Below are 72,089 nucleotides of genomic sequence, written 5' to 3' on the forward strand. Positions count from 1 at the left end.
CTGGAAACTTTCTCAAGGCAGTTAGCAGAGGGCAATCATAAGGCTCACTCTAGAGATTTCCGCCTTTCATTGCCTGGCCAATATCTTGAAAACCATAGTTTCACAGGTTTTCTCTATTTTTCAGTTTTTTCCCAAAAGAAGGTAATTCTGGTCCTTGTTACTCCATCTTCGCCAGAATCAGAAGTCTATCTGGACCATATTGCTTCAGGGGAAATGGCGGAAGTGGGAGGCATGACTGAATGTCTTGAGGTTGTCAGGCATGACTCTACTGAATGTCTTGAGGCTGTCTAGCCATATGGTACCTGTCTCTCTACCTGAACATATGGTAATCATACATCTGAGGTAAGTTTTCTGTTTTACCTTATGTCTCTTTTTATATAACTTTAAAGAGAAGACGGGTGAGAAGCTTCCTTTTTTTCCCCTCTTGTGGTAACTTGGAGGCATTTTTTTGCTTTTTTCCCCTCACAGGGGGATAAAAAGGATTTTTAAATTGTTGCTGACTTTAATTCAACCCAACCTAAAAGAGGATATAGCAAGCTGAATATTTCCCTCTAGCAGTTGGAGGTGATATCACATCTGTTCTGAACAATCGAAAGGACAATCTTACTACATTGTGTAGTGTCCTTTGAAATTAAGATTCACCCTGCTAGGCAAATACCACTGCTCATATCTGTTGCCACTGCCCTTTCAGCGCTCAGCCGGTAAATGGTCAGTCTAATTAATAGCCAGTTGGGATTAACTCTAGAGGGGAGCAAGAACGAACTCAGCAGGAAAGTTTTTGGCCTGCCCACGGAGGCTACTTCTTCAATTCCTCCTTTTAAGTCTTCAGAGACTCTACTCTGAAAGGGATGGATGATGATGTTAGCTATAAAACCTGTCAGGGGAAAAGAAGGTTCTCCGCTGCAGTGCTCGCTGGAGTACATCACTGTCTGAGTCATATCCCTCGTTCCCCATCATTAATACGACGTCTGTTTGTAAAGCAAAGGAAAAAGATGGAGGATTTGTGCCACAAGCTACAGCATCATCCTCTGCTGAGTGCTAAGGAGTCTTGGCAAAGGGAGTAAGAAATAAGAGGATCAAGGCAGAAGGAGTGGGCCTTGTAGCATCTGGTGCGTGCGATCCCTTCCTGGACCGGTCACTTGATCGATGATCCCCTTTCTGACCCTTAGGCACCTCGTATGGTGAGCATAGTACCCCACGACCTCCCTCCAGAACAAGGACTAAGTACATTGCTTCTCCTGGGGTCCCGCCCACTCCTAAGAACAGCTTGGCTGCCGGTCTCAGTTTGCCAGAACTGCTACGACAAGCACCACATAGCGGGTGAACTTCAGCAAGCTTTTAGTAGCTCGTGCTTTTGAGGCTAGAAGAAGTCCCAACTCAAGGCGTTGGCAAGACCACGCTTTCTCCTTGAAAACTCGCGTTCTGGTGCCGGCTTGCCACAGTCCCTGGGCTCCTTCACTTCCTTCTCTGCCTCCCATTTCTCTCCTTGCAGCTCGTCTTTTACTTTCTTCCAACGTCCTGCTTCTCCCTGTGTCCTTCTCCAGCTTCTGGCTCTGGTTTCTTCTCTTTCTAAGGCCTCCAATAATATGGATTAAGACCCACCCTCACTCAGTTGGTCTTGTCTAACGATAACATCGCCAAGAGGTCCTGCTTACAATGGGTTACACCCCAAGGATGGCGGATTAAGATTAAGAACAGGGAAACGGACTTGGCCCAGTGGTTAGGGCATCCGTCTACCACATGGGAGGTCCGTGGTTCAAACCCCAGGCCTCCTTGACCTGTGTGGAGCTGGCCCATGCACAGTGCTGATGCGCGCAAGGAGTGCCCTGCCACGCAGGGGTGTCCCCCGTGTAGGGAAGCCCCGCGCACAAGGAGTGCGCCCCGTAAGGAGAGCCGCCCAGCGCGAAAGAAAGTGCAGCCTGCCCAGGAATGGCGCCGCCCACACTTCCCGTGCCGCTGACGACAACAGAAGCGGACAAAGAAACAAGACGGAGCAAATAGACACAGAGAACAGACAACTGGGGGAGGGGGGAGGAATAAAATAAAATAAAATAAAATAAAATAAAATAAAATCTTTAAAAAAAAAAAGATTAAGAACATATCTAAATTGGGAGGCATAATCTGCCCCACTGCCTCTCTCCTCATCTCTACCCACTCTTGGGCAGCCACACTGGCCTCCACGCTGGCCTCCTGCAGGCCAAGCGTTTCTGCCATAGGGCATTGTCACTGGTCTTGCCCTTGCCCATTTACGTCACTAAGGCACATTTGCTCACACCTTCCCTGACTCCCAGTCTAAAGCTGTAGCCCCCACCCCAGTCACTTCTATACCTTTCCGGGCTTTATTTTTCTGCATAGCACTCATCACTACCCACGTGGCATATGTCTGTTTATGTATTTGTCCTGTTGCCCCTCTAGAATATAAACTCCGTGAAGGCAGGAACTTCGTGTTGATCTCGCCTGTATCCCAAGCACCTAGGATAGTGCCTGATACACTGTAGGAGCTCAAAAAAACATTTTTTGGATGAATATATAAGCAAGTATGTAGAACAAATAGCGGGATGGATAGATGTGTGTGGGTCCTAAGAAGGCTGACTTGGTTGGGTAGAAGTGATAAATGATATTTGGCCATACAACTTAATGCATTGGTAATTGGGGGCATTATAATGATTTGTAGATATGGGGATGACCTGAGATGCAGGAGTAACAGGCTAGGAAGGTAATGAAGAGGACTCAAGAGAAAAATGGAGTGGCTTGGGTTTGAGATAGTCCCTCACAGGAGAATGAGCAAGGAGAGCCACCTGGAAGGGCAGGGCCTCCACTGCAGAGCCTTCAGAACACCCCAGAGCAGACTGGTGTAGGTCCTGAGGAATGAGGAGCAAGCATGGCCTCTTCTGACCCATCTGGTTACTTAATAGTCGCATCTAACCACACACAAAAACTGACTGTCAGCAGCACCCAAGACCATGAGCTGGAGCTTTGCATGAGCATGTTTCCCTCCCAAGATGGCAGGCCTAACTCAGACTTTTGCTTTTGTTTTTTAAGAAGGAATGACAACCTTCTCTTTCTAGATCCATCAGTGGTTGCCTGGCTCCTCCACCCCTTTCATGGTTGGTGCTGTGTGGATTTCACCCTCAGACACCCAAGTGAACAGAGGGTCTGAAGCAGACTTTACCATGCGCCAAATAGGGGGCCCCAAAGGGCCTCTGGGGCTTAGCAAGTACCCAATGTAGTTCTGAGGGAAGAAAATGGAAAGGAGCCATTTCTGCAAGCAATGATGCTGGTGTCACCTGGTACAGGGATACAGCCCGTTTGGTGTCAAGGCAACTGAAGACCTGCATTGCTCTTTCCCAGTGGAGGCTGGTCCAGATCATATTAGGCTCATGTACCCTATCTGGTTGGGAAATTGTCCCAACCCTTTCCCCATCCTAAACACTTCTCTCTCCCTTCCTCTATCTGCAACACCCAAAAACAGTCCCTGTGGACCTGAGTCTCACAGTCTTCAGAGAGACGGAAATTGGTAGCAGCCTCCCCATGATGATTCTTCCGGCAAGATCCAACAGACCTCCTAAGGGAAGGGCTCTAATTTCCCTCCAAGTGATTTTTAACTGCCAGGCCCTCACTGTGGCTTGCTCTGAAAGAGAACAGCGAAGAGGATGCTCACTAGAGCTGCTAGAACTGCAGGGCCTGATGAAAGAGAAGACAGGAGAGAAGACACAGCAGAAGTGGGGAGCCCAGGGAGCTTTGTGAGCCCCATCCTTGCTCGGGAGGGGGCTTCTCTGGATAAAAGGAATGGTTGGCAACAACCACTGCAAAAGGAGCTATGCTCAAGCCTGCCTAGGGTGTGTAGGACATGCTGTGGTGATTTTCCTCGAGCTTTTTGGCCTGATACATCAGCTAGAAGAGAGTTCAACTGGGTTGGCATAAAAATGATGAGATGAAACCAAGCTTATGGTTAAAAAAACCAACAACACACAACATCTTATTTTTAAAACATGACCATTTGGGGGAAAAAAATTCTTTTTTTTCCTTCACTTCCAGCCTGGTTAAGTTGATAACTTTGAGAATTTTGAGACAGAATTTAGAAGTTCTCTACTATACAATAAAGTAGATTGACCCCTAAACATCAAAACATCATCTACTTCATATTACCTGCCATGTATTGAATAATTATGGTAAGGGAAGAATTTTCCATGCCTTTCCACTCCCTACTATCTTGTATTTTGAGGATGAGTAAATGGAGACAGGTGAAATAACTTCCCAAGGTCAAAGGTGAAACCAGGTCAGCCTCGCTCCAGAGCCCAAGTTCTTCTCTGCTGTCTGCAATGGGTCCATTATTCCTGTGCATAAGAATAACCTGAGGTCCCTGTTAAAAATACAGGTTCTGGGGCACCAGTCCCCATGATGCTGATGCAGTTAGTTTGTTTACGTTCCTGGGAATCTGCATTTCTGACAAGCAGCCGAGGTTATTCTAAAACAGACGCTGCAGAACCTGGTTTTGAGAGTCACTGGGCTATCAAATATGCAGCATCACTTCGTCCAACCTCCTCATTTGATGAGTGAGGGACCAACACCCAGAGGTTAAAGATTTCCTCGAGGCCCCTCCACTAGCCTCTGGGATCAGAATCCCACCAGCTGGCCCAGTATTTTTTTCCCACCACATTCCAGTGGAGGGAAAAAAAATCAAATCTTACAGAGGATTTTATTCTTCCCTTAGTCTTTCGGTTTCAGCAAGCAGCCAAACTCCCCTGGAGTTTCAAACAATATGTTCAAGGCCAGCCTGGAAAAATCACACCAACTAATTCGAAAAGTCTCAGTGCTTTGTGCCCACGTACTGCCAAAATTGGAAGCAGTGAGAATCATTTAAATATTAGTTTTCTTTAATTGGGAGAATATCAGTGTGTGAAAATTGCCATGCATAACCTGAAGCGTTGTTACCGCTTTCTGAGAAGCAAACTTGCCTTTCCAAGTGCCACTCAGCAAGCTTTGTCTCTCCTGTCCACTCCTCCCGAAACCCTGGGCACAGCATTAGATCTATCTAATATCTCAACGCGGCTCGGAGCCGATTCTTAAAGGGCAGATGTAAATGGAAGTCTTAGAATTTTACGAGATGATTATGGCTAAATTTACTGTAAAGCTGCCAGCTGCCATTCTCTGAATTAATGCCCTGGGATTGGTGTTTTCTCTCAGTATTTACCCAGTTTGTGTTGAATGAGCAAACATCAAGATTGTTGGCTTATCTCCAAGGTTCAGCAAACAATTGCTCCCCTCCTCGGGGGTTTATTTATTTATTTCTAGTTGGCCTCTGCAAGAGTCTGTCACACCAAGGCCCTTAAAGGGCTGCTAAATATGCTTGCCCTCTGCAATTTCATGCGGCTCCATGAATTCTTCGCTGGAGTCGGTTGCAAGCGTTAGCACGGGGATTGCAAAAATCGTGGCTGTGCGAATTTCATTGTTTTTCTTTTAGAAAATGACAATATCCCAGTACAGTCTTCTTTCGTAATCGTAGGTTTTCTTTACCACACAACTGTTCATAGACAGATTTGCGAGCTTTCTAAATGCCCTCAGTCCTGTTACTGAGGCAACCTGCCCCAGCGGATTCCAGAGATAGAAACTTCAGAGGCGCCTCACATCAGAGAACACAATGCGTGAGTGGAGGAGAAGACTGTTTTCCAGACGCGCAGTGTTTAGGCTGAAAGGGCTGGCAAAGGAACATGAAGAGCTGGAACGGCTCGGGGTTTTAACATTTCTCCTTTATATGCAAGATGACACTCGAACCGCCAACCGGTTTCTTACCCTCTGGTGCTCTCTTTTCTTTTTCCAGAAGGTACAATGCCCTCTGTGTTACATCTCCGGATGCCAAGCGGCAGAACAGCCAGGGAAGTTTTCTCCTGCACTGCCCAGCCCTCCCGTTGAACACGGTGCTCTGCAAAGCCTGGGCAGGTTTTACAGCTGCGTGAAGCTACTTAGCAAAACGTCTTATAGGCCTGGGAGTTCGGTGACTTAAGGAGACAAATTTCCCCTGCATGGAAGCTATTCCCTTGGAATCTTTGGCCCTTCTGGAAACAGCACAAATTGTTTCAGGCCATTCGGATTCCACATAGTTATTTAATCCCCTTATGGGAATTGTTTCACCATTTTAAATCAGGGATCAGAAACTTCCATAAAAGTCCAGATAATAAATGTTTTAGACTTTGTAGGTCACATGGTCTGTTTTCACCCCAAAGCAGCCATGGATAATAGTAAACAAATGGGTGTGCCTGTGTTCCAAAGAACAATTTATGGACCCAGAAATATGAATTTCACAGGTCACCAAGTATTTTTCTTCTGTTGATTTTTTTCAACCATTAAAAAAATGTAAAAAAACATTTTTAGCTCTTGTGTGTCAGACAAAAACTGGTAGTACGCTGGATATGGCTCATGGGCCATAGTTTCCCAATCCTTGCTTTAAACCCATTGATTGATAAAATAGAAATACCAACCTAGTCATAAGCTTCCCTCGTTTACTTAATCCTTTAAAGAGAGCTGGTGTTGCTGTGTTCTACCGAATCATTTAAGAGAAACTGAGTCACGTTTGGAGGTATTTTTCACACTGCTGGCTTTCTGGCTTCGTATTCCACATTTTGACCCATATATTCTCTGAGATAGGAATCAACTCAGACAAGGAAGCCGGGCCCAGAGAGGCTAAGTCAGAGAGCTACGGTGATTTCATTTGTCACCTCGGCTGGCTTAGGGTGCCCAGTTGTTTGGTCATGCAAGCACTGACCTGATTGCTACTGTGAGGGTATTTCATATATAGATTTGCATCTATAGTCAGTTTAGTTGCATCTACAATCAACAGAGGACATAACCCTTAGCAACTGGATCCTCGTCCAGCCAGTTTGGTGTCTTAAAAGCCAGAGCTGAGGATTTCAGAAATCAGAAAGGATTTCAGCCTCAAGTTCAGCCGGGCAGACCTCAATACTGCCTTTCTTGGTGTTATCAGCCTGTGGTCTACTCTACAGAGTTCAGACTTGCTAGCTCCCTTGGTTGCCTGAGCCAATTCCTCATAATAAATCTCTTCAAATCATATATATATAATTAATGCCAGTTCTATTTCTCTGGAGAACCCTGACTCATATAGCCGGTAAATAGCTACACATGTCTGAACCCCAAATCCCATAACTTTCCCATTTTAAGTAATCTCTGAATTCCTAATTCCCATGGGGCTTCTAGGTTTCTTATTATAAGTTATGAAACTGCCATGGTGTTTGGTAAGCCAGTTCTCAGAGCCTGAGTAATGCTGGGGGAGCAGACCAGTGAGATCCAGTTACTGGAAGAAGGTTAGAAGACTCTAATCCTGAATTCTAGAGAAGAAGGAAGAGAGCAGAAGCTTTTCTTATCACCTTCTATGACATGACCCAGAGCTGAGCCATGCTCTCCCAGACTTCTAGTGTGAAAATTGGGTGTCTTCACAGCAGCACTTCTCAAAGCTCTCTCCATCCTAAACCGGCCCTAGGATCAGTATCGGTTGCTCATCAACACGTGTGTGCACTTGTGTGCACAAGGGCATGGATGGAGAAATACATGGTGAAGAGCTAATCTGTCTACCTGGCCAGAGTGCACTCGACCTCTTCTGATAATTGGGTAAAGGCCATCATGAAATGTAAGTTATAGGGGGAGGAAGGAAATGGAGAAGGTGCCCTCTGTTTTTTCCGGAAGGAAGTGGGCAAGACATCTGCTGAGACCACAGGGTCTGCAGTGGCACAGGTAGAGGAGAGCTCTCTGTGGGGACCAGACACTTTTGAGAACATTAGTCTCAGTGACTGATGTATGCCCTGGTGTTTACCAGACCAATGCTGTGAACTAGAACCCATCAAGGGCTGGCTGCTCTGAAGAAAATAAAGACTCTACCAACCTCAGCCCTCACAAAATGAGCCTTGTAAAACAAGCCACAAGTTGGAATCCAGTGAGAGCATGCCATGCCCTAAAAATCCCAGTCCACTGCCAGCAAAACAACCCAAGGACCTACCTCATGGTCAGAACCATGGGATCTGAAGCCAGAACGCTTGGGCTCCAAGCCCAGCACTGATACATCCTTGCTGTGTTCATGACCTTGGACATGATGCTAAATCTCAGTTTATTAGCCCACAAAATGGGAATGATGATGATAATTGTACCTATCTTACGAGGTTGTTGTGAGTATTAATCAAACAAGTGCAAAGCACCAAAAACACTACAGAACCTAGCATGCACGAAAAAATGTTAGCTATTTCTGTAATAATGAGTCAGCTGGGACATGTTTACGAGTGAAGGTCAGCATATAATTTTCCTATTCATGGGAAGAATTCTAATAAACTCAGTGAATTTGCTGTTGGGGTCAGAATTGACTTCTCTGCATGACTTCCCTCTTCTGTGGTGAAAAGAATGGGGTCTCGACTGAAATTGCAAAAGTTTCGATGTGGCATTTGAAACCCACTTAGCTACATGTGAAAGACCCTTCCCTACTATAGCAATGCTCCAGGTAAAGCAGGCAGGTACGTGAGCTTTCTGCTTTACCCTGTCTTAGTTTGGCCTGAGCTGCTATGACAAATACCACACAATGGGGTGGCGTCAATTTATTGGCTCATGGCTGTAGAGCCAAGAAAGCTTGCTTCCTCCCCGGGTTGGTAACGTGCTGCTTGGCTGGCAATCCTTGAGTTCCTTGGCTTTCCCCTTACATGGTGAGGTACCTCCTTCCTGTCCCGGGTTCCAATGACTTGCAGCTTCCAGCTTCCATGCCCTCCCTTTCTCTTTCATTGTGGCTTTCTCTCGCTATGTCTGAATTTTTTCTTATAAACAACTCTAGTAATGCAGATTCAAGGACCAACCTCATTCAGTTGGGTCACACCTTAACTAATAAGGGGTCCTATTTACAATGGATTCACACCCCCAGGAGTGCCTATCAAGACCAAGAACCTGTCTAAATTGTGGTACATAATGCAGTCCACCACAGCCCCCAACCCAGGCAGGTGAACTTTCTATCAGAGCAGAGAGAGGAGAATAAAACTGACTTGAGAGCCTGGGTGACCCCAAGGAAGGATTTTCTTTCTTCCCTCACTCTGACTTACTAACTGACAAAATCCCTTTTTTGTTGGGGAAGAGGAATAAGCAGCTAGTTTGGCACTGGGGCTCCTGGTGGTAATTTTATGCATAAAGGTACTTCCAGAATAGGAATAACTATGTTTCTTTTCTTTTATACTTTATTGCCTAATCAACTTAATCTTAATTCTTCCCTATCACCTTCAGTCTCACCCCGTTCTCCTTCCTCCCATTTTTCCTTTCTGTCTTTTGAAGTAATTATTTAATATCAAGAGGCGTTCTATACCCTTGTTACTTAAAGCGTGGTCCTCAGATAATAGTCTTGGAATCACCTGGTACTTATCAGAAATGTGGCATTTTTGGACCCCACCCAAACCTACTGAATCAGAATCTGCATTGTAATAAGAACCCCAGATGGCTTGTGTGCACATGAAAATTTGAGAGGTTCGTTTCCTTACAATATCCCCATCACAAGGTCAGGACAAACCTCAGGTTTAAATGAATACTGGAGCCAAGTGGAGAGCTGACCCAGCAAGACCCAGCTTTCTATATCCCTTACTTCTCAAGACTTCAAAGCTGAAGAGAAAACTCAAGAACAGTAGCCAAACTTTAAAATGAGTGAGTGGCCTTGCTTTGTTGAGAACCAAGGCACCTTTCTTTCCAGCAGTCTTCAGAGTGGAAACAGGTTTTCCAAGACCAAGCCTGACACTTAAGGACAGAGCCTTCATATAGAGTCCAGTGTAGAGGGAGATTAGAGAATTATGCACATACACTCTTCTGTGGCTAGAGCAAGGAGGGATCTAGGCTATTTCACTGCAGAGGGACAGAGAGTGACAGAGAGAAAGAGACGGAGATGGAGAGAAGGGTGAATGGAGCAGAGCCATTCTTTGGCATTCCTGAATATAAGAGGAAAAGATGGTGGATGGGCTAAGAATCGACTCTCTGAAATAAAAAGAAAAGCCCTGATTTGTAGCATTTGTCAGTTTTCTTGGTGAGCATGTTCCCACCATGACTGATTTCAAACTACCAATGTCAGAGAATGTGGAGTTGGGAAGAGATGCCAAGTGACCACCAGTTCCTGGTATTTCCAGCACACAGAGACAGTAGATGCTCAGAGGCATAGATAACTGTAAAATGTCATAAAGTAATCTGGAAGGGGTAAGTTTTGAGTATTTATTACCTTTGTTTGAAATATAACTTCATTTCAAGTTGGTATGGTTTAATTTTTAACAACGGGTATATTTCACTACTGGGTCCAAATATTTCCGAAAATTTAACAATCAACTTGCATGAGCCAGTGTGAGCCAGGACTAGAACATCCCAGGACAAAGAGCATTTGCACATTTGGACTACAAACAGGATGCTCCAAAAGATACCTGCACAGCACATTTGGGGACCACCCCATATATTCACACTGATGTCCTAGCTCACCGGTTGCTGTAAAAGGAAAAGAAAAAAAAGTTGCCTGCAGTATTTCACTCCAGTAGTTCATTCTACAGACATTTCACCAAACTTCCTAAAGAACTTTTTGTAAGTGTTCTTTGTACTGGATTATTCGATTTGAGAGTTTTCCAGTTTCTAGTTGGAACAGTTTACATGACTTATTACACCCGTGAATTAATACTTTCAGAGATATTCCCCCCAAAGGCCATGTTAGCCTGGTGTCAACAGTTCATCCATAAATTGTTAAGGTGTGTTCCTTAATAATTCTAATGCTTTTGAGTTACATCCTCTTTCCTCTTCGGTAAAGGGAAAATTGGTAAGAAACAGCATCCAAGCAGGAAAAGGGAAGGAGAGTGAAATGTGTTTAAATGATATCAAGTAGATAATCAGTGTCATATCACAGAGCTGACCCTGAGTTTCCACAGAAGGATCCCAGATTTTTTTTCTCTTTCCAAGAATCCTTAGTTGTATTTTCCTGGAGTTGTGGAACCATGTGTGTCAGGCAATCGGGTTCCCCAGGCCGTCATAAGAAGCTCCAGCACCTTGGGAAAATCACACCAGCCTGTGAAATGAGGGGGTGGTAGACAATCTCCCAGATCCCCTCTGGCTTTTTTTAAAATTTCAAAATAAAAAGTAATAATTAAAAAGAGAATAAAAAGAAAACTCCCAGGACCTCTTGTTGCTCATCCCAGGACTGTGCCCAGCCTGCCGATTTAAAGTGACTTACACTCTACTTAGTTTTCTAAGAGAAATATACAAATTCATCTTTTTCTTTACAGCATACAAGCTCATCAAAGTGCCTTCTGTGGCCATGATTTGCACACGCCCCTGGTGACAGGTGAGCTGTTGTTTATGCTCCTAAATATGTGGTTTTCTAGAGTGTGTGGGCTTCCGTTCGGGTGACCCCGCTTTCCAAGGTCCCCCTGTCACACTGCCTTCTGGCACTGCCCCGGCCACCTCCACTGCCACCTGCGCTCAGGCGCTGCCGCCGCCCTCCGCCGGCTGGACTCCCCGTGTCGCCTCCACACAATCTCCTGCCACACAGTCCCACAGCGCCTGAGGGACAGAAGCCAACGACGACGGCGGGGGCGAGTCCTCACGGGGCCCTGGAAAGGAAAACCTGAGCCCCGGCGGGATGCCTGCGACGGCGGCGCTTTGCAGGGGCTCGCCCCTCCTTTCGCTCTGGAGGGGGCTGGACTTGGCATCACGGGTGTGATTTCGCCGCCTCCGGGCTTCTGGTTCCAGTTACCAAAGTTCCCTCGCCGCCCGGGGCCCAGGGCCACGTGACGCGGTGTATTGTGGCAACAGGCACCCCAGGCAGCTGCACCGCGGCCCGGGCGCCGCCTGCCGAGCCTTTGCGGGCGGGAGGTGGTGGCGCTGGCGCTGGCCCTGGGCGCAGGGGCGCAGGTGGTGCCCGAGGCGGGCAGGGGCGCACGGAGGCGCACCCCGCGCAGCGCGCGGCATGGGCTGCGGACCCTCCCAGCGGGTGGAAGAACCGAGACGCGTCCAAGCGCCCAAAAAGGGCTGGGAAGAGGGAGCCAAGGTAAAAGGAGAGAGCGAAAAGAACATTTCAAGCAGGCAGAGCCATTGGCGAGTCCCACGCTCCGGGGCGCCTGAGATCGGCCAGAGCAGGGTCCGCCCCGGGGGTGGCTTATTGGGCGGGATGGGGAGGGGTGGGGCCACCTTCACGACCCCCGCCCCCCCTCGCCTCCAGCTGCTTTTTAACATTTTTTAAATATATATATTTTTTATCTTTGAAAGATACATAGACCACACAAAATGTTACATTAACTGCAGGGACAGATGCTGGACATTGTGTGTCCTGCCATGGCCCACTGGTGGACTGGGGGAGAGTGTAAACTACAATGTAAACCACTATCAACGTGGTGCAGCAGTGCTCCAAAATGTATTCCCCAAATGCAGTGAATGTGCCACGATGATGAAAGAGGTCATTGATGTGAGAGGAGTGGGGTGAGGGGGCTGGGGGGTGTTTGGGAACCTCATAGTTTTTGACTGTAACATTTAAAAAATAATAAAGAGTGAGAGAAAAAAAATACAGGAGGTTCCCATCCACTCCAGGCTCCCGGCAGCTGCAGGACTGACCAAGGGCAGGCTGTGCTTCTGAGCCCCCTGAAGGCAGCGGCCCCCCAGCCCAGAGGCCGGCAGAGCGCGGTGAGCCCCGCATTGTGCCAGGAGTAGGCTGGGGCTGTGGTTCCCAGGGGAAGATGGGTGTTCCTGGAAACCAGTCTTGGCTTCCGGAAAGTGGGTCCTTGGGGAGTTACTTAGAGCTGTGAGAGATCTTCGAAGCCATGGGCTAAGTCCCCTCCCGTTACGGAGGAGAAACTGAGGCCCAGAGAAGGAGGTGACTTGCCCGAAGCTGCAGAGCTTGTTGGCAGGCAGAGCTGGAGTTAGAATCTCGGTTTCAGGAGTCGGGATCCAAGGCCTTTCCACTCCACCTCAAGGTCATGTCCCCTGGCATTTCTTCTGTACTCAGTTAGGGGAGTCTGTTGGAGGGAGGGTGGAGATTGGAGGTTTGGTGGTTTGGTAAGGACAGAAATGAGGTCCACTATTTCTTCCTATCCTTCCATCCATCAAGATTCCACAGTGAGACCGAGGAACCTACAGGGGTCCCCCAGAACGAGAGGCTACCCAAAGACAGGGTTACCGTGTAATTATTGTCAACCTCAAGATGCTTCTGAGAGTGAAAGGAAGCATCATTAGTAAATTGGCACAGACTGGCACAAGGCCAGGGTGTCCCCAGGACACCAGGACTTGCGACCACTTTCCCTCCGAGCACTTACTTCCTCTGAGCCAGTTAGGTGCCAGTGAGAGCACCTGCTGTGTGCCAGGCACATCCGCTGGGCTCTCGGAGCGCTTGGGATACAAAACACAGAGGCACGGAAACTGGAGGCTAGAAAAGGATCCATAGCTGGGGCTCTTGCTGCGCTTGTTTTCTGCTGTCCCTCTCTCCTGTCCATCTCATCCATCACTTTTCTAACCAGCCCACTGTCCCCTCCTGCCCCCACTGCCACCAATCTTCCCTCTCCTGTGCAAAACCCTTTACAATCGGGCCCTGTGCCTTCCCTCCATGCCACCCTCTCCTCCACTCCTGGCCCCATTTGTGGGCTCTCAGGCCTGCCAATCCCCATGGCTGGCAGTGCCCAGTTCTTCCAGGCTGACTTCATCCCACCTCCTTGCCTTGTCCTTCCATCCTCCTAGGATGCCCTCTCTGGTCCCACACATTCCCACTTCCCCTCTGGTACTGAGCTCAAACACGCTGCTGTGATGCTCCCTTATCATGAGGAAAATGCCTACTTAAAGATCCTTCTCCCTCATAGATTTAGGGGCTCCTTGAGAACAGTGTGGTCAGTCATCTTTGAAATGATTCATCATTGCTTTGGACCTATATAGGAATAAGGTTCATCTCCCCTTTTCCAAGAGTGCATTAATGCAACTTAGAAGTATTAGTCTATTAGGGAGTAGATGTATCTCAAGGGGTTGAGCACCTGCTTCTCATGTACAAGGTCCTGGGTTTGATCCCTGATACCTCCTTTAAAGAAAAAAAAAAAAAGGTATTAGTCTAATACTCTTTAACCTTTTTTTGTAAAAAAATCTTTTTTTAAATTTTACTGGCATGTTTATATATAAGATATTCAATAGAAGAAAAGTTTCACTATTTGTGTTTCTATTTCTGGCCATTATAATTATTTGCTCCGTTTCACGATTATTGCTGAAGACACTTGTGTTGGCTAGAGCAGGAAGGGGTCCTAAAAGCCATGCTCTTCGAGTATTAAACACGCTAGGTCCCTCCAGGCTGGCTCTCCCTGAGGCCTGAGACAGTTGCTGGGCTCTTCCTAAATTGCCTGGTTCAGATGGTCATCGTCTCTTTCTTGGCCTTTGGCACAAGTCTCCTAATGAATCTCCCCATCTCTTTTCTCCTCTACCCACTCCCGCCTATCTTCAAGCTGCACACCCCCATACGACCTTCAGAATGACCTTTCTAAAATCAAATGTCATGTCAGTCCTCTGCTGAAAAATAAGCCTGACCCTTTAGTGAGGCATATAAACCAGAGGTCTAAGGGTGTGAATGCCTAGGTTTATATTCTGGATTCACTACTTATTAACTGGATGACCTTGGTCAAGTTATTTAACCTCCCTGTGCCTCAGTTTCCTTATCTGTAAAATGAGAATAATAATAATATTTATTTCATAGCGTTTTTGTGAGAACCAAATGAACTCGGTTCATACGAAAGGGCTCATAATTCTAATTCCTACTATGGTTAGTTGCTACTATTGTTATTGTTTTCAGATAAAATCCTTAATTCTAAACATACTGTATTAGCCCAGACTGGGGTTGGCTCCCGCCAGCTTCTCCAGTTTTCTCTCTCCCCACACTCACATTCGAGTCATACCTTACCATTTGTTCTTCCCTAAAGCCATTCTCTTTCTATTTCCATGTTCCCACACCTTTGTGCCTACTGTTTTCCTTTCAGACCCCCCTCCCACCACCATCCCCTTCCTGGTCCACATGCCAAAGTTGTACCCATTGGCCAAATTCGTACCCATTTCAACACTGCACAAGGCCGCTCCCTCCTAAGCCAACTCCCCACACCATCTGCCACCTGGCTGGCAGAGCAGATCACACAACTCTCCTATCCTATCGGAAGACATGTGAGTGAATTCACTGGTTTTCATGTTTGCCTCCCAATCTGAGCTGTTACCTCCCTGAGGAGAGCAGCTCTCTGGTTTGGTTTCTAATCTCTGCATCTTCAGTGTTTCCTGCCATGCCTGGTACAGACCAGGCACCAATGGATATTTTTTGAGTCCCTCCCAGTCCCCCCCAATTCTTTGTTGTCTTTTTGTCTCATAGTAGCATAATTAGACTAATGCTTGTCGGCAGGAAGGAAATTCAATATTAAAATATCCTGAAAATAGACTCAGAGCCGATTCAGGCATGTACCTCTCTGCATTCTTTCCCAGCCCCTTCCCCCAAGCACTTGACTTTGGAAACCTGATCTGGGCAAAGTCTTATTATTATTATTTAAACACTCCATAGCAATCGGAATAATGCTTTCGCTATTTGCATAAATGCATAGGGAACCCAAGTAAGTGCACTTTTCAGAGTACAGTAACTCAGCAGTGTCTCTAAAGTAAGATGAACATGTTTGCTTGCATGAAATATTTATTTTTTGTAGCTGCACAGCATTAAAATAGTCTAAATGTAACTTCTTGAGACCTGTCAACAGACTCTCTTTACTTCCTGAGTCTGAAGAGGGAGAAGACATTGTAATAAAATAATGTATAATATTAGAAAAACATGGGAAACTTCCCTTAGTTGAAGAAATGCTCTTTTTCTATAAGAATAACTCAAAATTCCTTGCGTGTTATAAAAGGGGGATAAGGGGGATGGCTAGATTGGAATAGATCTCCAAGGATCTTTCAATAGTTTTTCCTAATATTTTATAAGAAAATTCTTGTTTATTGTCATTAAAAGCAACTAAATGACCTCTTAAAGTTGAATGTTTTCAAAATATATTTCTGGCTGGTTTGGGGAAGGTTACTATTTACAGTATTATTACATTATTAGAAGTAAATAAGAAAAAATCAGTTTTCAGTTTGAAGAACAAATTCATCATGTATGTCTGCAAACATATTTATAAAACGCTTCTGCCAATAATTTGATATAAGAAGTTTTTAGCCCTAGGGAGCCTCGACAAATTACTTCCTCCAAGCTGTTTGGCAAATTGTTTTTCAAAAGCTTTAGCACACTTACATAATACCTCCGGATCAAAAAAAACTGTCTATAGTTCAAAGCAATACCTTTTTTGGAATGTTGATGATTGCCATGCAGAGTTATTAGCTTGGGATTCACACCTTTTCCGTTCTGTCAAAAACTGATAAAATGTTATCCCCAAGATGCTGAAATATAAAATAAAATTGATACGAAATGTAGACACAGACTGATTCTGTACCTCTCCTACAATTTCATCTCAAGGAAAAAATAAAGCTTTCCCCTACCCCCTGCCCCAGTATCCCTTCTTATGTAATGCAGATAGACTTCTTACTGGTGTGAAAATATAAACCCATGCATGTACAGATAGAAAAAGAAAACTGGTTTGCCCTATCCCCTAGGGGCACAGATCTAATTAATTTGTAAATATTTCTCATCTTTGAACTATGTTTGTTCGGGAGTCTAGATTCTGAAATTGGATTAAAATGTTCAGAATGTGTTACAGATAGATGAGGTATCTGAAAGACATTCTTAGTTTGGAAAGGAGTAACACCTTATGTTTCAGCTCTGGAAACTGATGGCTGGTGCATGTTATTTAATGCTAGAAGGTTGTGTTTCATCTGGAAACAGTGTGGTCGCTCAGGTCACTCAAAGGCAGATGGCATTTTTTTTTAAAAAGCAGCTTTAGATTACATAAATGTTACATAAAACATATAAGGGATTCCCACATGCCCCCCAACCCCTCCCACACTTTCCCACATTAACAGCATCCTTCATTTGTGTGATACATTTGTGACAATTGATTAACACATATCAGAGCATTGCTACTACCATGGATTATAATTTACATTATAGTTTACACTCTGTCCCACACAGTTTGTGGATTATGACAAAATATATGCTGGTGTCCGTCACTGCGGTGTCATGCAGGATAACCCCAATGTCCTGAAAATGCCCCCCGAATCACACCTGTTCTTCCCTCTTCCTCCCTGCCAGAACCTCTGGTGGCCACTGCCTTCATATCAATGATAAGCATTCTTCCATTGCTATAATAACAATGAGTCTATAGTAGAAAAATAATAAGTCTAGTCCATCGTTCATTCCCCAGTCTTGAGGATTTGGGGATGGTGATGCCTGCTCTGCTTCTAACTGAGAGGGAACTTAGATTCCATGGGACAGATGGATGGCACTATCTTGCTTGCAGTTGCAGACACTCTCTGTTGCTTGGGATGGGCATTGTCCATCATCATCTCCTTGTTAGTTGACCTGCGTGAGTCCAATGAACTGGAGAGAAGGTATTGCAACTCTGCTGAGATTCAGGGCTTAACTGACATATGCACAGACCAAAGATTTAAGTCTCCAGGACATATATTTAAAAAGTATAGTGCTAATTATAGCTTCAAATAAAAGAGGCAGAAGAACCATGCATAGGGAAGCTATAAATGAGTCTAACTCTGTTACACTGGGGAGCATAAATTCCAAAGCAAGGCCCATTGACAGGGTCCCAAATTCCTGAGCTTGTCTGCCCAGCTATAGTGTCCAGATATCTCTGGAGCCCTCGGGAGCCCCCTGTTTGAGGCACCGTTCACTGTGGCAGTCAATGAGATCCTGAGACATGCATAAATGTAACATCTGGGATGACCTCCCAACTCACATAAAAAATTTTTATTTAATATTTCCCCCTTTTGGGTCAGGGGCAGACTGCATTTACTTAAGTCCAAATACACAAATCCTTGCTAAGGTCCGCATTCCAAATCTGATTAGCCATTGTAGCTGTGATAAAACAATTAGGAGGTCATTCTGGGTTGTGGTACATAAATCTTTTACAAGTTGTAGTTTATAGACCCTCTTTGTGAAAAACAGCCTTTTAGAGAGAAAAGATTAACATTTGCTCTCACTTCCAATGTGGGCATTTCTGTTGTTGTTAAATGGGTTAAATTTTTCAGTACTTCTGCTTGGGAATGTCGGAATTAGTCCCCATGCAGAATCTGTGATAAGGTGGAAGGGGAAGGGGTGCTGGTGGTGCAATGATGTGAGTGGGGTTGGGGGGGTGTTGTGCTATCCATAGAGCTGGGGGGGAGGGCTGCAGTTAGGAACAGGTGAGCTCTGGGGAGCTAGAGGACTGTGGTTGAGAATACAATTGTGGGAATGTTATTTTAGCAACTATGGCAGGGGAGGGTGTTGGTGGTGGGAGGTATGGGGAAGGGTGCACCTGGGGCATGCTCTATGGGATAAGAATGTGTTCTTGTGGTCATAAAGTGTTATCAATGAATGGAGACCCACACAATAATCAACAAAATATTAAATTCCCATCCTGGGGAGTCCTGCTGCTTTCTCTAATAGAGTGGCAATAATCTCTAGAGTACCCAGACAGTATCAAATAAAACAGACCAATATGCCAAGCCTTCCATATTAATACTTATACTTATGAACCTTATTCTTGTAAAATTTAAAGTTAGCCTAATAATATCTATTGCCTAAGAGTTACCTCCTGAAAACCTCCTTGTTATTCAAATGTGGCCCCTCTCTAAGCCAAACTAAGCAAATAAACTCACTACCTTCCCCTGCCCTGGTGTGGGACATGACTCCTGGGGATGAGCCTCCCTGTACACAGGGAGTAATGTCAAGCACCAACCAGTGATGCATTTGGAAAAAGGGCTCAACCAAAAGGGGAAACATTATGTACAAAAGAGTTTTTACAGCTAAGAGATTTCACAGTGAGTCGGGAGGTCATTCCAGAGGTTACACTTACGCACATCTCTGGCAGGTCTCACTAACTGCCGCAGTAAACAAAGCCTGAAGCAGAGGTGCTCCTGAGGGCTCTAGAGAAATCTGGATACTCTAGGAAAGGCACACAACCCCATGAAATCACCCCTCACTGGTGAGCCTTACCTTGGAATATAAGATAACATATTTCCCCAATGTGATAGAATTAGATTCATTTATAATTTCCCTACACATGACTCTTCTGCCCCTTTTATTTGAACCTATAATTAGCACTATACCCATTAAATATATATCCCAGATATTTAAGTCTTTGGTCTGCTTATATGCCTGTTGAGCCCTGAATCTCAGCATAGTTGACGCTAACATCTACTCTCCAGTTCATCAGACTCACCCAGGACAACCAACAAAATGATGATGATGGACAACCCCCTTCCCAAAAAGCAAAGAGTATCTATCATGCCAGCAAGACAGTTGCTTCCATCTTTCCCATAAGATCTAAGCCCTCTATCAATCTGAAGCAGAACAGGCATCACCATCCCCAAATCCTCAAGACTGAAGTATGAACAAACATAAGGGAATGCAAGCATGGACCAAAGTAGACTTATTACTGTAGAAATGGAAGAAATTGTCACATTGATATAAAGACAGTGGCCACTAAAGGTTCTGAAGGGATGGAAAGGGATGAGTAGGTGGAATCCAGGGCATTTTTAGGACACTGGAATTGGCCAACATGATATTGCACTGACGGATACAGGCCATTATACATTTTGTCAAAGCCTATAAAATTGTACAGTGCTAATAGCAGACCGTAATGTAAACTATAGACTAGTATTAGTAGTAATGCTTCAATATTTGTTGATCAGCTGTAACTACTGCACCACACTAATGTAAGATGTTCTTAATAGGGGAAAATGTGAGAAGGGGAAAAGGTGGGATACATGGAAATCCCCTATATTTTGTATGTGACTTTTCTGAAATCTAAATCTTCCTTAAAAACAAAATTATTTGTTTTGAAACAACAAAGAAAACTTTAGTCCCTGTGTATAACTCAGTGCTTGACTAGGTTCAGAAAATGGAGCTGCAAAACAAAATGAGCTTCTGAAAACACCTGTCTTCCTATCACTGCAGAGCTTGGCTCTTAACCGTTTATTTGGAAAGAGGGGGAAGAATTCAACGTATGTGCATCTTTATTTGCAGCATGAACTTTTGAGCCCTTGAAAGCAAAGTCTCAGAGAGGCTCATCTTTCCCTTTTTATCTGTAAAGGCAGCAGATCTCTTTTTCTGGGTCTCCGTGCTACCCAGGACTGCACAGGCAATTACTGTGCCCGGGAGGCCGGCAGATGGAGGGAGAAAGAGGAAAGCGCTTAGTTGCTCTCAGGCTTTCTCTTTGTGCCGATTCCTACATTAGACCCTTTGAGTTTTTGTTCGCTGGGTAGTTGGTTTGTCTTTACATATTTTCCCATGTATTCCAGAGCCACAGAAATAATTAGCCTTCGACACAATGAGCTGATGTTGGCTTCGCTGGAGTGATCATTTTTTGTAAAGACAGTGCAGTAAGGCTCTGTGTGAGTCTTGCTTCCAACGAGCAGGAATCCCTCACTGAGCCTGAGGGGACGTTGGCTACCATAACTTGACATGTGTGATTTCTCCTTGACCTCTAGAAACTTCATACTGTGGAACGCTTCCAGAAAACGGTCAAATGTGTGCCGCTTACCTTTTAAAAATTTCTATGCTTTTTATTGCAAACGTACTAAAGAATTAGTTTGTTTTGATTTATTTTTTATGCAGGAAATATTGTTTGCACAGTTCCTAGGGTCGTAATTTGAAAGCCAGAAGGGACCTCCCTGCTTCCAAATGAAACTCCAAGAGGCCCTTTAGCTACTTTCTAATATTTCTTAGAACGCCTTTTTGCCCCTCTTCCCTGCCACTGCCCTAGTTCATGCTCTAATCAGATGTCCCCTGGACAACTGTGGTCGTGGAACTGGTCCATCTGTTCTGTCCTTTCCTTATTTCAACTCCTGCGTGGCCTTTCTAAACAACACACCTGATCATTTTATATTGCTCCCATCTACAAAAATTCTGCAAAGGCTTCCTGTTGCACTCAAAATAAAATCAAACTCCTTTATTTGTCACAAAAGTCTTCCCTCTCCCATCCCAGCTCCTGCCACCTTGTGCCTCAGTCTGATCCTGCTGTCCTGGAATAACTCAGTGTTGCCTTACCCTGTCGCTGTGTAACTCTGTCTTTTTCTCTTTGCCCTCTTGAAGCTCATGCATTGAGACCCAATTCAAGCATCTTCTCCTCTTAGCCACTTTTTCCAACCCCTAACAAGATAAAAAATTGTATCACAGTATAGCAGGGCTGTGCTACAGGTCGTGGAAGTTGGAGGGAAGCGTCCTGAGGCACTTGGAAAACACAAGGGAGAAGGGCATTCCTTGGGTCAAAAAGATAAAAATCAGTAGACTCAAGAAGAATTACTGGAAGACAATACTAAGTAGAAGTTTTACATGGTCTTATCTCAGTAGGACATGTGATTTAGATGGAGAATGGGCTGGTGACACCTACTATATACCTTGGTTTCCGTTGAAATGAGAAATGGGAAAATTGCAACCCAAGCTATGGAAAGTACTTTATAATGAGGTTTTGCTCTCTTTCACACACAAGCATGGGAAGGTAATCAGGTGGGAGGGAATTTGTTGGAGTTGCTTATAGTGCAAATATAAGGAAATATTTGCAACAGCTAGGTTAATATTCTCAAGTGAGAAACAGCTAATTGCATGGGTTTATTTATTTTTTCCTATCTTCCCACCACAAATTCAGGAAAGCTGTCTTTATTAGCCAGTAAGATTAGACATGTTCATAAAAAGGCATGGAGAGGAGATAGAGGAGATATGAGAAAAGCTGTCCTAGACATATTAATATTTTAAAATATCCTCAAAATAAATGACAGTTCTTTAGATTACATTACTTCAGCTTTTCGGAAGTCTCATTGCACTTTTCCTATTTTCTTCTTTTGCTGAGGAACCGTGAAAAATTTGACATAGATGAGGATTTTGGAAACTCATTTACGATGTCATAGATAGACCCATTTTATGTCTTGTTTTTACCTGTTATGAATAAATAGACACCTCATAAAGAGAAGATGGGATTGTAAGTTAGTGCAGTTATTTTGGAAGGCCACCTGGAAATACATATAAGATAACATGTGGGTATCATTTGAGCCAGTGATTTCACGTCTAGAAATTTATCCTCAAGGAGTGACTGAATGAGTTCACACTGAGGTAGATGCGTAGATATTATTGCAGCACTGTTTGTTACAGTGAAAAGTTAGAAGCCACCTGGATGTCCTCCAGTCAGCATTGGTTAAATAAATTGCGGACTACAATGTAACCATCAAATAAAAACTACTTTATACCATGAAATGAGGATATATTGCTAATGGAAAAAACAGGTAGCCAAAATATAATAAAATATAATTTAATTTATAATTCATATATTTTTAGGAAGTGCCAGGGATTGAACCTGGGACCTCATACATGGGAAGCAGGCACTCAACCACTGAGCTACATCCGCTCCCCAATGAGAATTAGTTTTTTCATTTGTTTGTTTTTTAGGGGGTACTGGGGAGCGAACATGGGACCTCATACATGGGAATCAGGTACTCAACCACTTGAGCTATATCAACTTCCTATAATTCAATTTTAAAATAACTTTTAGATGTAATTCACATACCACATGATTCATCCAATTAAAGAGTACGATTCACAACCATCACCATAATCTAGTTTTAGAGCATTTTTGTTTTTCCCCCTAAAAGAAACCACATACCCTCAACTACTTCCCCAACCCTAATTAAACCTTAATTTTACCTTCTGTCTCTATAAACTTGACTACTCTGGACATTTCATTTCAAAGGAATGACCTTTTAGGAAAGGCTGTCATTCACTTAGCATAATATTTTCAAAATCATTTCTGTTGTGGCATGTATCAGTACTTTATTTTGTATTGCCTAATAATAGTCCTTTGTTTGGATATACAACATTTTATTTTATTTTATTTTTTTTAAGATTTATTTATTTATTTAATTCCCCCCCCCCCCCCCCCCCCCCGGTTGTCTGTTCTCGGTGTCTATTTGCTGCGTCTTGTTTCTTTGTCCGCTTCTGTTGTCGTCAGCGGCACGGGAAGTGTGGGCGGCGCCATTCCTGGGCAGGCTGCTCTTTCTTTTCACGCTGGGCGGCTCTCCTTACGGGGCGCACTCCTTGCGCGTGGGGCTCCCCTACGCGGGGGACACCCTTGCGTGGCACGACACTCCTTGCGCGCATCAGCACTGCGCATGGCCAGCTCCACACGGGTCAAGGAGGCCCGGGATTTGAACCGCGGACCTCCCATATGGTAGACGGACGCCCTAACCACTGGGCCAAAGTCCGTTTCCCTACAACATTTTATTTATCCATTTGTCTATTGATGGACATTTGGGTTGTTTCCACTTTGGGGATATTATGAATCACGTGTGTGCAAATTTTTGTGTGGCCATATTTTCATTTCATTTGGCTGTATACCTAGGCGTGGAACTACTGGGCAGATGAGAATGCTATGTTTGACTTTCTTAGGAACTGACAGATCATTTTCCAAAGTGGCTGTGCCATGTTACATTCCCACAGCAATTTATGAACATTCTAATTTCTCCACAGCCTCGCCAACACTTTTCTGTCTTTCTGATTATAGCCATCCTTGTGAGTATGAAGTGGTATCTTCTTGTGGCTTTGATTTTTATTTCCCTGATGGCTAATGATGCCGAGTACCTTATCTTGTTCTTATTGGCCAATGGCAATTCATTTTTAAAGATTATATTTAAATGAGCAGACACATCTGGGAAGTTATATACTAACATGCTAATAATGCCTCTGTCTAGGAGATGGTACTACTTATTTTCTATTGCATTTCCTTCAGTTTTTTAAAATAATAGTTCTTATTACTTTTATATTCAGCAAAACAATAGAGTTTCATTTTCTTAAAACAGTGTTTATTTATTTCTACTTTTCCTATTTGATGATTACAAACTTGCTCATCTTGGAATCCTCCAGAATAGGCAGCGTAGTAACTTAAACCTGGTAGATTCACATTGCTTTTACTCTATTAGTTTCCTATTGCTGTTGTAATAAATTACCATGAATTTAGGAACTTAACACAAATTTATCCTCCCACAGTTCTGGAGAGAAGTCCAGGGTCAGTTTCCCTGGGCTACGGTCAGAGGGTTGGTGGGGTTGGGTCCCTTCAGAGCTGCTGAGGGGAGCATCCTTGTCCCCAGCTTTTCCAGCTTTCCGAGCTGTGTTCCTTACATTCCTTGCCCCTGCTCCTCCACCTGCAAAGCCAGCAGTGTAGCATCTTCCGCTCTTCTGCTGCTTCTGTCTTCCCGCCACCTTCTCCTCTAGTATACTCAAATCTCCCTGTTATAAAGACACTCTTGACTACATTTGAGGCCCACCTGGATAATCGAGGAAAATCTCCCCATCTCAAGACCCTTAATCATCTGCCAAGTCCTGCTTGCCATGGGGCATGTTCCCAGGTTCCAGGGATTGGGGCTGGGTTACCTTGGGGACTATGACCCTGCAACAGGCTTTCATTTTCCAAGGGGGAAAAAAAAACACATTTTCTAAGAAATCTTGTGTCCCACAAAGCCTTTCCTTTCTCACAGGCTGACGCTGGTACGACTCATTCCAGGGAGGATGGCAGACCCCAGACTGAAGCTGTACTGCCCAAGGACACTGTGCACAGCGCAGAAGGGCTGGAAAATCCAGCCCAGGTGGGAAGCTTACCGGGAACCATTCCAGAAAGTTCCCCATCTCCTAGCAAAAGAAATGGAAGATTAAATTCAGGTAAAACCCCAGATTCCTATTGCTCTCCACCAGATACTGTCTCACTTAATGTAAACTTATTTATTTAAAGATTTTTTATTTTTTTTCCTCCCCCGGTCCCCCACCCCCCATTGTTTGCACTTCCTCTCTGCTCTCTGTGTCTGTTCGTTGTGTGCTCGTCTTCTTTTTTAGGAGACACCAGGAACAGAACCTGGGACCTCTCCTGTGGGAGGGAGGCACCCAATGACTTGAGCCACCTCTGCTCCCTCAGTGTGTTTTCTAATATATATGTGAAGACCCTTCTGTCAATTCTTTGTGGGTCCTCAATGGTAAGACATTAGAAATTAACCGTAGACCTTCATTGTGTGAGTGTATAATGCTAACCACAGACCCGTTTGTTGATTAGGTCATTAAAAACGTCTTGCTTTTTTTTTTTTTTTTTTGGTAAATAAATAAGAGCCCTTACTGGGACATGAGAACTGCATCTTAGGAATAGGAGAACACAGGTTTTGGTTAAATTTCTTCAAACTCCACCTACATTAGTCTCTCACCAGCGGAAAATTTTACATTTGAAAAAACAAAGAAAACATATCTCTCTCCCCTGCCTCTCCTCACCCAAAATAACAGCAAATATACAAGAAAAGAAATCTTTCAAATTAAACATAAAAGAAGTCATTACAACCTGGTGTCCTCTTTAGAAACTCTTCGTGGGGTTTTCCTGTGGTATGCTTCCCCTTTCCTTGAGTTATGCCCTGGTGCAGATTTAAGAGGCCTTCTTTATGTTTTCTCAGCCTTTGAAAAAAATCTTGAATTTAACAGACCCCAAGGAAAAGTTCACTGTTTTGCTTTGGGGAGAAAGAGTCTCATTTCCTTCCTTGTTGTTCTAGTTTCTTTCCTGAATACAAATCGAGGTTAGAAAATAGATGTGTGAATCACAGAGATTGCTTTTCCCCTGGAGCTTCCTGGCACCCTCAGGTTTATCACAGATTCGCTCTCCGTCCTGGGCTGGCGGTTCTGATTTGGGGTAGCCGGGGCCTCTGGGGACAAGGTGGGAGTTAGGGCAATGTCATGAGGCTAGCCCCTTCCTCTCTGCTGCGGGCTGGCCAGCAGGCACACTTGTTCCTCTCTCTCTGGTAATTCTGTTGGTGTAACTCTGTTCCTGACTACAACCAGGTGCTGAATAACTATTTGGTTAACAGAGGGTCCTTCTTGCCTGGTGTTTGCTGTTTAAGGCGGTAGGAGGAAGGGGCCAGGCAGCAGGAGAAGCGCTGAGAGAGGAGAGCGTGGCGAGGGGTGGGGGGACCCAGATGATGGACCATCAAACTAGGTCTGTCCAACACGCAGCGCGAATTAGTTTTCGGGAAGGATCTTGCCATAGAAATGAGTAAACTCTAGTGCCCTGGACTTTATATTTATTTTCACCCGGTTTCTCTTCCACCTCCCAATTCTTAGTCTCCTCTTTTGAGCATCCCCGCCCTTCACAGCCACAGAAGGTGCTTGTTACGAATCTTAAGTCTGCTTAGCATTCACAACATTTCCCAAGTGTTTGCTTTCTCCTTTTTACAACATTTTGAATAATTCCAGATTTACAAAAAATTCAAATAAAGCAAGGAAGGCCTATATTCTTTCACCCAGGTTCCCCAGATGTTAAACCTATTATCATGTTTGCATTATTAGTCTCTCTCCCTTCTTCCTCCTCCTTTCACTCTCTCTTTTCCATAGACAAGTACATAATTTTTTTTTTGAAAGCTACAGACATAATGCTACCTTACCCTAAACAAGGATATTCTTTGCATGATCACAGTACAAAATCAGGAAATTAACGTTAATGCAATTCTATTATCTAATCTGTGGGCCATATTCAGATTTTGTCAATGGTCTCAACAATGTCCTTTATAAATAAATTTTCGATTCAGGGTCTCATCCAAAGTCACATTTAATTTGTCAGTTGGCTTTAGTTTCCTTTTTTCTGGAGCAATTCCTCAATTTCCCTTGTCTTTATGATGACCTTGATATATCTGGAAATTCTAGGCCATTTATTTTGTAGAATGTTTCTCAGTCTGGATTCATCTGATAATTCTTCATGGTTGGTTCAGATTATGCATTTTTGGCAAGAATACCCAAGATGATATTGTGACTTTAGCACTTCCAAATAGGAGGTACATGATATCTTTGACTTTAATTTTAGATATATACAGCCAAGCAAAAGCTTTTTGTTTAATGTAATAAAATGTATCAATCTTTTCTTTAATTGAATCTGAATTAGTTAGAAAACCTTTTCCTACACAAAGGCTAAGGTGAAATTCACCCTTGTTTTCTTGCATGAGTTCATTTTTTCACTTATGAAGAATTTTTAAAGGCAGGAGAAAATGCTAATATATATGATAACTACATGGGAAACAATACCGTATGTGCAATAAATTTACAAAAATAAAATTTTATATATTAACGTGAAAGTATGGGCATTTTTATTTTCTTTTTCCATTCTTTTCTATATTTTTCTAAGTTTTCTACAGTGAGCACGTATTACTTTTATAATCAGAAAGAAGCACATTGTTATTTTTAAATATTCCCCAATATCCAGTGTCCCAAGAAATCACAAAAATAAGTTGAAATGACTGACATATTCCAGGGATCTCTGTATAGGTAAGCTACTGAACATGTCAAACCAAACAGAGTACTTTAAAATGAGGTTTTGCTCTATTTCACACACAAGCATGGTAGGTAATATGGTAGGAGGGAATTTGTTGGAGTTGCTTCCAGTGATCAATTAAGGAAATCTTTGCAACAGGTAGGTTAATAGTCTCAAGTGAGAAACATCTAATTGTATGGGTTTTTTTTTTTTTTTCCTATCTTCCCCCCACAAATTCATGGAAGTTGTCTTTCTTAGCCAGTGAGATTAGACACTTTCATTAAAAGACTCCATCCACTAAGTGGAATATACTTGGCTACTATTGGAACTTCCTGATGTTTTCAGTATAGACAAGGATTCTGTGTTGTGTCATCACTGACAAGAAAAGCAAAACTGTATTTGCCTCCACAAATCAGTCACCTTAATTTCAGAATGCAGCATGGTAAAAATGGCTGTTGGTTTGCTTCTTTACATAATTGAGTGATTTGTAATTGGGGGAGGGGGATTCTCTTAATGGGGCAGATGGTTTCAGTGCTAACTTTTAAAATCACTTCTGAAAATCTAGTTGATATCATTCTACTCCAACAGTGATTTGGTCCAAAGACTTCTTTCAAAAGGCCTAGTTTTACTTACGCAGATTTAGCAGATGGTGAAGTCGTAAACTCAGGATTGCAAAACTAGACATCTCTTGGCAACATCACGCTGTTTATCCTCTGTATACAAAGCATAGAAACCAAACTGCAACTCAGAAGAGTTACGGAAAGAATATCTCATTCTTAGCTGTGGTTTAGCTCCATAATTAGTGCACAGAATCCATGTCTTCATGCCCAAGTGTATAAGTGTTGTTACAACAACCAAAAGAGTAGTACACAGCAGCACATGAAAGGCTTTTGTTATGTTAATATGCAACCTGCTAAGGAAACAGTGTATTATGTTTGTGTGTATTCTCTGTAAGAACATCAAGAACATGAACTTCAAAAGATTATAGAGAGTTAGAATCAAAACAGATCTTTAGTAGGAGTGGTGAGAATTAAGATTTAATTAAATGGCATGATTAATAAGGCATCCATTTAGCATTTGATTGATAAAACCTTCATGCTTAAATTTTGCCCTTTTTTCTTCTTTTCCTTTAGAAGACCTCATGACCAATGGATTAATCAGTAAACCCCCATATCTAGAGATCCGAGAGCGGCAAAAGTCATCAGATATCATGGAGGAGCTGATTGTTCAAGGAATAATACAAAGCCACAGTAAAGTATTTAGACATGGAGAATCCTATGACGTCATGGCAAGTAATTTTGTAATAAACATTAGCTTTTAGTTGAATGTAGTAATAGGAATGATTGATGAGTCTTTTTTCCAGCACATGTATTTTAGCGTTACGTTTATCTAAACCAGTCTTTTTTTCACATAAATTCCTCCATGCCCCACACATATCTTTCTCAACTAAATCATTAATAATTATGATCCTAATTATTAATGCTTAATGAATCCAATAAAACATATGTTGTTTTACTAACTTTGAGGCAAAAGCTCCTTTCATTTCATAACTTGCTTTCAGTAATTGCCTTATTTCAGCCACTTTTATTAAGAACAATTTTATGAAGTACTAGGCATTGTACCAGAGCACTGGAGATATAAAGGAAGTCTAGTTTATTCAATAAGAAAGCAATCCTAAATGCCAAAGCTAAAACAGATATGTTTATACATGTATACATACATACACACACATTAAAATAAAAACTGAGGAAATAAATAAATTATGCTATTATTTTTCTTTGTTGATTCATCTTGACTAATCTGCCACTGTTTTTCCTTAGCTTGAGTAATATTTTTACTTTGATTCCAGCTGGCTGTGGCAAAACTTTGGAGTTTTAATGTTTTTTAGGAAGTTCTATATTAACCTGTTTGGAGGTTGTTTTATTTGTTGTAATTTGTTTGGGGGTTGGGGATTTTTCTAAGCCTTGAGGGCCATCAGTGGGGCACCCCAATGACATCCTAGCAGACCTGAAGAATAGGCTGAAGAGGTGAAAGAAGAAAGAACAAGGAAAAGAAATTGGGAGAAAACAAATGAAAAAGAAAAGAAACAGAAGTGGTGGGAATAGAGATCAAAATTTACATCAAAGGCTCCTCGATGGTTGCCTATCCCTCTTTTAGGGAAAACAGTCATTATTTAAATCCAATTTGCCATCTAGACAAAGTCACATAATGTTTGAATAAAGGTACTGTTCTGGGGGTGTTGGGAGGCAGATGTTGAGAACTTATCAATAAAAGCCAAAGGGGCTTTTTTTTTTTTTTTTTTTTTTTTTGAGAAACTAGAGGTCAAGGATGGAGAGGGAAAGAGAAAAGCTAAAAGAAATGGATGCTATAGTGGAAAAGGTAAGGTCAACCTCACAGCCACTGAGGGTTGCACAGCACTCTCATGAGGCCAGGCTTTCTGAAGTACCTTATCTTATTGGAAGGTATTGGGGAAAGACGGCCCTCCAGCACAGAGCGGGTGAAGGGAGATTATCTAGCCATAGGGAGGTCTCTGGGGGTCAGAAAAAAGATGTGTCAAAAGGAAAAGACAGGAGGTGGTGGAAACACCCGGCAGCTAAGGAATGCCCCATTAGAGACGTGTTGGTGGTGATGCCCTGGGAATAACTTAAAACATCTTTCATTGAAGCAAATTGCAGGCTTGAATGAGTCCGTTCAGACTCAGACCTGCGCAGGCACAGGAAGCTTCATTAATGAGCGGCATTGTCAAAGAAACGTGCCTATTAAAAACTGGAAACTATGGCCTGGACTTTCAATAACAGCATTAAGCGAACCAAGAGGAAGACGATTTTCAGATCCTATGGAATCGTTGCTGGAAAGGCTGCTGGCGTGCTCTCTGATGGGTTGAAATGTGAAAGGCTTGCGGAGTTAGGGAAGGATAACACAATTCTACCGCTGCCACAGCCACCCTTTGGTATTGGGCCAAGATGTCACAGCCGACCAGGGCAGCAGCACAAAGCTGTTCTCCTCCCCCAGACGGTGGTTCCTCACCTGGAGCACATTGGAAGCACCTGGGGAGCTTGCAAAACCTTCGGGGGCCAGGCCCCGCCTTGCACCACTGCCTGCGAGAGGGGCCTGACGTAGCGCCTCTGAAAGCTCCCCAGGTGATTCGCGTGTGCAGTGCAGGCCAAGAACCCCAACAAACATAAGGCGCCTAAATTCGGTAGAACGCTCTGGAGGGTTAAATTTAAAGCTTCTGAAACTTGGGGCCCCCATGCATTGTGGAAGAGCGCTCTAACATATTCGTGTAACATTTCAGATATAGGGACTAAGCTTAGACCCAGGAAGGGTGTGTGAATAAAGAAGGGTATAATTGCTCAGCGACCTGGCAAAAGCCTCCTGCAGTTCAGGTGTAGCTGAGACACCAGGGGTTTTGCGTATTTTGGGAAACGTCATGAGGCCAATGTAAAACGATGAGAATAAATATTGAAAGACTGAGCGGAAAGCCAGCACTGAAAATGGAAATAGTAGACAGTGAATGCTTTTACCTATCTGATGCTTAGCATTTCTTAAGAGGGGGGAAAAAACCCAGATGTAATTGGCTAAAAAATAAATCAAAGAGTCAAGGGAAATAAAAAGCAGATGGTAAAAAAATAATAAAAGAATATAATGCCAGCAGTTACAGAAATGTGATGAATCTGATCAGACATGTAAACACTATTTCTTTATTCCCATAAGAGTAAACTAAATTTTTTTCTGTGGCAATAAATTGAATAATACATGAGAGAATACTTTAAAAATAAGGCTTATGTAGATCTTACAGTATTCTTAAATACAAGGGAATTTTACACATAGACCTTCTTAGCTTTATCTTCTTTAATTATCAATTAGAGTGAATATAATAAAAGATGCTGAAAAATTAGTCCTGCTTTCCCCTCTGCATCAGGGGTATCCCCTGTAAACCGGTCTCTAAAAGTCCATGGGAGTATCTATGTCCATGCAGGGGCCTCTTTTGTCTTTTTTTTCTTGATTTTTATAATTTTCTTGCTGGCAAGTACTAAAGCAATTTCATAATGCCCTCTAGATAACCAGTGTTCAAGCATATCCATACTAGTAGATTTTATGCATACTCAAAAAGGATTAAAATGACGTAGAAGTAAAATATTAAGAAGCAACCTGTAAGATTACGTAACTCAGTGTATTTTTAAATGTCCTAATGAGATTTAAATGGCTGTGTTGTACCTGTGTATTGGGTGTACCTGTGTATTGGTTGTACGTGCAACATACCAGTATGTGTGTGGGAGATTAGCATGGATCTCTTGAGAGGGAGGTGCCTAGCTCCCATTTATCCAGTTCAGGTGTGCTATATCCCAAACTCATTTCTCTCAGGCTCTTTGCACACCGAGGTTCTCCCTCCACAAAGCTCTGTGTAGCTGCTATTGGGCCCGCCTGTCACTCAGAGTTTATCCCCGTCTCCTTGCAACTTCTCGGGTATTCACATTGCATAAGAGCCTCTAACGTTATTTGCTGAAACTCTTGGGGAGGCCTTAGAGGAGGAGGAAGTTGACTGCGGTAAGGTTAAACAATGCCAGGTAAGGCTCAGAGTCACCTTCCCAGGAGGTCTCCAAGTGGCAGAGCAGGACTGAGCCACTCTCTGCGGATAAGCTTTGGCCCACGGCCATTCTCAGCACAAGGCTCCAGTGAGGGAGCCTAAACCAAGGCAGGTTCAACCCAAGGTCAACAGTTAATTAGGACAGCTCTCAGGAGTCTGTCAAATCTAGGGTGGTTGGAAACGTGACCCACATCTTATCACGCCTCATTGGCCATGGCAGCCCCCTGATAGTATCTTAAAGAAAACAATTGTACTGGGGAAGCGCAATACAACTGCACTTTTTGATTTTTAAAAAAGATTTCTACAGGTAGCACCTCTCTAAGGATAAGGGGATCATTGTTATTGCTCATTTCTAAGTGCTAAGAGTTGAGAACGCCTAACTTCATGGAACTCAGTGGTAAAGAATACAGGTATCTTCCTGCAGGGATTTCAGGTCTTTTAGTTAAAATGCCAAACACAAGAGAGGAAGAAGGCTGCGTGGGTAGAATGAACTTCCAGGAAGGTGGAGGAAGAACATGATTTCGTAGGCATCATTCTGAGATAAAGTCACAGGAAGAGTCTACCCAGACCGGAAAATCCCAAGTTTCTCTATTATTGACCTCACGATTTTAGTCCAGGTGCAGGCCCCTCTTGTAAAGTCCAGCTGGGCTTTCTTTTTTGGACCCTGGATTACTGTTTAATTTCCTTGGAGCCCCTGTGAGTGGACATCCCTAAAAGGCCATTTCCATCCTGCTTTCACGGTACCTGTCGTTGCGCCACCCCAGAGTGGCGCTTGTTTTAGCAGATGGCTTTTGCCAGCAGGAAGCCTGAGAGCCAATTGTCATAAAAAGAAGACAATAGTGGGAAAATAAAACCTGCCCTGGCAGACATCCAGGGTTTTCACAAATGGAAAAAAATTCTCCGGCTGTAACTGAGCCAAAACGTCCATAAATGCTTTTCCTTGAAAAGTCTGAGCATCGTAGATTTTAAAGTCAGAGGGGACCTCAGAAGGCTCCGTCCTCATTGTTTCCAGCTGAGAAAGCTGAGTCCAAAGAGGAGCCTACTCTCTAGGGGTAGAGTCCAGGGAAGAGGCCAGCCACTGCCTCCTGGTCCAGTACGCGCTGGATGCTCATGCCTCCTCTTGGTGACAAATGCTGTGTCCTCTTTATGATTTGTGTGCTGTCACGGAAAAAGTCATGGCTTTCATTGAGTGACAACTTGCTACCATTTGAGGCTAAATATACATATGCATGGATGCATGTGGCTACTCTATACTGTATATAATATGGTGAGAAAGAGGCAGTAGAGTTGTAGTACTTTTGTTTCCAACAAGATGGTGAAATCCCTATTATTAAACCTGTTTGACAAATGAGGACGCTAAGGCTGCAGAGCTGAAGGACTCCGGCAAAATCACACCTGGCCCAGCAAGGATCCAAGCCCCCGTCTGCCCAAGACCAGATGTGGTACCTTTTTTTACTATGCTAGCCTGCCCCTCTTTGTCTGTGTGATTTATTAGTACCCGCAGCATTTAGCCCGAAGACACAGTCTTTTAGAAATGAGAATAATATCAATAGCTCCTTTGTCTTTGAAAAAAGTCTTTAGAGAAATTATCTAGAACAATAATCAGTGCTTTGTATCACAAAGATCTAAAGTTCATTCAGAGTTTCCCCAGTCATAATAAATCTGCATATACTGACCTAAAAAGAGGTCCATATTCAAACGAGAAAAGCAAACTGCACAGCAGTGTGTATGGAATATCCTTGTTTGTGTTAACATGCAGAGGTACTTGCGTGCATATATATATGTCTATAAATACCTATGCTAAAGGGTGCCTGGGAAAACAGTGCAGACTTAAAGCCTCGGCTGAAGCGTGAGATTAGCACTTCACATTCTGAGAGTGGCTAAACAGGATTAGGAAACTATAAAAACTAGTTTTGAAAAAGAAAAACATGGAGATTAAAACGTTCTTCATAAACCCTCTACAATTCTACTTTTTTCATAAGTAGAAATTATAACAAGACATTTTTACTGCACTGAGCTGTTTAAAGGGTAGTCGATCATATAAAAAGGGAATTTTTCTGACCTTATACGGAAGGTTCAACGCGGATCAGCGGAATATCCCTGTCTACATAAAATAACATGACTTTAAAATGCTGTTTGACCTAATGTAAGGGGGAAATGGAAAGGAGAAATGAGTTTATATGGCTACGAGTCTCTAAAAAAAGAGTCTGGAGGCTGTCAGAAGGATTGCCCTTATGCACAACTGAGCAGAGTCAGAGAGACAGATAAAGCAGATACAACCCCCAGATATTGGTTCCTTTGAGGGCTAAAGAGACCCATGGGAGTTATGGTCATGGCCGATGGGGTTAACTACCAGGGCAGATGGCCCCTCTTTGGAACTGGTGTTTATGTGTGATGAATCTGGACTCAGATGGGATCTCTCTTCATAAGACTTTCATGCTAATGTGCTGGAGGTGCAGTTAGTGTCGGGGTTTAAGATATATTTAGGGGATTTGAATCTCTGGACTGACAATGTGATAGCCAGGTCCTGAGCCTCAACAGACTCCAGCACCTACAATCTGACTTATTGGGCTCACCACACTCAGCTAAGATGGAGTTGAAGAAGGACAACCACCACACCATGGAGCCTAGAGTGATTACAACTGAAAGTGGGAGGATTGCATCCAGCATCCATGTGGAATCTGAGCCTCCTCTTGACATAGAGGTGCAATGGACACAACCAATCCAATGTCCACATAGAAAAGGTGGCATTGGATTGAGAAAAGTGGACATGATGGCTGATGGGTATGGAGAAAGGCAGGAAGAGATGAGAAGTGGAGGCGTCTTTGGGACATGGAGCTGCCCTGGATGGTGCTTCAGGGGCAATCACTGGACATTGTAGATCCTCCCAGGGCCCACTGGATGGAATTGGGGAGAGTATGGGCCATGATGTGGACCATTGACCATGAGGTGCAGAGGTGCCCAAAGATGTACTTGCCAAATGCAATGGATGTGTCATGATGATGGGAAGGAGTGTTGCTGGGGGTGGGGGAGAGGTGGGGTGGGGGTGGTAGGGTTCAATGGGACCTCATATATATATATATTTTTAATGTAATATTATTACAAAGTCAATAAAATAAATAAATAAAAATAAAAAAAATAAAAAAAATAAAGGGAATTTTTCAGCTGTCATGCAAACCCTTGTAAATTATCCACCCCATCACCCAGCAGAGAGTTCTTCTCCATCAGACCGAAAGTCAAAAGTAGGAAAAACAATTCTCTGTCCCAAATGAAAGTAAGTTGCAGCTTCTAAATTATTATAAAAGCAGCAGGTTTAACTTTTTACCTGGAACTACAAATCCATTGCTCATTCGCCGTCTTTTTTCCCCATCTTGTATTTATTCTCAAGATTTTCTCTTCTTCCTCTGAGTGCTCTTCCATCTAGCTGCAAAGCATCTTTGCATCCTTGGTGCATTCTCTGTAATAAACAGCCAGCTTTTTTCTAAGCACTACAAGATTTTGTCTTTAGGATTTAAGTCTGTTGCTGCCAGCTTTCACACTGGTGTAGCTGCTTTCATCAGCTATTAGAAAGTTCAGCTATTTAGGATTAACGTTTTACACTGGTTCTTCTACCCCTTTCCTCTCTGCCAATGAATACTTCTTTCTCCACTTTAAAAAAAAAGTGTCTTTCTCTAGGTGAACACGACTGAGAAGCCATTAAGAAAGCCCCCAGCCAGACTGAAAAAACTGAAAATCAAAAAGGAAGTAAAGGATTTCACCAGGAAGGACCTAGACGAGAAGATGCAGGCTGCCGAGGGGCGCCGGAAGGTCCGTGAGCCTCCTTTTTTTTTTTAAATTTATTGAAATATATCAGTCATACATAAACATACATGAACAATAAGTGTATAATAGTTGTGAACTTACAAACCAAACGTACATAACATCAAACCTATAGAACATCTCACCCTACCACCAGTAACTTGCACTGTTTTCAAACTTTTTTAACTAATGATTAAAGGGCATTGTCAAAATATTACTACTAAGCAAAGTAGTTTTCCCCTACCCGATCTGATTGTTATTATCTTTATATCATTTATACATGAACATACATAAACAATTAACTGTATAGTAAAATTTGTGAACCTACAAAGCAAACATGCACAACGTCCTACAGGGCCCCCATACGTTCAGGTGCGCTAGGTTTGAGAAGCCCTTGCTGCCTGCTAAACTATGCCCTTCCAGACCTTTCCTGTCAGCAGCCTTAACTGCATAGATTTGTATTCATGATTTTAATAACCGGTATGTTTCTTATGTTGTCTGCTTAGATTTTTAAAAATTCTCTGTGTTGTAAAGGAATAAAGTAATATCTTGAAGTTGGCTGGATTACAGCTTCACCATATAGCCAAGGTAAACAAGACCCAGTTCTCAGAGTTAAGCCGCTTACAGGGTTCTCGTCATGAGAAAAAAAGGCAAGCTTGAACGGGATGGGGCGGGAGTGGAGAGGAGGCACTGCAGAGCTCCTGACAATCCCAGAAGCCTCTGCACGTGTGCCCCTGGCGCAGCTCGGGCTGGTGGTCTTCACTTCTAATCGGTGGGAGAGCAGGGACCAGACGACAGGAGCACAGGGACTAGACTACAGGCTTCAGGAGGGCAGGGCCTGCCTCTCTCTCCTTCAATAGCAGGTTCCCAGCGAATGTTTGTTAAATGACGAAGGATGGAAGAGGAAAAGCCATACATGTGGGTTACACGCAAAGGTAAGGAGACTCCGTAGAAAGTTACGCAGCCCGCTTTCCATTTTTTAATCCTTTTCAGATGAAAGAAGAAGAAATAAGAAAAAGGCTCCGGAGCGATCGGCTTCTGTCCCCAGCCAACCGCTCGGATCCTGGGGCTGAGGTTCCCTTTGGACCTGAAGCTGCGCCTTCTGCCGAGGGTGGACCTCTGGACCTGCAGGGAGGAAAGCCACTGAAAAGGAAGAAGAGCCACAGCGATGCAGCCTCAGATGACCTAAACCACAATTACGAAGATATCGGGGTCGTGGAGTCAGACGTGGCCTACAACCAAGCAGACGACACCTTCTAATAAGCCGTTTCAGGTGAATTGAGTAATAATGCACCTCCTCTCCCCGGGCCTGATGTTCTTGACATGCCCCAGGTTTTACTTTGACTGACTGATGTCACCCCATTGCGCCCCTTCCTTGCGCTTAGCGATGCTTGCCTGAGTGGCCTGGGCTGGAGGTCAGTGGAGTAAATTAAATGAATATTAGGTTAAAAAAAAAAAAAAAAGATTTGACCCGTGTAAATATTATAAGATTGGCACTCTCCTTCGGTGTGGCTTCAAATATTGGGAAAACGTCTTTACTTTTAGGAGGCCCTTCCAGCCGGTTTTTAAAATTTTTTTTTAAATTTTTAAAATATTACATTAAAAAAATATGAGGTGTCCATATACCCCCCACCCCCCTCACCCCACTCCTCCCCCCATCCCCCTCACCCCACTCCTCCCCCCATAGCAACAACCTCCTCCATCATCATGAGATATTCATTGCACTTGGTGAATACATCTCTGAGCACCGCTGCACCTCATGCTCAGTGGTCCACACCATAGCCCACACTCTCCCCCAGTCCACCCAGTGGGCCATGGGAGGACATACAATGTCCGGTAACTGTCCCTGCAGCATCACCCAGGACAACTCCAAGTCCCCAAAATGCCCCCACATCCCATCTCTTCCTCCCACTCCCTACCCCCAGCAGCCACCATGGCCACTTTCTCCACACCAAGGCCACATTTTCTTCGATTACTAATCACAATAGTTCATGAATAGAATATCAGTAAGTCCACTCTAATCCTTACTCTATTCCTCCATCCTGTGGACCCTAGAATGGTTGTGTCCACTCCACATCTATATCAAGAGGGGTCCAGCCGGTTTTAATGTGTTTGTGCCGAGTGAAGCCCTTTCCCTCTTGCTTCTGCTCCTTGGCTATGCTTACTCCTTGCCGGTCCTTCCGCACGTCCCACTGCGGGGGTCTTGCTTCCCCACTGGCCTCCCTTATTGGAATTAGACCGTCCCGCCCTCTCCCTCACCACCCCGTCCAATCAGTTATCGGGGCCTGAGAGTTGACCCTCTAATGCCTGCATCCACTCCCGTGCTTCCCCTGTCTACCTAGTTTAGTCCACTCCCCCATGGCTCATCTGAAGTAGGGAGACAGCCTCTGGAGCTTCCCCAACAGCCTTTTGTAGCTGCCCTTTTGTGCAGACCCCCTTGCACGATGATAAGGGTCCCCCCATTCTGAACGTCTTTCAGTTCCTCTAACCCAGCACTCTCTCCCTGGCCTCTGGGCCTTTGCACGTGCTGTCCCCATCTCCTTTTTTTGCAAATTTACTTGGCCAGCCCCTTCTTGTCTGAACTCAGACCTCCCTTCCTCTGGCGAGACGTCCCTCAGCCCCAGACCTGGGTCAGCGCTCCCTCTTAGACGTGCCCTTTTGGCACGTTAGACACCTCGTCGTTGCCCCTACCACCCCATACAGCGATTGTCTGTTAGGACCCACCTTGGCCACTAGAAACGTTCAGGTCCAGCAGGTCGGTTTTGATCTTGGGTGTGTGTTTTGTTCTTTGGAAAGTGGATGGCGCACGAGTGTTGTGCTGGTATTTGTTTCCCGGGTCATCAACACCTCTTACACCCCCTAGGGCGGGAGGACGGAGCAAGAAGATGGAAACCAGGGCTGGAGGCAGCACCAAGATGACCCGAGGACAACTCAGCACCCCACATTTATACATTCCCTTTGGGGGTTCAGAAGTGGGCGCCTTGAGTTCCTCTAGTCTAGCCTGAAGGGTGAGGGATGCCTGGGAACAGTGAAGTGTGGCCTGGGGGCAGAAGCTCATTCCAGAACCAAACTTGGAGAGTCAGAGCCCACTTTCCACCGCGTGACCTTGGGAAGCCCTCTGTGTCTCAATTTCATTATATGTTTACCTCGGCCAGCCATCTTGACAGAGTTGTAGCAAATGAAATATGTTCAAAAGTGCTAAAATATGTCATAACATTCATAGCATATTATTTATATAAAATCCCATGCAAGGGGAGTGGATGTAGCTCAGGGGTTGAGTGCCTGCTTCCCATGTCCAAGGTCCTGGGTTCAATCTCCAGTACCTCCTTAGGAAAAAAAAAATCCCATGTGGGTAACATGGGTATTCGCCCACCCCAAGGTTTTTCTGGGGTAGCGTGTGCCAATCGTATGAGATATTACAGGAGAGAAAACGATGGCACAAGGTATCATTCAGAGTTCTGCGAATGAAATGTAAGGGACAAAAAATACTTGGCACACAAATGTATGGTAATTGTTGTAAATTAAATTCCCAAATGTGATAAGTACTGAAATGCTTTTTCTTGAACTCTTATGCAGTTGCCTTTGTTATTTACAGTTGCTTGGGCAGCCTGTTTGCTGAGTTAAGGTAGCTGCAATATAGATGTAACACAATCACTGATACCCTGGCTTGAAAAGCCAGCTACAGGGAGAGAGAGACGAACGCACAGAAGAGTAACACATCCCAAACGATAATCTGTGTGCTATATAATCTGTATGCTATCGGAGTGATACCGCCCACTTTAACAGAATGGGGATTAAAATTGACAGCTCCTGTGTTCAAGGAGCTACTCTGAAGCTCTAAATATATTACTACTCACAAAAACCATCCGGGGTTTAGAGCCAAGGAAACGAGGTCAGAGACTCTCTGCAACTTCCCCAAGCCACACAGCCTCTGGCTGCTTCAACCAGGGATGGAGGTAGTATTTGCATCTTACTCGGCCTCCAGAATGTTTTCAACTCCAACTCTGCAACATTTTTAAAAAATCCCAAGTAAATTGATATTTTCCATGACTATCATTCTTTTTTTAAAAAAGCATTTACGTAGAAGAGTAACTGAAAATAAAGACTGAAATTTCTAAATTAGAGCCGCTGGGGTAATATTAAGTTTATGTGTTGAAATTATGTAATTGGTTTTCTACTTCTTACAATATCAAGTTTTGAACCACCACCAAGGTATTTCTACTAAAATCAAACAGCAACCTCCAAAAACTATCAATTATGAGCCAAGAATCATGAGCCAGAGAAGACAAGATTACATAAACCACTCTATAATTGCCTTAATTGGGGGCAACCGAAAAATGCCTGAATTGTTTTGCTGGTGAAAGAGGACCTTGTTTACCTAATAGGAGGCACTTGGATACATAGTAATCCTCTAGTTTTAGGAGAAAAAATCTTGTGGATAACTTGTATTTCAAATGACATATATGTAAATATATTTTATATATGTATTTTAAAATAAATGTCGGTGTTAAGATTCTTAAGTTAGTGAAAGTAATTTTGTACCCACATGGACAAAAGTAGAATTTATCAGAGAGTATTGCTAGAGTGATTACCAGTAATGTATGACTCTGCCTATTTCTTCTTGGTTTGTTGTTTCATTATCAGTAAACATCTAGTATTTTGAAGGGGTAAATGTGGAGAATACCACATTCTAGCGGTGTGTATTCTAACTCATGGCCAAGTTAGAGATCTTATGTTTTATATACATAGTGGAACCAAACAGGTCAATAAAGAGCATTGTTTTAAAAGAAACACTAGAGGATGGCCATTGTGTCCTCTGTGTCATTTTTATTTGCTTTTTCAAAAAAAAAAAATAGCTGACTATGTTTTTATTTTTTAATTGCATAGCCAACATCTATTTCATATGGGAAATACAGGAAAAAAAAAAAAAAAACCAACATAAGAAGAAAAAAACCACCCAGGAATCCAACATTTTTCCCTCCCCCAAGATAATTGCTATGACCATTTTGCTGTATGTCCTTCCACACATTTTCTGACAAAAATGCAATTGAACTTCATGAGCTGGTTTGTAACTGGCTTCCTTCACCCAGGAATGCCTCTTCTCTGTTAATGGTGTAACATTGTTAAGTCTCCCTATTGTGCTTCTGGGGTTTCCCTAGTGAAAGGCAGCCTTAACATATGTTTCCACTTCTGTTGTTAAAAGTGATCTGAGTACCTCCGAAAGCAGCAGCTGCCACTATTGCCTTGCCGAGCTCACAGCTTTGCCTTGTTTTTATTCTCAGTCACTGCCCTTAGATGACAGACTGTAGTGCAAATGGGCACTCAAGGTCAGATGCAACCTGTTTTGCAAATCCACCTCAAGCCTCCTGTTCAGAAAGATGCATTCGCTTCATCACAGCTTTTATTCAGCACACTGATCTCTCAAAAGCTCATGTGAAAAAGAGAAAAGAGTAACAATTATAGCCAAGTTAGCTATTTAATTGGCCCACCCACATTTGCAAAGTGGTATTGGCAGAGAAGTGTTTGCAGTTGAGAAGCTGAACCTTTCTTGTCATGTAGAAACAAGAAAATGCTTTTTATAAAAATAAAGCGGTTGACTATTTTAAGCACAAAATGCAATCCTTCTAAACATCAGGGTCATAAAGCCAGGGTTTCCTTTTTCGAACTCTAGTAATTAATTCCTATATTTCCTCTCTAATACAATTCAGTCCCTAGACCAAATAAAATATATCATTTCAAAATGTATGATTATAATGCATGCTTTTTCCTGCTTCATTTAAAATAAACAGCCCTACCCACTTGGTAAGTGGGGGCAAGACTGTACAGTGGATTATCGTGGAACTGACCTCATTTAGCAATTTATTGGATTAGCCACTGCCAGTGGTTCTGCATCACTAGGGAACTAGAAATGCAATTCTCAGGCCCTACCCCAGACCTACGGAGTCAGAACCTGGGAGTGGAGCCAAGCTAGCCTTCCAGGTGATTTTGATGCACACCTAAGTTTGTCCTGTGCTTTCTAGTTGCTCCCTAAATATACTGAGCAACGCCTGCAATGAGCTGCAACTCAAGGCTAGAAGGTACCCAAGTACCCTTGCCCCGAGGGTTGAATTGAATATTTACCAAGATATTTACCAAAAGTCAGTAATGTTTCCTTGTAAACCTATTGTCCTGGCTATGTTTGATGTGAATAAATAATAGAGAAACCAATTTTTAAAGGAGTGTGAATGGAAGGGTATTTTTTTGCATCCACAACAATCCAGATACAACAACTAAGTTGGAAAGACCCCATAAAGGCGAATAGCTTTAAAAAATAAAAAAGTGTGATCTGAATAGGAATAAAAAGATTGTAAAACTCTTAGAAGAATGCTACTTACATCATTTTGTGAATTTCAGGGAACTAAAATTATAATTATGGATAATGCTTATATGGAAGTGGTTTATGTAAGAATTCCAGTCATGCATTGGCTTTACTTTTTAAATAAAAGTATTTACAAATAGTTTAAGTTAAAATAAAAAATTTAGTGTATAAATGCATCATTTCTTAAGAAACCCTGTCTAAATTGGCTGTTTTTACTAAATAATCTAGTCTGTTTATATCTATTGTATTTAAAAGAAATTTTATAACACAATCCTTAATATATTTTGATCACAAAATGTTTAAAATATGTTTAATTTAAAAGCAGTTTAAAGGGATTTGCAATTCCAAAAATTGGAAGATGCTGCTATTATTTTTTAAACAATCCCTGTTGCAAATGGTTATTTTCAATTTAGCAATATTAGCAATCACTGTAAATAAATAATTCTATAAACAACATAAAAGGTTGATTTATTAAATTAGTCATAAATTTTATCTCACAAGTTGAATAAAGAGGAAATTTTTATTTTCGTTCTTTTATCTACCGTTGCAGAGAATTCGATAATGGTGGAGAATTACCATTTCTACAAAAATATTGTGACAATACATCATTGATTAGTCCAGAGAACTTGGCATTATTTGTTTGAATTCTCAGAGGAGGGACTATTCAGTGCTTTGTCCTTCCAAATGTATTGAAATCTGTGCAGCCTGCATGCCAGAATCCACAACACGAACACACCATCACCAGCCCCACTGAGGTAGGGAACTCGCTTGGACTTCAGTCCTCACCCACAGTGAACAGTTGCTGCCCTGCAAGTAGGAGCTACAAGGACTACCATCTCCAGAGCTTCACGATGAGCAGCAGTGGAAGAACGCGGTGCCCTTGGCAGGTGGCCTTGGAATATTGGCTTGATTAAGACATTACCTTATTATCAGTGATACAAACATTGTAAGTTCTGGGAAGTGGATGTGGCTCAACTGATAGAACATCCGCTTACTATATAGGAGGTCCAGAGTTCAAACCCAAGGCCTCCTGACCCGTGTGGTGGGCTGGCCTACGCGCAGTGCTACCGCACACAAGGAGTGCCGTGCCACACAGGGGTGTCCCCCGTGTAGGGGAACCCCAAGCACAAGGAGTGCGCCCCACAGGGAGAGCCACCCCGTGATAAAAGTGCGGCCCACCCACGAGTGGCGCCACACACACGGAGAGCTGATGCAGCAAGATGACGCAATAAAAAAAAGAGACACAGATTCCCGGTGCCACTGAGAATGCAAGCGGACACAGAAGAACACACAGCGAATGGACACAAGAGAGCAGACAACAGGCGGGTGAGGGAGAAGGGGAGAGAAATAAATAAAAAATAAATCTTTAAAAAAATAATAAATAGGGTCCAATCCTCGGCAAGTTCCCGTAGCTCAGTCTAATGAATGTCTTCTGTTCCGTAGGATCAAAGAGCATTTCTGGGCTTGTGTGGGCAGCACCCTCCCAGGTATGAGTCAGGAGAGGAGAGTAAGCTTGGGGTTGTGGCTGGGGAAACCCCAGGATCCCTGGAAACTCAGCCAGCTTGAGCCTTCCCAGAGGTGGCTGCTAGTTAACTCTGTCTCATTCCTATTTTCCCACCTCACCTGTGGTGGTTTGCAGCTATTTGTACCCCAGAAATCATGTTCTTAAATCTGACCCATTCTTGGGGGTACAGACACATTGTAAGTAGAATCTTTTGGTCAGGCTGCTCAGTTGAGGTGTGAGCCACCTCGCTCGAGATGGGTCTTATTGTCTTACTGGAGTCCTTTATAAATGGAATAAATTCAGAGAGAGGAAATGAGCCACAGAAGCAAGAAGCTGAAATCAATGGACTCCAGAAGAGAAGGGAGGGACCAGCAGATGCCACCATGTGCCTTGCCACGTGGCAGAGGAGCCGAGGATCGCTGGCAGCAGGTCTTTGGGAAGAAAGCAACACCTTAATGATGCCTTGATTTTGGATATTTTCTTGGCCTTGACACTGTAGGCTAATAAATTCCCACTGTTCAAGCAGAACCATTTAGTGTCACATGCTTTAAGAAGCCTAGAAAATGAGAGCACCACCTCAATAAGATCAGTGAATATCTGCCAATATGTTTTTTCTTCCTCTTCCCCTGTTCTCCCAACTTCTCCCCAAAGGTGAAAGGTTTGGCATGATTTTAGTCATCTACTCTGGCTCCCAGATTTTGGGGAAAATTTAGTACTTTTGGTTTTATACTGTTAACTTATCCATACGGTGTGCTTTTCACCTCAAGATTCTGTATTTGCACATATAGTACAGATTTCCTGACAGTCTATGCTTATTCATTTAGCTAGATAGATATGGATATTTTATAGCTGTAAATATCTCAAGTTTTATTGCTCATCACTGTTTCCTCAACCCCTGTTTTATGATTTGCTTAGAATCCTGGGGTATTGTCCTCATTTGAGGGCACTTAGGGGATATAATCTCTAAATTCTTGCATATTCTCAAATTCATTTCTTTTACTGTGTGAAAGAGGATATCTTGGCTGGGAATGGGATCATGGGTCGCAGTTTTTTTCTCTCAGAGTTCTGTAGAGTTTATTCCATTGTCTTCTGCTTCTAGGGTTACATATGAGAAGTCCAATGGCAGTCTGATGCTTTTCTTCGGGAAGTGACTTGTTCTTTTTGCCTAAAGGTTTTATGATTTTCTCCTTTCTGAATTCAGGGATTTTATGGGTATTTCTTAAACTTGATCAATCTAGTGTTGAAATCAGATAATCTGCAGGCCACCAATAGCTACTCAACTTAGAGAAATTTTCTTTCATTATTTTTTTAAAGCCCTGCCTCTCTTTCTTCTGCAGCTCTATTATAAAATTAAGTTTCCTAGATACATTCTATGAGTCTTTTGTCTTCTCTCTTGCTATATATATATATATATATGTATTTTTAAGATTTATTTATTTATTTTCTCTCCCCTTCCCCCCCCACCCTGGTTGTCCGTTCTCTGTGTCTATTTGCTGCATCTTCTTTGTCCGCTTCTGTTGTTGTCAGTGGCACGGGAATGTGTGTTTTCTTTTTGTTGGGTCATCTTGCTGTGTCAGCTCTCCGTGTGGGCAGCACCATTCCTGGGCAGGCTGCACTTTCTTTCGCACTGGGCGACTCTCCTTATAGGGCGCACTCCTTGCGTGTGGGGCTCCCCTACGCGGGGAAACCCCTGTGTGGCAGGGCACTCCTTGCGCGCATCAGCACTGCTCATGGGCCAGCTCCACACGGGTCAAGGAGGCCTGAGGTTTGAACCGCGGACCTCCCATGTGGTAGACGGATGCCCTAACCACTGGACCAAGTCCGCTTCCCTTGAAATTCTTCCAGGCTAATAATTTGGGTCTTAAGACTGAACTCTTATTTTTCCATTTCCCTATAGAACTGTTTAATTAGTAAATTATGTTTTTTTAGCTCCAGAAATTCTTTTTTGCGTTGGCAATAACTCCCCTTATTGATCTTTCTATTTTCACTAACTTGTTGTCTGTCTCCTCCAGGAGCTTCATTTCCTCCCCTGTGTGTTCTATAATCACTTTATCCTTGCTGAATTCCCTTAGGTGTTTTTGTCTTTGTTTTTGGTTGTCTGATGGGGGTACCCTAGGTAAGATTATTTTCATGCACTCAGAGCGGCAGTCACAAGTAGCAGAAGGGAACTCAGTCGCTACCTCAGGGGCATAACCTTTAGAGGAACTCAGGCTGACAGCCCTTGATGTCCGTGGAGGAAGGCTGTCAGGTACTGGCCTCCATGTACTTCACCAGCCTCAGGGGCCTGGAGGACTTCCCTGACCTCCTTAGCTCCTTCTTGATTTCGTGGAAGCCAGATAACGAGGCACATTTTCTTAGGGCTGATGGTGATTTCTCCCAAGGAGGTCTTTTATCTCTGAAAGCTGTCCTCTTCCCAACAGTCCCCACTTTGATTCCAAGCTCACTGAAACTGGTCTCCACCAATCATCCTGCCCCTGGGAGAGAGAGAAAGCCCGATGCTGGTGCTTTGCTGGAATCCAACCTAATCTACCACCTTGCTTTCCTTCCGCTTTCCTGTAGACACCTGCCGACGTTCGGCTCAGGAACCCCCCAGAGACTGGAGCTGGGAGTGAGGGGGAAGAGGCGTCACCTTCAGATGACGACAGCCCCCAAATATGTCTGCACCCTCTGTGATGGCACAGAAGCATGTTTCCCTTCATGGCCTAACGGGAAACTCTCACCCACCAAAGGTTTCAGAATTTCCCCAAAATGCTTCTTCAATATATATCAAAATGGTCATATTGTTTTTTCCCTTCTGGCTTAGGGATGGAATGAATTTTATCAGCATCTTTGCCAACACGGATGCTTACACCTAAAAACAATGAAAGACTTAACTCACACCGGTTTAAAAGACGCAGAAATGCCTTGCTGTAAATACCTAGAAGGCAAACAACCAGGCAGGTTCGTGGTTAGTTGATCCAGGGCTCCGCTGTCACCAGGACGCGGGTTTTTCTGTCCTTCCGTTCCGTTCTAAGGGGGTGTTCCTTGGGGTCTAGGGTGCCTTTCAGTTGCAACTGGGGCCATGGACTTCCTCATTTCCATTTAACAAAGGTGATCCTTTCAGGAAACTCTCCCTTAAGAGCAAGAGGAAATTTCCCAGAGGCCCCTGAGAGTGTCTCCTGGCCTGAACTGTGTAAATATTCACCCATTGGCAGGGGGAGGGGAGCTATCCTTAGGCTATTCAAATTTTCCCTGGAGTTGGGGAGGGGATCGGTTTCCCTGGGGCAAGTTGGGGAATGGTGCACATCTGCAGAAAATTGCTTTCCTTTGAGAAGCAAGAAGGGTAAATGGACGCTGGACAGACAAGGAAAAATAATGCTGATTCAATTTGACAGTATCTTATTTTGAATTTTGCATCCTTGGTCGATGATTTTCATGATGTCAGTTTCTCATAAGAAAGGTAGAGCAGGAATTTTCTACAGAGACCTAAAGATATGCAGTCCATTTTCCCCCTGAGCTGCTAGATTTGTGTTTGTCTGAGACTCTCCTATATCACTCTGCCAATTATTTATCAGGGAGGGCTTCGAATAATTTGCTTTCAACTTCATTAGATGTGAGAAAGCTGCATGACTGAGCTGTAAACCGTCCTTTCAATTAATTCTAAGTTATTCATGCTCTGGTCTTTGATCAGTTTATTTTTAATGGCAAATCATATTTTATTACGTTTTGGCTCTTGATTGTTCCTTCTGACTCGAATCTCAATAGTAAACATCCACTCTTTGCTCATCTGTACACTAGAGAGTGGTGGGGACGGCATAGCCTAAGTAATGATTACGACAGGATACCTGATTACAGAAAAGTTTAAACCATTTGGGGTGAGGGAAACACATGTACGCAGAAACAATATCAGAATTGACAGTGTATGCTCGGGAAGGCCGATTACAGGATAACCAGGCAATCCTCTTTCCTCATCCCTGCCTCCTTTTCTTTTCTCCCTGTGTGGTTATCTTCAGGCTTCCCCTCCGATTCCGCTTCCCTCTGTATGTACTTCCTTTTTCTTCTATCTCTTCCCTAGATATTTCAGAAACCAAACAGTGTGGAATTGTCTAATTAGCCACAGTGCACTAAGAACACTTGTATTTTCCCCACAACCATGAAGTTTATTAAAATCACCAAGGGCACGTCCCTTGCAAGCTCCCTCCTTTGGACCGTTATGTGCTTCTGGTCTGTGGCCAGCAGATGGCACTGAAGGACAGCGAAAGAAGTAGGTCCGGCTCACTGTACGAAAACTAGAAATCTGTTGGGGTTTATGGCATGCTGAGTCTTGCTACTTGATTAAATAATAACCACTACTAGCTCCTGGATCAATATTGCACTCTCCAGCACTCCTCTTGCCCTAATTCTTGGTGATTTCAACATTCATGAGAAAGACAAGCTGTTAGTATCTCTTACTGGCTTATTGTAACCGCCTTCGGATTCATCTCCCTGCCCTTGCCCCCTTCAGCCTATTCTGAAACAGCAGCCAGAGTGTTCTGTTAAAACATAAAATCAGGGAAGCGGACTTGGCTCAATGGTTAGAGTGTCTGCCTACCACATGAGAGGTCCAGGGTTCAAACCCTGAGCCTCCTGACCCGTGTGGAGCTGGCCCACACCCTGTGCTGATGCACGCAAGGAGTGCCCTGCCATGCAGGGGTGTCCGCCGCGTAGAGGAGCCCCACATGCAAGGAGTGCGCCCAGTAAGGAGAGCCGCCCAGCACGAAAGAAAGCACAGCCCACCCAGGAATGGCGCCACACTCATGGAGAGCTGATGCAGCAAGATAACTCAACAAAAAGAGACACAGATTCCCAGTACCACTGAAAGAATACAAGTGGACACAGAAGAACACACAGCGAATGGACACAGAGAGCAGACAATGGGGGCAGGGGGACAAGGGGAGAGAAATAAATAAAAATAAATCTTAAAACAAACATAAATCAGATCCCATCATGCCTCTAATCAGCATCACTGGTACCTCCCACCTCACACTAAATAAAAGCAAAATCATTCCAGGGTCCTCCAGGTCCTAGGGCCCAGCCCCGCGGTCTGCCTCGGGCCGCCCCTTCCCCTCCCCCCCCCACCTCGCTCCCTCTGCTCCAGCCCCACGAGGCCCCTGCAGGTCCCTCAGACAAACCCACATCTCTGGTTCCCCTCAGAGCCTTGTCCCTCTCGCTCCCTCTGCCTGGGATGCTTCCCCCAGGTAGGTACCTGGGCTGTGCTTCCACCTTCAGGCCAGCGCGTTCCTCCCTGACCTCCTGGTGTAAAATCCGAACCCCACCACTCCCATCTTTCTCTAGGCTACTTCCAGCTTTACTTTTCTCCATAGCAATATACATATACGAATACACATATACATACACACATACATACGCACACACATATACACACACATACACATATACAGCACACATACAACACGCATGCACATACACATATACACATATGCACATACATATGCACACATACACATGCACATATACACATACACACGTACACACACATATACACATGCACATACGCACACATGCACACACACATACAGATGCATACACACATACACATATACACACATACACACATACACATACTCATACACATATACATTTGGCTACTTGTCTGCTTCTCCCCAAGTAGGATAAAAGATCCAAGCGAGCAGAGACTTACGGTCACTGCTGTACCCCAGGGCCAAGAACAGCTCCTGGCACGTGATGGGCCCTCAATCTAAATTTCTTGAATGAACGAGTTGATGAATGATTGCTCCACGCTGAACTGGCGGTTGAAACCCACACGATTTCTTGGCACACAAGCGTTGCCCGTCACTCCTTATGGATAGTATTTTGCCCTCCTGGAGTACAAGTACCGGCAGATCTCCAAGTTCTTGGCCGATGTTTTGAATGGAAGAGGAAGGTTAAAACTCAGACAAAACCAACTCATGTGCGTTTGTAAATCATTTACCAACGTAAGTTCTGCCAACATTTCCCTTTCCTCGAGCCAGCTTTTATCTGAATGTATAACTCTTGATGGCATAAATTCTACAGGGCTGCACACAATGATGTGTTTTATAAAATACCAGCCAATGACCAAAAAACCTTACCCCCAGAATCATCTATAAATTTGTTCCCCCCCCCAACCTAGTTCAATGTATTATAAACCTGACAATGGATGACGATCATTTATTTTTTTGAACCACACTAAATTTCTCCTGGAGCCATTTAAGTGTCTTTAAGACCTAAGATTATTAAGAATTAATCTGAATGAAAAGGAAGGGCTTGGGTCTCCCTCTCGATCTCCTAGCGTGTCCTCTGTTTCAAATGTGAAGGATGTGACGAAGGCAGTTCTCTGGCTTTCTGTCAGCTAAAACAACTGCGGTTTATTTGCTCAGAAAAGCAGACCACCCAAACTCTCCTTTGTACCAACTGAAGCTAAGTTCTTTTTGGGGGGCATAAGGGGGTGGGTAGGGCAGGGAATGGGAAGAATGGCATTCACCCCTGCATAGAGAGTACACTGGTCTAAGGGAAACCTTTAGAAAAATCTGTCTTTTCCATATACGGTCCAGCCTTGAAAACAGTTTTTTGGTCCAATGGATTGACATTTCTAACCTCCACCAAGAGAAGGGTTTTTTAACCTTTTTTGTTCCACGGACACCTTTGCCAGTCAGGTGAAATGAATACTACTGAAATTTATTCATTGCATACATTCATAGTGAAGGGAATTTCAGTTAGAGATCAGAGAAAATAAAAATAAGAAGTTGATTTTTTTTTTTCAATTCAAGCACAGACCCTTGGGGGTCTGTGGACCCCTGGTTAAAAACACCTGACCTAAAGAGTGATTCTGCCTGTTTCATTCGAAGTACTTATTCTTTCAAGACAAAAGTCAACCAGTTGTTTTACTTTCATAGCTTGCCTTAGACTATCCAGTCTTCCAAGCGGAAAAAAAAAAGTTATTTTGCATGTATTCTAGGGCTTGGGGATATGGGGAATGCAGGGATACAAAAAATATAAGTCAGCTTTATTTATAGGAACTCATGATCTCTTAGAGGAGGGAGAGAGATCATTGAAAAACAAGATGTATTCTAAATTCGAACAGAGAGGAGAGAGAAACGATATATTTCTATGAAAGTTTCATGGAGAAAGTGACATTTAAGCAGAACCTTGACAGATGAGTGGGAGTCTACCCAATATAGAACTAGGAGAAAAAGACTCAGGAGAGAATTGGATTTGCGAAGACTTGGGCTTGTAAAAGGATGCCGCCTGCTGGTGGAACAGGGAAATGCCTGGAGAGTCTGGACCTTTGAAGAGCTGTGGTGGAGACGCTGCTGGAAAAGCTAAACCCACGAGTACCTGCTGAGGGGCTCACCTTCACTGCGTAAGCGTGAGAGGGGTTTAAGCAATGGGCTAATGCACCAGCCCGTTTTTGGAAGCTCACGCTCGTGCAGAGCCTCTTCAAGTGTGGTTCTATACCAGCAGCATCTGGGAATTTGATGGAAATGACAATTTTTGGTCCCAGACTCCAGAATCAGAAACTCTAGTCCTTAGGACTGGGACTCTGTGTCGTTCTTAGGGACCCAAGTGATCTGCCACTTGCTCGAGGTGAAGCACTACTGCTCTATTAGTATTTTTGATATTGCTGTTATTATCGGTTAGACTCTATGAGCATATTTATAGGCTAAGGGAAACGAATAATCAAAACTAGAGAGCCTTAAGTGGCTACCTTTTATGTTTGTTTAAGACGATTTCCGGGAAGCAGGTTTAGCTCAATGGGTAGAATGTCCACCTACCATATAGGAGGTCCAGGGTTCAAACCCTGGGCCTCCTGGACCCATGTGGAGCTGGCCTATGCGCAGTGCTGATGCACGCAGGCAGTGCTGTGCCACACGGGTGTGTCCCCTATCTAGGGGATTCCCATGCACAGGAGTGTGCCTCGTAAGGAGAGTCATCCTGTGCAAAACAAGCACAGCCTGCCCAGGAGTGGCGCTGCACACCCGGAGAGCTGATGCAGCAAGATGATGCAACAAAAAGAGACACAGATTCCCAGTGCCGCTGATAAGAATATAAGTGGACACAGAAGAACACACAGTGAATGACACATAGAAGAGACAACAGGGGGGAGGTGGGGAAGGGAGAGAAATAAATAAAAATAAATAAATCTTTTTAAAAAAAAGATGCTTTCCATTCTCGCTGAAGGACTCCTCTTGGCCCCAGGCCTGACTTTTATTACATCCTTCAGGCCACAACATAGAAAATGACTTGGACTAAATCATTTTTCAGGAATAGGTTAAAAGGTTTTAATAATAGGTTAATAATAGATTACAAGTACTCTGCCACAAATGAATTTACATTTATCTCAATACTTAATTAATTGTTTGTGGGGTGGCTGTGGCATATTTTGCTGTACAATCCACAGGCATTGGTTGGGTTCTTTAGAAAAAAATGTGGCCTCTATATTGAACTACAGCCTTGCCTTCTGACACATACATCTTTCATTTCTACCCCCAAGTGCCAATAATAATATACATTCTGGAATTTTCACAAATGGTTTTGCAATATAATTCTTGTTCCTTTTGTAGTCAATGTCCATCTGTAATCTACTTTCCTGTTTATTTTGAGCATTACTCAAGTTGGAGACTCTGGTCTGCCTGTAGTGAAACATATTTCCAAACTGTTCTTGATGTGGTCTCCAAAGCTCTTTAATCCGAGAACACCCAGAAATCACAGTTTGATGGAGACTCCAGGAATAGATAAGCTCAAAGATGGACTGAGTGTGCTTCTCATTTCTCCTCTGAGCAAGACATAGAGCTTTCATTGGGTTTAATTACCTCTCCCTTTTACTGATCTTTTGTAAGGGAGGGCAAGATAGATTTGTTCAGACAAATGCCATAGTTACAAAATAAAATACAATTACCAAAAGGAAGTAAAATAGAATGAAGCAAAATAAAACAGAATCTGTATTGGTGGAAAGGACCAGCAGCTATTTCTAAGAAGAGACAGTTTAGCTTAGAGACCAGAGGGAGAATTAAGCAATCATAGGCCAACCATAGAGAAAGCACATTTTTGGCAGATCCAAATAGCAGTGCTCCCAGGAAAATTTTTTGGAGTTGAAGAAATACCACTTGTATACCTACACGCATGTTAAGAGGCCCAGAGAGAAAGGGCAAGAGCCACTTGCGGTTGTATTATCAAAACATCATAAATTTCCCAGTTGTTTTCTGTATTTTGCTTTCTGGATTTCCCAAGTTTAACACGGTGTACGTATCATTTTGCTATTAAAGAAAAATAACTGGCAGACGTGTGGCAGAAAAGGGGTTGGAGTGAATTTTTTAACATCTTTTTTTGGTTGTTTTTTTGTTTAAAAAAAAAATAGCTTCCTAAAGAGCTCTGGTCACGCTGGCTAAAGAGGTAGAGGAGAGGGTGAGGGTCTTCCCTGTGGATGTCGTGAGACGAGCTGGAATTAAGGCCACTGTTGCAGGACTGGGTGGAAAAGAGCCAGTAGAGATGTCATTTGTCCCGATGCTGTTTTTTTTCTTTTTTTTAAAGCTTTATTGTATTTTTAAAAATGTATTTCTCTCCCCTTCCCCCCATTGTCTGCTGTCTGTGTCCACTCGCTGTCTTCTGTGTGCGCTTGTATTCTTGTCAACAGCACCGGGAATCTGTGTTTCTTTTTGTTGCGTCATCTTGTGTCAGCTCTCCATGTGTGCGGCACCATTCCTGGGCAGGCTGCACTTTCTTTCATGCTGGGTGGCTCTCCTTACGGGGTGCACTCCTTGCGCGTGGGGCTCCCCTATGTGGGGGACACCCCTGTGTGGCAGGGCACTCCTTGCGCGCATCCGCACTACACATGGGCCAGCTCCACACGGGTCACGAGGCCCTGGGTTTGAACCATGGACCTCCCATGTGGTAGGCGGACGCCCTATCCATTGAGCCACATCCACATCCCCCTCTGCCAGTCTTGATCTTGGTGCACAGAATTCATCCCAATCTGGTCTGTGAAAGAGACACTGAAGGAACCAAAGAGAGGAAAGACCCCCCGGCTGCTCTCTGTGCAGGCCCTCGGCTCTGCTGGCTCACGACGTAGGTGCTGGATGCAAAGTCACAGCACACCTGCTTGCTAAATGCTAAATGAGGAGCGGCGCCTCTGCAGTAGGGACAGCGCATGGCAGGAGCTGGCAGGAGGTAGAGCCCCATGTGAGCACGTTCTGCCCAGGGCCACCAGCTGGCATTCTCAGTGCTCTGTAAGGGCTTCTTAACATTTTATTTATTTATTTAGCATTTGTCAAGGGTGTTTTTTTAAGATTTATTCCTTTACTTTATTTATTTATTTATCACCCTTCCCCCCAGATGGCTCTCTCGTCTGTCTGCTCATTGTTTACTCATCTTCCCCAAGAGGCACCAGGAACCGAACCCGGGACCTCCCACATGGGACGTGAGTGCCCAACGGCCTGAGCCACATCCGCTCCCCACAGGCTGCGGCAACTGCTGGCTTGCGGCATCTGCTCCTTCAGGCGTCTGCTCATTGCAGCAGGTGTGGCATCTGCTTGTCTTCTTTAGGAGGCACCAGGACCTGAACCCGGGACCTCCCATCTGGTAGCGGGCGCCCAACCAGTTGAGCCACATCTGCTTCTTCATCCCTTTGTTTTTAACCTGTGGGAGACGCTATACACTGGCTACTGAACGCTCCTTCCTACTTCCCTTCTCTCTTGTCTACTTCTACTATGTAGTCTGTGGGTGGCCACCCTCTCTTGCAACACATTTTTTTGGTGTTTTTTGTTTGTTTTTTTAAAGAAGCTTTAGATTACATATATGTAACATTACAAAAATAAGAGATTCCCATATGCCCACCCCTCTCCCTTCCTCACTATCTCACATTAACAACATCCCTCCATTTCTGTGGTACATTTGTTACAATTGATGAACCCATACTGAAGCACTGCTACTTCATGGATTACAGTTTACATTATAGTTTACACTCTGTCCTGCACAATTTTGTAGGTTATGACAAAATATGCAATCGTCTGTATTCATCACTGCAATGTCATGCAGGACAACTCCAATGTCCCAAAACACACAGGTTTGATTAAGGAAACAAAAGCAGATGGTGTTGAGGACTTCTAGGAAGACTCTTGCTTTTCCTAAAAAATGGAGCAATGTGGTAAGTGTTGCCTCTTTTCCCTTTCTTCCTGACCTCAATGTGAATGCAATGCCTGGAGCCTTGGCAGCCATTCTGTGACTGTGAAGAAAAGGCAAGATAATTGCTGAGATACCAGGGCTGTGCTGTCAAACCAACATCAGGAGCCACATACTTCCAGACTTTAATACAAGAAAAATAACCCCCCTTTTGTTAAGCCAAAAATAATAACAACTGTTTTGAAAACTAAAAAGATTCCCCAGGTGACTTTAAAAAAATTGAAATCATAGTTTAAAAATCATTACATCATTTTTATTTGGCAAGAGAGCACAACCATTGATTTTCATTTCTATCAATTTTCATAATGGCTGCATAATATTCCACCTGCTGGATATAGCACTTTTAAAAATCTTTTCTTTGTTTTTTACTACATTGGCTGCTTTTGATAGTGCACTATTAGAGAGAGCCATGGTAAACATGTTTGCTGATGCACATTTTCCTCTATTGTGAATTGTTTCCTCATAAGAGAGTCTCAGAAATGGAATTATGGGGTCGTGTAAGAACATTTTTATAATTCTTGATACGTGCTGCCAAGTTGATTTGCAGAATGGATTTAGTGAATGGAAGGTCAGTTGCACTCTATTCCCATTAATACTGAGAATCATTAAAATAATTTTTATGATAGTTACAAGGAAGGAAATGTGAATTTGCATTCATGGATGATTACTGAAATTATACATTTTCCATGTATTCTTTACTGATTTATTCCCCTTTTTTGTGTGAATTGTTTATGTGATTATCTAGAGACCAATGGCAGAGGTGAAGTTTAGTTCTGGAATCTTCTAATGCCCTTCCAACTCTTCCTTCCACTCTTTCAAACACTCGTGAAGGGTAGACCAGAAAAATTCCCATGATGCTCTCCTGCCACGGGGCTACAGGCAAATTCCCAAGCGCCTTTGTGTCACCGCTTCCTTCTTCTTGCTGCCCTCTGCCATCTTAGAGACGCGCTACTCCATTTCCTCCCTTGGAGAATTTATTCCTGAAATCAGTAGTTCTGAATATTGACTGAACATTGGGCTCATCTGGGAGCTTTTAAAATTCCCAATACCCAAAACAGTCTGCGCCCCAATTAAATCAAAGTCTCTAGAGGTGGGATTTTAAAGCTTCCCAGGTGATTCCAATGTGCAGTCAAGAATGAGAACCTCTGCTTTAGATCCAGGAAGTTGTGGGAGCATCATGCTGCGCACTCAAGAGTCCAGAGGCCCATGCAGTGTGGCGCCTGCCTTCGCGAAGCTGAGAGCACAGCGGTATTCAGAGTTTTGGACAGCAAAGCACAAGCTGAGTCTTCTAAAGAGGAAAGGCACATATAGATGCACATACATGCATGCATGTGCATTTTTGCCTTTATTAATTATATCTTTATTAATCCATTTTTAATTATTACATGACCCACAGGAGGCATCAATTTCATGGGATTTTTCTGCGCTTAGTTTTTGTCCTTGAGAGGAAAATTATACAAAGACAAATAGACTTTTGTAAAAAACACACTTGGAACAGAGGCAAAGAGAGTTTATGAAACTCTCTAAACCTTTAGCCACGACTCATCTACGATGCTGATTCTTCACACAGGGAACTGATTTCTCCAAAGATCATCTTGGGGCACCATCAGACTCCAACTTGCTAAAGAAATGGTTGATTGTATTCACTGTTGCATTTACTAAGGAAAAAAAAAAACAGGCTACAAAAATTATTTTAAAACTAGAGTTAAAAAGAGTACTTAACAAGAAATTTAAACTCATTACACCATCTCTCCTTGCAGTTTCTTCGACAGTTTCATCTATTCACTAGGTGGCGCTATGGGCTAATTCGTATGTCTTTGGCTTTGCTACTAAATGTCCCTATGATGTGTTTTTAGATAAACTCAAGTCTCAATCTGTGGCGGAAATGGCTATTAATCCATGATCGGGATCAGAGACTATCAGAAATGGTTCACTTATCTTTTTTTAAATTAAGAAATAAAGTTAGGGCCACTTGAACAGTATTTATAACGATCCATCCAAATACTGCACGTAGACATAAAAAAATAATCTATGTATTCTTGTATTGAATTCTACTGCATTTTCCCCAATTCTCAGAACAATTATAGGCTTTAAAATGGCTTCAAGAGCTACACCTTACGGATACTTATTCCCTGCTTCTTTTATTAAAGCCAATAATAGAAATATAGCTCCAGTTGTCTATGTATAAAAGCCCAAATACACATTAGACCGCAGAGAATCGGGTTTGTTTGTATGGATTAAAGCGTTTGAATGTTATCTGAGACTGGAGTAAATGGAAAGTATTTCCACCTGTTCTCAACAGAACGAGGACCACCCTTTGGCAGGGCGCCAGGTCGTTGAGGCCTCTGCTAGAATAATACAGAGTATCCAACAAAAGACAGTCAGGGCTCACGGATGGCCCTCCGGTAGGAGTTGCTCCTAGTAACAAATGTGCAAAGTCTCAAAAAGCAAGACCAGGATTTCCTGAGGGAGCCAGAAAATGCCAGAACTTCAGCCGCCCTGGTAAAGGCGAGATTGTACTGTGTCCGTTGTGATCTAACACTGGGTGCTGCCTCAGTGTGGATATAGATACATCATTAGGATGTGTTGGGCTCTTTTGTTGTAAAACTAAGAGTCAGAGGTCAATGGCATGGTTCCTTCTAGCACTGGAAGATAAGTCACCTTAGAAAAACTGGATATCAGTGAACAGGGAAAACAACAGTATTTCACCCTCCCCTTGGCATCCCAGAGTTTACCTGGTTTCTAACTCCTGCCCCAGCAAATGGTACACCTGACACTCACAACAGTTTCTTGGATGAGGTTACTGGTGTCTGAGTATTTCCGTTGCACTATTTCTCATCATCAGTTGATTTTTCATGATCCCCCATGTGCACCAAACCAATGGGGATAGGATTAGCCTGTCCCCTTGCTCCAAAGAGCAGTGCCCCCCAATCTGAGCCAGTGCTTTTACATGACCACTGCTCCCTTCTTCTAAGAAACCTTCTCCAGAGAAGATGGGGTTTTTCATTCCAAAAACCCCATTTTCCATAATAAGCAAATACGGAAAGAGAATGGGGAGCTCCACCAAGTCGTAGCTTTTAAAGGAGACAAGAATGAAGAACCATATTCTGCTCAAGACACCCTTCTCACCCTGATAGGTAATCTGGGACCATAGGGCAAGTGGACACCCATATCAGATGTGTTCTCCCCACATGAGACCAGCCCACCAAAAATGGCGTCATGCTCATGTAAAATCCCATGGAGAGGGAAGGGAAGCTGCAGGTTTGATGATGTCACTAGAAGTAAGATGGCTGTGACTTCCTATATGCCATCTGTCCCCTCCTTGTGCCGGGGAATTAGTAGGGAAGAGGGGAGACCCGGGTGATTCAGAAGAGGGAATGGGGGTCAGACCATGGATGCACCCAAGTAGAACTCTTGCCAAGCAATCATGTGCCAGGGGCTTTCCATAAATTATCATAAATTTTCATTAATCTTGAAAACAACCCTGTGTGATATTATCATCCCAAAAATGAGTGATGCATTCAGCATTGCAGTTAGAAGGTGGGTGGCTGCAGATCTGCATGCAGCCCTGTGTGCCTGCAGAGTCTCGTCCTCTGTGCCATCACCCTGCAAGTGCCCCAGGCTTGCTACTTAGTCTTCTTGCCTGTGTCCTCGTCCTTCCAAAGGGATAAATAAGTATTCCTGAATAAAGTGCTACCTACCCTCAGGAAACCAGGAATTGGGAGTAAGAAGAATAAGAGAAGAATTTTGCTTTATTAAGGGGCAATGAAGTGCAACAAAGCTGGGCCCAATGGTGGAGCCTGATCTGCTTTTCTGTTGCAACCATTTGTCTGTTCGTGGGATGATGATGTATATTATCAATACTCACTCATTTCCAACACCTGGAGCCCGAGCTCAGCCCTAATTTTATCAACCTTTTATCCTAAAACCTCAGTGTAGCGTTTTGATATGGTTATGAATTCCAAAAAGATATTGGATTATGCTTGTAATCTGATCTGTACCTGGCATGATTATGATTAAGGTGTTGAGTCCCCACCACCAAGGGGGCATGGCAAAGGACAGAGTTGAGGGTTTCTGATGTTGGAGTTTGATGCTGAAATCTTAAGTTGGAGCCCCAGGGAGAGAGACAGAGCCATTTGCTTGATAGTCTACAGCTGACCTTGTGGAGAGAGGCGAACCCTAGAGAGCCTCAGAGTCTACAACTGACCTTGTGGAGGAAACAGAGTTGCTGAGCCCAGAGGAACCCAGGAAGCCTGAACCCTTGCAGACGTCAGCAGCCATCTTGCTCAAAATAGACTTTGGTGAGGGAAGTAATTTATGCTTTATGGCTGGTATCTGTAAGCTCCTACCCCAAATAAATACCCTTCATAATTCCCGGTAGACTTCTGGCATTTTGCATCAGCACCCCTTTGGCTGACTAATACACTCAGCTTTAGTTCATTGACCCTTGAAAGGTAAACTTAAGACGGAACAGAGTTTTTCTGGCTAAAAGCAGTATCATAGTGGCTATGAAATCTACAGATTATCCATAACACTCAATATTCTTTATACTCCAGCACTTAACACACAATTTTAAATTCCAACCCATTAAAAAATAAACACATGGAACAGCAGACATTTTGCTGAGATGTATATTCCACTAATCCAGGAAGGTGCTCTCAAAGGAAGCAAACATCGTATCCAAGTCGTCAATTTCCTCAAAAAAGGCGTTTCACAGGCAAATCATCAAGATGTGCATTTCATGAAAGAGGAGATGACTCATGCTTAGTCGGTCTCAGAGATTTCAGCATAATTCATTGAACTTTCCAAAGGAAACCACTTCTCCAGATACGCAGGGGCTCTCGGCTCCAGGAGTGGGTTCCTTGCCCACGTTGAACCAAGCAGGGCCCTTCCGTGGCATATTCTTTTACCTTGGAACCAGAGCGTGAGTCAGTCCCATTCTTGTTCTGGGAACAGCCATATGTGAAATTTGGGCCAGTCTAGTGAGAAGGGAGTCAACAGGCAGAGGAAAGCAGAGGCAACACACGCATCCTTGGGGTATTCACGTCTCTCCTGGTTTTTCCTGAAGTTCTTGCCTTTCTTGCAATTTGGCAGTTCAACTCTTCCTCTGCTTATATGAGAAGCCCCCATATCCTGTTAACTCCCTCTTGTGCTTAATTTGCTTTGAATTGGTCTTTTATCACATTCGCCTCATGAACTCATGGCTAATGCACCATCCAAAGGAAAATATTTGTCTCAAGGAAATTCAGGGCTGTGTTAGAATTCTAATTTCTGGATATAAGGAGGCCCAGTTCTTTGCTAGAGCTGCCAAATGGCCCTCCCTTAAAAGGGCTCTGGGAGACGTAGGGAGGATGAAAGCTACTCAGAGAATAGCCCTGTGGTGGATCAGACATTTACATAAAAGGAAAGCATTCAGGACATCTGCCCAGGAGCGCACAGCCTGGCTGGTGGAAAGTGCTAGGAAGAATCCAACACTCTGCCCCAGGCTTGCTGCACTGTCCTAAAGAAACTGCTTTGATGGGCCTAAGTCTTTTGACAGTGGAGACCAAATCTTCAAAAGAACTCTCAGTAGAGAGGTCGAGGACATCCAGCCACCCAGAAGTTGTATCACTAATTAGCAATAATGCTTAAGCAATTACAGAATGCTGTTTATACAAGCGAATGTCAGTACTATAATTTCTTTCCTGGAAAGAACCCTCAAACACCGGGCTCTCACATTCAAAACATGCTATTCATTCAAAACAGCCCAATCCCTGTGAAGCTTTCCCAGGGTCCTTAAAATCAGCTGCCTCTTGGGGAGTGGCTGTAGCTCAGCGGTTGAGTGCCTGCTTCCCGTTTACGAGATCCTGGGTTCATTCCCTGACACCTCCTATACACAAGCAAACGAAAAAACCAGTTCTCATTGGGGAGCAGAGGTAATTCAGTAGTTGAGTGCCTTCTTCCCCTGTTCGAGGTCCTGGGATGATTCCCCGGTACCTCCTAAAAAATGTATCTCCCTTTGTAGGGAAGGGCAGGAAGGGACAGGGCAAGGAAAGGGAAGAGGCCATGTTCTCCAGTTACACAGCAGGTCTAAGGAACAGAAGGAAGCGTGACCCTCTAAGTCGGCATCTGCAGAGGTGGCATCTCCTGCCCCCACCCTTGGGCTTTATTTTCTAAGAGAAGAATCCACATCCCACCTGGGAAGAGAAGAGAAGGAAGGCCAGTTCTAGACCAAACATGCAGCTTTGAAGCTTGTTCCATCTCCTATTCAGCCCCACCCATGTGTCCCATGGGTGTGTCCCACTCTCGCATTCCTGTGCCATGAGTTGAAGAGTGACTCCCCCCCAAAAAAAATTCATGTCCAACCAGTGCCTCAGAACGCGCACTTATTTGGATATAGGGTCTCTGGAGATGCGATTAGTTTAGGACCTTGAGATGAAATCCTCTTGGATTTAAGGTGGGGTCCAAATCCACTGACTGGTGTCCTTAGAAGAGCAGAGGACACAGAGAGAAGACGGTCTTATGAAGACGGAGGCAGAGATTGGACTTACGCTGCCACAAGCCAAGGAACACCAGGGGCCACCAGGAACTGGAAGAGACGAGGAAGGACCTTCCTAGAGTGTTCCAAGAGAGCATGGCCCTGTGGATATCTTGACGTCTGAACTGCGACTCCTCTAGAACTGTGGGAGAACATGTTTCTGCTGTTGTAAGCCACAAGGTTTGCTTGTAATTTGTTATGGCTGCTCTAGGAAACTAGGACAGCCCGGAAACCTCATGGGCGTCCCTTCCCACACCCAGTGCCTGCAAGCCAAAGTGTCCCCGACCCACTTTCTCCTATACACCTTCTCCCCTCACCCCACTGCATCACATCTCTGCCCTCCCCTTTCCCAACCCACCACCAATACCCCCATTTCCTAAATGTCAGTTCAGGTTCAATTCTCATTAGAATAGAAAATATCATCAATGCCTCAAATATTTTCATTTTTAAAGAGGGTGCTTAAAAATAAGTCTTTGCGAGTAGATGTGGCTCAAGCAGTTGAGTAGCCATCTCCTACATGGGAGGTCCTGGGTTCAGTTCCTGGTGCCCTCTAAAGAAGACAAAACAAACAATGAGCAGCCAACAAGCAAAAACAAAGAGCAGACAATGAGCAACAACAACAACAAAAAAATGAGAAGGGAAAGAATGTAACTCAATCAGTCAAGCACACGCCTCCCACATGGGAGGTCCTGGGTTCAGTTCCCAGAGCCTCCTAAAGAAAAAACAGACAATGAGCAGACAACAAGCAAAAATGGAAAACAACGAGCAGACAACGAGGAAGAATAATGAGCAAAAACAACAAGCATACAGACAAGCCATCTAGGGAGGAATAAATCTTTAATTGGAAGGCCTTCTTATATGGAGCAAATATTTGAGAACTAGACACACCTTCACTTCTGAAAAAGAAGAACCTGGTGTTTTTCAGGTTCAAGATTTGGGTGCCTGTAGATGGAACTCTGAGCAAGAACTAGTCCTTCCTTCCTCCACCCAACTAATTCCCATCAGCCAAGAGCACATCAAGAATGCTCTCCTAATCTTGGCAATGTGTATTTCATTCCCATCTTCCTTAGCTCTGCACCCCATCCCCATAAAGACATGAGAGTTGAAACATACATTAGGGAAGAGGATTTGGCTCAACGGATAGAGCATCCACTTACCACAGGGGAGGTCCTGGATTCAAACCCAGGGCCTCCTGACCCATGTGATGAGCTGGCCCACGCAAAGTGCTGATGCGTGCAAGGAGTGCCGTGCCACGCAGGGCCGTCCCCTGCATAGGGGAGCCCCATGCACAAGGAGTGCGCCCCGTAAGGAGAGCCGCCCAGCACAAAAGAAAGTGCAGCCTGCCCAGGAGTGGCGCCACACACACGGAGAGCTGACATAGCAAGAAGATGCGACAAAGAGAGACACAGATTCCTGGTGCCACTGACAAGAATACAAGTGCACACATAAGAATACACAGCAAATGGACACAGAGAGCAGACAATGGGGGGGGGGCAGGGAAGGGGAGAGAAATAAATTAAAAAAATAAATCTTTAAAACAAACAAACAAAAAACATTTTATAGAAGAGGAAACAAAAGCCTAGATCAGTGTTGATGTCACACAGTTCACTAGTGGTGGGACTTGGACAAGAGCTACCACTTGACTCAGAATCCAGGGCCCTGTCTACTCGAAATACAGTAAATGACATTTGTTGAGAGCTTGCAGCATGCCAGGCACTGTGCTTGGTGCTTCAGATACTTTAAAGCATTTCATTCCCTCTGCGATGCGTAAACCTATAAAGTCACAACATGGGGAAGAGTGTACAAGATTACTCCATCTACAAAATAAAAGTATCAAAATACGACTTACCCCACTGAGAACCTTGGAGTTCGTGGGCTCAGAAGTCATCCAAGGACCCGTCTCCCTTTGGTCGCTCTTCCTTTGCTTTCCCTCATTTAGGATCCTTTTGGTCTTTCCTGTCCTTGTTCTTCCCCACAGGCTGGTGTCCCTTGAGGAGCAAGGTAAGGTCCCCAGGGTTCTCAGTGTCGATCCTGTTTGTTCTGGGAAAGCCTTGCAGGACCTTTGGTGGCTTCCAACAGGAGGGCTCAAGTCCTTCACATCTTCACTCTAGAGCATCTGCAGGAGAAGCCCGTCTCTCCCCCATCATGACCACTGTGCATGGCAAAACCCCAGCACCATGCAGTTATCCCCACAAGGCCTTGGTCTTCTAACTCGCCTTACTAGGGACTCCTAAGGGCAAGGAGAGGGGAGCAAAGAAGAGGTGAGAGCAAAAGAAAATCCCTACCTACCACAGGTGGATGGGACTACTGCACAGTTTCACAGGTGAGGAATCTGAGGTTTAGAGAGCATATGTAAACTTGACCAAGAATGAGGGGGTCAAGGAGCCAGCTTGAAAGCTAGTCTTGTCTCGTTGGTACTCTGAATCGTTGAACTATAACTTCCAGCGCTTTGGCCCAGGACTTTGCTCCCTTAGGAGCCTCCCATGGACCAGGGAAGTCATCCCAACACCCGTCACCCCTGGTCAGGACCCACCTAAGGATGGGGGTGACCTTTGCGGTGGGTTCTGAGATGTCTTCCAGCAGCTGCCTATGTGCCCCATGAGGTGACCTCGGTCTTTATAGCTTGTAAGTCATCCTGTACAGTTGTGTGACCTACCTTGTCCCAGTTTACATTGACCTGGGGAAAAAGGCTAGATGAAGTATCAGAAAACCACTTCTCTGGTTCTGTAGACCCCTCCTCCCCCGGCCACCGCCAGCCTCCACCCCAGGGCACATGCCCTATCAATAGCGCTGCCTGCAGGAGAAATGAGGGTGGGCAGCCTCCCCCTGCTGCAGCTGCCCGCGGACACTGGCACCGGCCACTACCCTTAAGGGTATCAGAGCCTCTGAAGTGGAGAGCCTGCTTCAACACAGTACACAAAGACCTTTACATGGACCAGCTATTTGGGGTTGCTCTCGACAGGTGGTTTACCTAAAGACCTTTATTTCTTGAGGATGTGGATGTAAGTCCTATGCCTGCTGCCCCTTCTTCCCCCCTTTAGGGTCTCCTGCTGGTTGAAAATGGACATGGTGGCTGGACTGGAGCAACCAACATGGACAAAAAATGACCTTGGAAAAGGAGGCCATGAATTGCAGATCAGCAAGCAAGAATGACCCTGGGTCTCTGATGCCTTGGGACGGCCATGCCAACTGCACTGCTGTTCCCACACTCTTACGTAAGAGAAAGAATTTTGGAGTTTCTATACTTCACAGCTGCACCTAATCCTACTAATATAATCATTTAACTTTGAACTTAATGCTATCAGTTAAATGCATTTAGCTGCAAGTAACAGACCACTGGGCAAGCAGGGATTTGACCAATAAGACATTTAATTGTCTCCCATTACAAGAAGCCTTGAGGTAGGGAGTTTCAGAATTTGTCCTGTAGTTTAACAATGCCAGGACTCAGGATAGCTTCCCTGTAATTCTACGAGCCTGCCACTCCCGGACACAATCTGGCTGCAGCTGCACAATCTCACACAACAGCATCCAGAACAGATGCTCTCTTATCTCTTTCCCATCAGCCCCAAGCAGACTTGCCCTTCCTGGCCAGAGCTGAGCTACATGCCCTTACCTAAGCCAGTCGCTGCCAAAGAGGAGAGAGACTGTCAAGTTTCACTTAGCCTATCGAAATGTATTCCCTGGGATGGGATTCATTGTCATTCAAATGAAACTCATATTCCATTAGTGAAGAAGGGTACATGACCATTGGAATGGCAACCCACTAACTTATAAGTTCACACTATAGGGCTAAAGACATTTTTTTGGTCCTTGATTTGATTTCATCCTATAGTTGGGTTGGCATTGTCCTGAATCCCCAAGGCTAATTTCATCCGCTGGTGATTTGAGGCTAAAGACTAAGTATGAACACTTTAACTCACACCATTGTGCTTTACGCTGATGCTCTTAGCCCACATCAACCTCAGGGATATATATGAGAGCTATTATTTTAGGAAATACCAACCCCCTCATTCTGCCTCCCTAGCATATCAGTTCCACTCCTGAGACAGGCGTCTTTTCCTCTGTCTTCTGGGCTGGCCCCTTTGTTTTCATTCTTTTTCTCTTTATTCCTTTTGTTTTCCTTGCCCCACTCCCCCTCCCCTTTCAACTGCTCAGCCCTAATATGGAAGTATTGCAGGTAGAACCTGTTGTTTTCACGAGATTTATTTCCAAGTCCATTATTCTCATTCTTCAAAGCAGGTGAATTAAAGGTTTGTGTACTGCCTCACAGAAAAGACTTCCACATAATTAAACTAAACTAAATGACAAAAAACACCCACCCTCTCTCTGCCTGGTGACTGATAAGTTACATTCAGTATTTGGTCTAATAAGGGGGAAAGCCCCAGGAAAAAAAGCAATGGCCTATCAGGCTCTCTTCTTTGACTTGATCTAATTAATTCAGCCAAGCTCTGTTGGCCAGTGCAAAGCGATATGGACTGGCACCAAGCCCAGCAAATATTCATGGAGCTGGGCCCTCCCGGGTGTGTGGTTATCAACCCAGGGATCTGGCTTCGACCCAGCACCAGTTGGAGAGCCCTGCATGGGGTGGGATGGAGGTGGAGGCCCTGAGGTCAGAGCCAAGGGATGAGGGTCGAGATTGCAACAACGTGACGCAATCCCTCACACCTGCTTCCTCAGCCTCCTCCCAGCTCGTGGTGCTGGAGTTCCACCGCCTATAGGTTCTGCTTGTTGACCATGACTCAACAGAGCAAATCTGGCTTCTCAGGAAGAGAGCAACACCTTCCTGAAATGTGGTGAAATCGCTATTATTTCTAAGGTCATTTCTTCTTCAATTTCATACATAAACGTTTTAGTAAACTAATCACAATTATCACACACCTCTGAAATAACAGTAAATCTCAGTATCATCAAATATCGAGTGTTTAGTAGCTCACATTTCTAATTGATTTTTATTTTTTCCAGCCATTTGCATTTTCATATACTTTAGAAGCAGTGAGTCAGTTTCAGCAAATAATCTGCTGTAATTTTGATTAGGATTAAAGTGAATTTATAGTTGAATTTAGTGAGAATTGACATGTTTATAATACCAACTATTCCAACCTAAGGACATGGCATATTTCCCCACGTACTTAGGTCTTCCTTAATGTTCAAAAAGTCTTATTATTTTTTCCACAGAAATATTTTAAACATCTTTTTGTTAGAATTATTCCCAGGTACTTCATTGTTAGATGTTGTTGGAAAAAAAGTATCCTTTTTCTCACTTCATTTTCTAGTGGTTTGTTATTAGCATAAAGAATTAAAGTAAATTTTAAAGGTTGATTTTGTATCCAGCAACACTGCTAAACTCTTTATTGATACCAATAATTTATCTGTATAGTTTTAAATTTTTTCTACATATTTCATCATATCATTTGCAAACAATGGCACTTTTGTTTCTTACTTTCCAATCTTAATACTTTCATTTCTTTTTCTTGTCTTACTATTCCAGCTTGAACCTTTGGTACCATACAAATGACAATAGGGGAAATCCTTCTCCGACCCCAACCCTAAGGAAAAGTTTTCATTTTCCACCACTAAGTATAACATTTGTTGTAGAATTTTTGATACCTGATGAACATAAGGAAGTTTTCTTTTATTCTTCACTTGATAAAATTATCTTTAAAATGATTATGAACATATATAGAACGCTATCAAATGTTTTTTTTTAATCTATCAAGAAAATAATGTGATATACCTTTGGCAAAAATTTAATTTGATGGATTATATCAGTTTTTCTAATCTTCAACCATCTGTATTTCCGGGACAAACATAACTTGGTCATGATGTATTATCCTTTTAAAAATACTGATGGATTTGATTTTTATAGGAATTTGTATATTTTGTTCAATCATCCATTTGCTCAGCAAACATTTATTGAGCACCTACAATGTGCCAGGTAAATTTCTTGGTCAACAAAATAAACCAGTTTCCTTGCCCTCATGTGGCTTACATTCTAGCAGGGAGAGACAGACAAGAGTAACTAAAGATAATTCATGAGTTTTATACAGTGTGTTAGAAGCTGAAAAGTGAGATGCAATAAAGGAAAATGGGGTAGGGCATGGGGATAAGGAGAGCAAGAGTCAGGTGGAAAGAGTGCACTGGAATGGTGTGGTAAGAGCAGCACCTCAGGGCAAAGGAAACAGCTGAGAAGAGATTTGAAGGAAATAAGGGCATTAGCCATGTGAATATCAGAGGAACAGTGTTCTGGGAATAGGAAAGAGCAAGTGTGTGTGCAAAGAGGCCAGATGTCCAGATTGGAGTGAGCAATGGGAGGACCAGTGGGCCATGTGGTCAAAAACACAAAAGGGCTAGCCTCACCCCAAGGTCCTGTAGATCCCTGAAAGATTTTGGTTCTCTGAGTGAAATGGGGGGCCATTGCAGAATTTTGATCAGAGGCATAGCATGAAATGGCTTGCCCTTTGAAGGGACCACTCTGGCAGCCGTGTTGAGAATAGACTACTAGATAACAAGGAGGGAGACCAGATAGGAGGTTGTTGCATAATCCTGGGGAGAGATGGGTGATAGCTGTGGAGGTGGTGAGCAGTGGTTGGATTCTGGATATATCTTGAAGGCAGAGACAACAGGATTTCCTGACATGTAGGGTGTGGGATGTGAGGGAAAAAGGAGGAATTAAAACTAACTCCAAAGTTTTCACAAATGTCGCTGGAAGGATGGTTAATACATGTTTGGCAGATAAAATCCCAAGTTCATTTTGGGACATGTTGAGTTTGAGATTTCCATTAGACAGCCCTGTGGAGTTGTCAAATTGACAGTTGGATCTTTATATTGGGAAAGAAGTCTCGACTGGAGTGGAAGTCCACAGCATACAGATGGTATTTAAAGTTAATAATCTAGATGATATTACCAAAGTAGAAAGCATACATTGAGATAAAACAAGGGGCACGTCACTCCGATGAACTCCAACATTAAGAGTTTGGAAAGAAGAGGAAGAAGCAGCAAATGAGATAGAGTTGGTCAAGTTTGTTAATAATGCTTTAAAATGTTCTGTACCTTAACTAATTTTGATACGCTAATTTTATTAATTACTGAGAGGTGTATGGTAATACCATCTGCTATGATTGTAGATTTCTTTTTTGTCCTTATCATCTGTCAGTATGTTTTCTATATTTCGAGATTAGATGATTAAACTTTACTGCCTAAAAGTTATTGTCATTTAGAGAATTTAGTTCATTGCCATTTAATGTAATTAGTGACTTTCTTTGACTTATATCACCATTCAATTTTGCACTTTATATTTGTTATACCCATTCTACATTTATTTTTCTATCTTTGCATGCCATTAAAGCCTAAAACTAATCAATAGATTTGGCCTCCTTCTGGGCAAAACAAGAACCAAGAAACTTGGGTCACTTTAACTTCCTTTAAACCCCTTCCAGCTTATATGTTATTGTGAGTACAGGTTAAGTACAACTCACTTTTTAACATCATAAGGGATTATTTTATTGTTTCATGTTACCTTCTTTCCTTTTTGCATCTTAGACATTCCAGCTGGGATCACTTTCCATCTGCCTGAACTTCATTCTTCAGAATATTCTTTAGTGAACCTCCACACATGGCAAACTTTCAGTTTCGTTCATCTGAAAATATATTTGTCTCCATTCTTGATAGATATTTTCACTGGTTAGAGAATTCTCAGTTGGCTATTTTTTTTTTTTTTTTAATGCACTGAAGACACAATTCCACTCTCCTCTGGCTTCCACTGTTACTAACAAAAAACCTGCTATTGGTAATGCTGCTCCTTTAAAGGTATGGTACATTGTTACATCAGTGGCTCCCAATGAATCACACATCCTGTTATTCATGCTCTCTGTCCCAGCTATTACAGCTGAGCCCAGATTCCAGACAACTCAACAGAATAAGCCCAGGGGGAAAGTATCAGAAGTAGGCCCAGGGGAAATAATCAGAAGAACCATTTAGTTAACCCACAGAGTCATAAAAAGCCATAAATCATTATTGTCTTAAACCACTAAGTTTTGGGGTGGTTCATTATGCAACAATATATAACTGAAACAGAAATTGGTACCCAGAAGTTGAGTGTTGCTGTAACAAAAAACTAATTTGTGTAGCAGTGGCTTTGGAACTGGCTTGAGGGTGAAGGCTGGAAAACTCTCCAGGAAGCTGCTGATGAGGCTTGGACATACGGGTAACAAATGGTAATTGGAGGCTGGAAAGGCAGTGAGGGAATGTTTATTAAAAGCTGTAGTTAAGCTGATCATTAGCTTGTAGAGTGAAACAGTTGGCAAAACTATTGTCTGTAGTAACTTAGAAGAAGAAAAAAAACAACTTTAGATGTGGCTAAGAAGACATTCAGACAGTTGGAAGTATCAGCTGGAATTCTTTAGCCACATACAAGATACATGAAGAGAGATGAGCTAGTTAAGGAACTGTTCATTTGAAAGTAGACTTTATAAGAAATATAGACTGACCAGGGCTTACTGGGTTGGAAAATAAAATTGTTTCTCATCTTCAATCTCTCCAATCAGCAACAGATTCTCAAAATAAGAAATGGTCTTGGAGTAAATATCAAATCAATGTGTGGTGGTAAGAAAGGTGGCATAACTTCTGAAAGGTTGAAGGTAGTGCTTAGCAAACCCCCTTAGCTAGACAGAAGGGCTTTTAAGAATCTTAAGGGTAGTATTCCACAGAAGCTTTGTGGCCAGACGAGCTCTGTTGTGGCCTTTTGGTGCCTCGTGGCTTTTGGGGCATGGAGTAAATCCAATTCAGATTCATAAAAAAACCATAAAAGTTTTTAAGGGACTTATACTGCCTTGGAGTAAAAAGAATAGAATTTTTTTCAAAGTGAAAAGAGATCTCTGGTCACCCAACTCTGTGCAGTTTCACACAAAGCTGAGAAAGTTACCCAACTACAAACATGGGACCATTTCCTACCAAAAATATAAGCTCTTTCAGAGGGTAGAACAAAGAGCTGAGGAGGTCAATGCTTCAGGCAACAAGAACTAGGCCCTAATCAAGAAATATTCCTATTCCTTGAGGGTAGGAAAACCAGACAACAAAAGGCCAGTTGAATTTCAGAATTTCTACGGACCAGTGACTGCTATGTTCTTTCTTTCCCTCTCCTATTTTAAAGAGTTTATATTGTGGTTATTATGACCCATCTCACCATTGTTGTCTGGTGTATAAGAAGCAGATAATTTGTCACTTTAGTTCACAGGGGAGGAGTGACACCCGGGTCTATCTACATCTCAGCCTAAGATAGATCCCAGGTTGATGAACTTTTGGGTAATGTGTTGGATCTTGGGAGAAGGTAAGTGTGTTTTCCATGGAGGGGGGATTGAATCATGGGGGACACAGGGCAGACCGTGATTGGTTGTGACATTAATAACTCCCAATGATTCATGCTTCCTGATTGTCATGCCTTTGTGTAGTCACCTCCCATGTGGACTCTGGGCTTGGCCAGAGAACTTACTTGGTCTAGTGGACTGCCAACAGATGTGATGCAAACACATGCCACATGGGCATTTGGGCCTTGGAGTTTCCCTTCTGTAACACTGCTGTTGCAATGTGAAGAAGCAGCCTGACTGGCTTCCTTGAGAATAAGCAACCTCTTGGAGGGAGCAAGATCAAGCTGTCTCAGGGATCCCAGTTAAACACAGTCCCTGGCCAATCCACCTGCTGAATACAACTGTAAGAATGAGCCCAGACAAGACCAGCAGAAGAACCACCCAACCAACACACAGAAACGTAAATAATAAATCACTGTTATTTTAAGCAATTTAATTTTAGAATGGTTTGTTAACATAATAGGTAACAGAAACATGAATAATCTATCTTTTTTCTCTAGCTATTTTATGATTTCCTCTTTTCTTTGATGTTCTATGATTTCACTATATTGTGTCTGGTTGTTGATTTCCTTTTACTTACCCTATTTTATATTCACCCAGCTTCTTTTTTTTTAAATTTTTTTATTTTTTTAAGAGCATCCCAGTTGTTCCATAGTCTCTTTCACACTTGATGCAGTAATTCTGTTTAATTCTAGCTAATATGGGGATATTTTGAAATTGCAATCACTATGATTTATAATTGCAATTTCCTTGTGATTAATTAATCTGAGCTCTATCTTAATAAAGTTATTCCTAGCATTCATACATCAAATGTAAGATATTCTCTTGAGTAAGAAAAGTCAGTCAATATATTCAGAATACATAGTAGTACAAATAAAGGTGAGATTAATACAGACCTTGGCTTATTTAGCCAACCTGACTAGGTCTCTGAAGATGTTCTGTGGCTGAAGACTTCATTAAATGTGACTAACACATTGGGTTATTCTTCTTCAGTCCTAAAATAAATTCATCCTATTGGGAGACCTGCCTGCATATAACCAAGGGTAATACATCAATTTTGCTTATTAAGACATTATTTCTAAGCCATTTCCAAGGACTTGGACCTTGGAAACACGAAACCTGTCCTAGAGACTACTTGGCCAAGGAATTCACTTCTCTGTGTCCTCACTTACCTTCCCCTACATTTCCTTAATCCCTATGATCTTTCACATTTGCAATGTCTAAGGAGTGAGAAGAGCAGTAAATCTTCATCTTAGTGAAGGTGACTTGCACTCACAGTGTGAGCCCCTCGCTTCCAGAGCTCCCAAGAGCATATTCTGAGTT

The 72,089-nt window shown here is 43.3% G+C and overlaps 1 protein-coding gene across 4 annotated transcripts; it reads left to right on the forward strand.

Moving 5' to 3' along the window:
* The first annotated feature begins 11,860 nt into the window (after positions 1-11,860).
* On the forward strand, positions 11,861-47,045 carry STMND1 (stathmin domain containing 1). Of its 4 annotated transcripts, none has more exons than XM_004484779.4 (6): positions 11,861-12,043; positions 24,652-24,832; positions 28,577-28,731; positions 35,707-35,838; positions 36,823-37,102; positions 46,251-47,045. In XM_004484779.4, exons 1-5 carry the CDS (start codon positions 11,963-11,965, stop codon positions 37,087-37,089), a joined length of 816 nt encoding a protein of 271 aa, XP_004484836.1. In that variant the 5' UTR covers positions 11,861-11,962; the 3' UTR covers positions 37,090-37,102; positions 46,251-47,045. The 4 variants fall into 4 exon arrangements, with proteins under 4 accessions (XP_004484836.1, XP_058141250.1, XP_004484835.1 ...); XM_058285267.2 differs by lacking the exon at positions 46,251-47,045 and adding an exon at positions 39,425-40,620; XM_004484778.4 differs by lacking the exon at positions 46,251-47,045 and adding an exon at positions 42,738-45,319 and having other exon boundaries at positions 11,862-12,043.
* The last annotated feature ends 25,044 nt before the right edge of the window (positions 47,046-72,089 follow it).

This window comes from Dasypus novemcinctus, chromosome 22 (genome assembly GCF_030445035.2).
Source record: "Dasypus novemcinctus isolate mDasNov1 chromosome 22, mDasNov1.1.hap2, whole genome shotgun sequence".
NCBI classification, from domain to species: Eukaryota; Metazoa; Chordata; class Mammalia; order Cingulata; family Dasypodidae; genus Dasypus; species Dasypus novemcinctus.

Bases quoted from the DNA above. Each gene is read 5' to 3' on its own strand.
- STMND1 (XM_004484779.4), top strand. From the start codon at position 11,963: ATGGGCTGCGGACCCTCCCAGCGGGTGGAAGAACCGAGACGCGTCCAA. The intron at 12,044-24,651 runs GTAAAAGGAGAG...CCTTTCTCACAG, and splicing joins GCTGGGAAGAGGGAGCCAAG to GCTGACGCTGGTACGACTCA. The intron at 24,833-28,576 runs GTAAAACCCCAG...CTTTTCCTTTAG, and splicing joins AAATGGAAGATTAAATTCAG to AAGACCTCATGACCAATGGA.